The sequence below is a fragment of the Aristolochia californica genome, unplaced genomic scaffold (genome assembly GCF_029961685.1).
Source record: "Aristolochia californica isolate CCGP_79_NKW_82.1479 unplaced genomic scaffold, dmAriCali1.0.hap1 SCAF_3, whole genome shotgun sequence".
Lineage (NCBI taxonomy): Eukaryota > Viridiplantae > Streptophyta > Magnoliopsida > Piperales > Aristolochiaceae > Aristolochia > Aristolochia californica.
Window position 1 is genome coordinate 13,951,098 of NW_027181992.1, and position 71,622 is coordinate 14,022,719.

Sequence of the window (71,622 nt, forward strand, 5' to 3'; positions counted from 1 at the left end):
TTGTACAACGGATGATGCGTACCACACCAGATATGCTGCTTGGGGATATGTAGCGACATTCCACATGCATTCCTACATGCAAAAAAAAATGTTTACTCCTCTGGTTGGATGCTCTACTTTTGTCATCCCAACGGTTGACACGGTGATCGCGGTTGACACTTGTGCATGGGTGGCGACGTCCGCACGGGCCTGCACACCTACCTTTGCGCTTGAGGGCAAGCTCGTTCTCCAGGAGGGGAGTGATGTTATGGACTCCATAGCATCCAGAGTAGCAGGTAGACGTAGAGGGTGACTTATATAATTTTCTTATTTTCTCTTAGTGGCATTGATGTAATTTCCCATTAGAACTTTGGATTTACGTTCGTTGTGTAAGGGACGTGCCTAATCTTTATAAGGGCGTCATTTGAATGTAAAAGGAAGCATTGATCATTAGTCTAAGTTAGTTGTAAATGAGATCGGGTTCTCTCTCTCACGAGGCCTAAGGGTGGAGCTCCTTCTTAAGTTCAAAACCTCACAGTGATCCTTCCTATTCATCATCTTCCTCCCTGTGTTAGATCTGGGCATAGCAGTACCCCGATTACCAGAGAACATAGCTAATGAAACATCAATAGGAGAAGGAGGAGATGGATCAGGAATCCATAATAATGTAGCACTGATGTCATCAAATGAGGGAAGAACAGAGAAAATAAGAAGTTGAGTCTTAGCCACCTCTAGATAAGGCTTAATATTGGTAAGGCAAATAGATGCTGCTAGGGCCTCTTATTGTTTTTCTTCAACAGCAATGTCAGTAGAGTATGGTTGAGCAATTTTCCATTCTTGGAGAAGGTCACGAAACTCATGAATATTATCTCTTTGTTTGGTAGTAAACATACTTTGGAAAACATCATATACTCATTGCAAGGAGGCAATACTTGAATAGAGCTTAGCACATGTGTCCCAAATATCCTTGGATGTTTCCAAGTGGACCACATTGTTAGCTACATGCTCTTCCATATTGTTAATAAGCCAACTGATAACCATGTTATCGTTTTTAACCCACTTGTGGTAGGTTTCAACTTCTTCATCAATCGGAGGAGGGATTTTGATAACATAACTAAGAAGGTCACGAGTAATGAGAACCCTCCATACCGATTGTGACTAGCTGAGGTAATTGGAACCTCTTAGTGAAATTATAGTAATTTAGAGTATGTCATTCTTATTACTCATATGTCCACTCTCCATGTTGACGCAAATCAACTGTTGAGGTCAATTTTCAAAGGGTTTCTTCAAATAACAATTACACAATGTAATTTGAAGCACTCGTAAACTAAATTAGCCACCAACGAAAAATAAGTAGAGAATATTTTCACCAGAATAAGCACCAAATCATGAAAAAAATTGTGCTTTTGTCAAGTGATAACAAGAACCAGTGACTAATTCTTCTCTTATATTTATCTAACAAATAGAGAGGAGAATAGATGCAACTCTCATCCTTAGTCCAAACTCAACCACAAAACCGAGAGGCAAATGTAGACAAGGCCTTTCTAGGCAAACCGAGAGCAATTTCTTGGCAAAATAATTTCCAACTCATGGGAATACTTCAACAAAAAAATTCAATTGCTGAAGTTCAAAAGTAGAAAGAAACAATTGGAATAAGTAAATGTTGGAATTCTAACCAAATGACGGTCATCCAACAACATAACCCAATCCCATGAGTAACGTTAGATTATAGAATTGACAGCAACATATGCTGGAATCCCATATCAACGATGTTTGATCCTAGTTACATAAAGGTAACTAAATCCAAATCATAAAAAACAAAAAAAAAAAATAACTTTTGATCAATCATGTAATTTGGCTACAAGTTGATCAAGACTATTACATCCTTTTAGTCATAAAATATAGATCTTCACAATGTTTATGAAGATTATCCTGACATGATGTGAAACAAGAATTCAAGAATAGAAAAAAATAGAAACCGTAAAGAAGGAATATGAAAAAAAAACTTTACCTATCTCTTCATGGTAAAACTCCTATAAACAACTTCTTGAATGGATGACATAACTACTTGAATAGGGATCCTAAACTCCAAGCTCGGATACCCTGTAGAAGTTAGGATCCCTTGAGAATGACTCTAGGCTAATGTGGAAGAAGAAGGAGAGGAGAGAGAGGAGAGAGGAAGGTGAAGGACGTGAGAGAGCAGAGTTTGTATGAATCAAGGTTCACTATATATTTTATTGGCGTCCAAGTATATTATGAGTTAACCATGTTGTTCTACAATTTTATTTTGAGTTATTATATCAGTTAAGTTGTTGTTCCTCTTGACTCTTACCAAAGAGCTTGGTAAAAGATTTTTTGAGAGGGTACCAAGAAGGATTTGTTTTTATAAGGTTGCTGGTCTTTGCAAAGGTTTTTTGGTATTTCATTGACTACCTTATCCTCTTTGGTATCTTACCTAAAATATTTTAGGAAAAAAAGACAAAAAAAAGGGGTTAAAGAAGGCATGATTCTATCATCCAAAGATGGCGCATAATTAGAGAAGGGAAGTTTCCTTCTTAAAGCCATCCAAAAATTATTTCTATCAAGAAAAGAAAGTGTCACTATTTTGGTTATTTTGGACATTTTATTTATTAAAATATTCAGTGGTATTTGTTTCCTAATCAGGGTGCACATTTGATAAAGAAGGCAAGTTTCCCTCTTTGAAAGATTTGATTTGATTTTAGATCTGGATTCTGATTTTATTCAAGTTTACTCCCAGATCTGATTTGATTTGAAATAATCTCCTAATTTATGAATATTATAATCCTCTCTAATTGGCATGAGCAGCATGTGATTAGCCTCCAATTCTGTTTTTAGTGATTGTTTAAAATAGGATAGTAACTTACCTATTCTCTCTTGGCTGAAGGCCCTTCTCCAATTCGATTTTGAGTTCATGTTTGATCAAAGTATGAGATCTATCTTCTATGATGCAGCACTTGGACTTCTCTTGGATAATATATTTATGGTGCATACTATTTGTGTTCATCTTGCTTCACTCTTCTCAAATTAATTCATATTTTCATCGGTTTGCTTCTCAACTTACTATTAAGTTGTGGAGCCTAATTAACGCCTTACACTGAGTTGGTCGTGAATTGACCTTCACAGTAAGGTCATCCCCCCTCCCGGGGATGTGGGGGTGGAACCCCCGTTCGATCCACGATATATTGACTATTGTTTTATTAAGGTCATTTTTGGAATTTTATTCTTGTAATGTGGTTGCCCTAGCTTTCTCTTTAAATTGGGGGGCTCGTTATTAGGGTTTTATGATCTTAATTCGATGATCATCTTGAGTTGCAGCCCGAGAGGTTAGAGATAAACACTTGCAAGTGTGCGATTTCTCTTGTAAACTATTTCATCTTCATAGTGGATTACTACAGTGGCAGAAGACAGAACGTAGTCTCACCTTGAGGTGAACTTGTATAAATCTTTCTGCGCTTTTCTGTGCTTGTTTTTTCCTTCACCCGGGTTTATTATTATTGCGCTCGTTAGTTTTGAATTAGAGCATCTAATTCCTAACAACTGGTATCAGAGCTTTGGTTTGTGAGTGAGAGCAATGGCTAGCAGAGAAGGATCGGCACTTGGAATCAACAAGTTCGATGGTATGGATTTACGTTTGGGAGGACGCAGATCAAAGATTATCTGTATAGTAAAAATCTGCATGCACCTCTTTTGGATATGAAACCAAAAGGTTTGAAAGATGATGAGTGAAATCTCCTCGATAGACTAGTGTTGAGAGTAATCTGGTTAACACTGTTGAAGAACATTGCTCACAACATGGAGTCAGAGAAAACCACAGCAGGGATGATGAAGATTTTGTTCGACATGTATGAGAAGCCTTCTAAAGATAATAAGGTACATATCATGAAAAAACTCTCCAATTTAAAGATGACAGAAAATACATTAGTGGCCTCGCATTTGAATAAGTTTAGCACAATTGTTAATCAATTGACCTCAATTCAAATTAAATTTGATGATGAGGTTGTGCTTTAATTCTTTTGGTGTCACTGCCAAATTGTTGGGAGCCTATGAGGGTTACGGTCAGCAACTCTTTAGGCAATGGGAAGTTGATTTTTAATGATGTTCGGGATACCATTCTTGCGAAGAAAGTTTTCTTCCCTAAGTGTTGATACTAGGGGCAGGAACTTCGAGAGAAATTCCAACAAGGGAAATGGTAGAGGGAAGTCAAGGAATGGAAGAAGCAAGTCCAAATTTAGAAGGAATATGGAGTGCTGGAATTGTGGCAAGTCTGCTCACATAAAGAAGAACTACAGAGCACCGAAGAAGGATGAAAAGAAAGGTGATGCTACAAATGCGGTGACTGTAGAAGTACAAGTTGTTTTACTCATGTCGGTTGATAGCCTTATTGATTCTTGGGTGTTAGATTTAGGGGTTTCATTTCACACCACTGCGCACCGTGATGTCATGGAGAATTACATTGTTGGAGATGACTGGAAGGTGTATCATGCTGATGGAGAACCTTTAGATATTGTTGGTATTGGTAAAGTGAGTTTGAGTATATCAAACGGGATAGTGTGGAAAATTCACAAGGTGAGATATGTGCCAAAATTGATGGGTAATCTAATATTAGTAGGGCAGCTTGACGACGAAGGTCATAATGTGACTTTTAATGGTGCTACCTGGAAAGTCACTTAGTGAGCCAAGGTTGTTGTTTGAGGAGTTAAAATTGGAACTCTTTACATCACTTCCAGTTGCTGATGTTGTTACTGATTTTGGCATTATAGGCTCGGTCATATGAGTGAAAAAGGGAATGAAAGTGCTTCAGTCCAAAGGGAACCTACCAGGGTTGAAAACTGTAAAGAACAGTTCGTGTGAAGGCTGTATTTTCGATAAGCAAAAAAGGGTTAGCTTTTCTAAGGCTGGAAAGAAGCAAAAGACAAGAAAATTGGAGTTGGTTCACATAGATGTGTGGGGGCCTTCAACTATTACTACCCTTGGTGGTTCTAACTACTATGTGACATTTATTGATGATGCAAGCAAAAAGGTATGGGTTTATTTCCTGAAAAAAAAAAATTTGATGTCTTTGATACCTTCAAGAGATGGAGAGCAATGGTTGAGAATGAGACAGATTTAAAGGTGAAGTGTTTGAAGTCAGATAATGGGGGAGAATACATACATGATGATTTCAAGCGGTATTGTGCTGATAATAATCAAGATGAAGAAGACCATTCTTGGAAAACCTCAACACAATGGTGTGGTGAAGAGGATGAATAGGACTTTGAATGAGTGTGCTAGGAGCATAAGATTGCATGCGGGATTTCCAAAGATGTTCTGGTCTGAGGCTATTAGCACTGCTGCCTATTTGATCAACAAAGGTCCCTCAACACCATTGGATTGAAAAATAATTCAAGAGGTCTAGAGCGGCAAAGAAGTAAACCTTTCTTTCTTGAAATTTTTTGGTTGTGTTAATGGTGTGGCAGAGAGATGAATAGAACTTTGAACAAGTGTGCTAGGAGCATGACATTGCATGCGGGATTGCCAAAGATGTTCTAGTTGGAGGCTATTAACATTGTTGCCTATTTGATCAACAGAGGCCCCTCAACACCATTGGATTGCAAAATACTAGAAGAGGTCTGGAGCGGCAAAGAGGTAAACCTTTCTTTCTTGAAAGTTTTTGGTTGTGTTTCTTATATTCAAATTGACTTTGTTGTTAGAAGTAAACTTGATGCTAAATCTAAAATATGTTTCTTTATTGGCTATGGTGGTACCAGGTTAGGTTATCGCTTCTGGGATGACCAAAGTTGTAAGGTTATTAGGATCGAGGGCATGATCTTCAATGAAGGTGCCTTGTATAAAGATAGGTTGAGAACAGAGTCTAAGAGCACAAGTGATGAAGCCAAGAAGTTTGATGTGATTCAGTTTAAATATCTTCCAGTTATTGGGATGGAGAATATTGCTCAGGAGGACGAAGAAAACATACCCCATAAGTAAATCACAACATTCCTGTGATTGAACTCAAGAGATCTGCCAGAACTAGCAAACCAGCACAGAGGTACTCCCTTGCACTGAATTATATTTTATTGACTGATAAAGGTGAATCAGAGACTTATGAGGAAGCAATGGAAGTTGATGAATCAACCAAGTGGGAGTTGGCCATGAAGGATGAGATGGATTCACTGTAATCCAATCTGACATGGCAGCTGACCAAGTTACCAAAAGAGACGCCTTGTAGAATAAATGGGTGTACCAAATAAAAGACGAACATGATAGTCTAGGAAAACATACCCCCAGAAGTAACTTAGAACATTCCTATGACTGAACTTAGGAGATCTACCAGAACTAGCTCACCACCACAGAGGTACTCCCCTTCACTGAATTATTTTTTATTGACTGATAAAGGTGAACCAAAGAGTTTTGAGGAAGTTGTGCAAGTTGATGAATCAACCAAGTGGGAGTTGGCCATGAAGGATGAGATGGATTCACTGTTATCCAATCAGACATGGCAGCTAACCGAGATACCAAAAGGGAAGAAGGCCTTGCAAAATAAATGGGTGTACCAAATAAAAGACGAACATGATGGCAATAAGTGGTTCAAGGAAAGACTGGTGGTAAAAGGTTTTCAAAAAAAAGAAGGCATTGGCTACACTAAGATTTTCTCTCCAGTAGTGAAATTGACTACTATTCAAATAATGTTGTGAGTAGTGTCAAACAAAGATTTTCACTTAGAGCAGTTGGATGTAAAGACAACTTTTCTTCATGGTTATTTGGAGGAAGAAATTTACTTGATGCAACCACAGGGTTTCAAAGCACAAGGAAAGGATAAAATGGTGTGCAAACTTCAAAAGAGCTTATACGGTCTTAAACAAGCTCCAAGACAGTGGTTTAAGAAGTTTGACACCTTTATGAGTAGTAATGGTTTCTTGATGTGTCAGGCAAATCATTGTTGTTATGTGTAGAAGCTTGATGACTCATATATCATTCTACTGCTATATGTTGATAACATATTGATAGCAGGTGCTTGCAAAAAAAAAATAGATAAGTTGAAAATGGAGTTGTCCAAGAAGTATGCAATGAAGGATTTGGGTGTTGCAAAATAAATCCTTGGGATGAGGATTACTAGAGACATTGATGTCTTGAAACTGTCACAAGAAGAATATGTGAAAAAGGTGTTGAGTAGATTCAACTTGAATGATGCAAAACCAGTGAGTACTCCTTTAGGTAATCACTTTAGGATATCTAAGGAGCAGTCACCTTCTACAAAGTAGGAGTAAGCTAACATAGCAAATATTCCTTATGCTTCTACTATTGGCAGTCTCATGTATGACATGGTGTATACTAAACCCGACATAGCTCAAGTAGTGGGATTTGTGAGCAAATATATGAGTAATCTGGTTAAACAACATTGGGAAGCAGTGAGGTGGATTCTCAGCTATTTGAGAGGCATAGTAGACTCAGCCTTATGTTTTAGAAAATCAGACTTGGGATTACAAGGTTATGTAGATGGTGACATGGTTGGAGACATTGATGGCTTGAAGAGTACCACTAGATATGTATACACATTGGGTGGTACACCAGTTAGTTGGGTCTCTAAGTTGTAGAAGAATGATCTTCCCACCACTGAGGTAGAATATGTCGCTATGACTGAAGCCAACAAAGAGATGGTATGCATGTAGTCTTTCTTGGAAGAATTAGGTCTCTAGCATGGGAAAAATATGTTATATTGTCACAATCAGAGTGCTACTCATTTAGCAAATAATCCTATGTATCATGCTAGAACAAAGCACATATGGGTGTGTTATCACTTCATTAAATCGGATCTTGAGGATGGAGTCTTAACACTTGAGAAGATTCAAGGGAGTCTAAATATGGCTGATATGTTAACGAAGACTGTTACGATCAAGAAACTGAAGTTGTGTGCAACTTCAGTTGGACTTCTCTCTGAGGTTTAAGAAGTTGTTGCCGCTGCAAAGGAGATATTGATGATGAATTAGTCTCCAAGTGGGAGATTGTTGTTGGAAGATGGGCCCAAGCCCACACAACCAAGGAAGCCCCACATATCCAAGTGTGTTAGAAGATGGGCCCAAGCCCATAAGATCAAGGAAGGCCACATATCCAAGAATGTTGGAAGATGGGCCCAAACCCATAAGATATGGGACCCACCATGATCACGTGAAGTGGCATAAGAAGTCTTACACAATAGGAAGTCTAACAGAGCCACTATTATTATGGAAGCAGGTCTCATAGAAGAGTTTTAGTTTAAAGGTGTTTTAGTCATGTTAGTCTTCTATTTATATTGGGTTATTTAATTGTGTTAGGACTTATCTTTAAGTGTTAGAGTTTGGGTGTAATTGGGACAAGGGTTTTTTTATTGTAATGGGACTCTACTACCTTCCTCTATTATAAATAGAGGTTCATGTACTCTGATTACAATAAGTCAATGAAGTATTTCTCTTTTCCATAAATTCAACATGGTATGTATCAAAGCAGGTTATGTGAGTTGACTCGGTCAACCCACAGAGGTAATGTGATCTTTTTTTATTTATTATCTCTAGCAATTTAGATTCGTATTTCTCTTTTTTTGGTCCCTATACCTATTATGTAATTTATATTTTCACCTCTATATTGAGCTTTTAATATTGCAAATTACATATTAACGGAAAGATATTCGAGTCTACATTCCAAGGGAAAATGATCTTTTGAAATCGGAGTTATCTACAAAGAGAAATCGATATTTGAATCAGAAAAGGTCAGGTTGCAAAAGAGGTTAGTGCAGCAACATAAATCTTCAACTTCTGAGCTATTTTAAGCTATCAAGAACGATAGTTTATATGGAGAATTATATATCAAAAGAAATATCTTTGGGAACACTCCCATTACCTCTAGCTTGAGAGAGAGAAGTACAAGAAGTACAAGAAAAATCAAAGAAAATTGAAGATCAAGAATCCTGACTCGCAGTAATAATTGTGGTAATTATTGGCGATACCTGACTCGGCTTGACTCGATTCTATTTCTCTGAATGGATTATTACTTTAAGGCCCATTTCAACTACAGTTATTGTGTTTCTTTGGATGAGACATTATTATCGAAGAAGTGGTGGCCTCAGCATCCTATCTTCCTGATTATTTGACATTGACAACCTTACTCCTACCATCCTTTATTTGACTCAAACATACATCTTTGGACCAACCTGTTGCATGTTGCTTCAGTTGGGAGTTTAAGTCCATCACGAATATGGGTAATTTAAGTCCATTGAGAGTTATATAAAAGAACCTATTTCTTTCACAAGGGCAAGCACGAAATTATCAACAAATTTGTGCCTTTAGAAAGTGATAATAACATCCAGCCATCACTCAACTTCTCTTTTATTCATAAGAACAAAGAGAATAAGGTAGATGCAACCGATTAGGCCTTAATCCAAACTCCAACACAAACGAGCAATAGACAAAAATTTAGAGAAGATTTAATGACAAACCAAGACACTTGGAAGAGATTTATCTTCAGCTCATGGGAGACTTCAACATAAGAAAAAAATTCAATTGTTGAAGTTAAAAAAAAATGGAACTACAAAGGGTAAATGGCTGTTGGCATTTCATCAAACAAGTAATGGGCATCCAACAATACAACACAAACCCATGAGCAACCTAAAGTAGGAGAAGATACAACAACATGTGCTAGAATTCTACCTCAAGAAGTAAAGAAAAACAGTAAAAAGGAGTATGTAAATAAGAAAAGGAAACAAAAAAAACGTAAATAAGAAGATAATGAACATATCTCTTTATGACTGAACTCCTTTTACAACTTCTTGAACATATTTCATAATAAATCCATGAAGAGATCATAAACTCCTTGCTCTGATACCATGTTGAAACCATTGGGCTAAAAGGTTCGAGCCTTTTAGCCCAATGGTTTCAACATGGTATCAGAGCAGGTTGGTCCTGAGTTCGAGTCCCGCTCCCACTGAATTTTGTCCCAGGTATTTCTGGTGAATTTGTCCTGGGTTTTTCTAGGAGTTTGTCCCGGGTTTTTCTGGTGAATTTGTCCACGGGTTTTCCCGTGCGGGGGAGTGTTGGAATTTGTGTTTGTATCGACCGGGCCAGTCCTTGTATAAGATCCGTGGGGTTGTTTTCCTAAAAGGTTCGAGCCTTTTAGCCCAATGGTTTCAACAATATATATATATACCTGTGGGTCTTTTTATCGCCTTCTTGTGAATGACATGCATTACCCACTTATCACATCGTTGTCTTGTGAATGACAGGCACTTATCACCCATTTCTACCTGTGACAGTCAAAGCCCGGGTAGGGACACCGTGATGGAAGAGCTTATGACTACATATATGTTACCCCCCTTAATTGGCATCTATACTCCTACCACTTGAGAGTCGTTGTCCTATGGAGGGACACGGTGATGGAGGAGTTCTACTACACTTCTGAGCATTGCGAATAAACAATGTCTTACAGCTTTGAGTGATTTTACTCTCACTTATCTTATGCCAATTGGGCCTCATGGAAGAGAGCATCACCGTGAGGGGGAGTGTTGGAAGATATGGAAGACTGCCATTTTATACTAGAAGATCTTGTACATCATTTGCAGCAAACTGGTAGTTCATGATGTTCTCTCACCCCCATCTTGAGGGGGAGTGTGGGAAGATGGGCCCAATCCCACACGACCAAGGAAATCCCACATATCCAAGTGTGTTGGAAAATGGGCCCAAATCCATAAGATCAAGGAAGGCCCACATATCCAAGAATGTTGGAAGATGGGCCCAAACCCATAAGATATGGGACCCACCATGATCACGTGAAGTGGCATAAGAAGTCTTACACAATAAGAAGTCTAACAGAGCCACAATTATTATGGAAGCAGATCTCATAAAGGAGTTTCAGTTTAAAGGTGTTTTAGTCATGTTAGTCTTCTATTTATATTGGGTTATTTAATTGTGCTAGGACTTAACTTTAAGTGCTAGAGTTTGGGTGTAATTGGGACAAGGTTAGTTTTATTGTAATGGGACTCTACTACCCTCCTCTATTATAAATAGAGGTTCATGTACTCTAATTACAATAAGTCAATGAAGTATTTCTCTTTTCCATAAATTCAACAATTGTTAAGTTGTGGAGCCTAATTAACGCCTTACGCTGAGTTAGTCGTAGATCAACTTTCACGGTAAGGTCGCCATGGGGTCCGAAGGGGGACGGGAAGCCCCCCCTCCCAGGGGTGTAGGGGCAGATTCCCCATCCAATCCAAGATATATTGATTGTTGTTTCATTAAGGGCAGTTTGGAAATTTTATTTTTGTAATGCGGTTGCCCTAGCTTTCTCTTTAAATTGGGGGTTAGGGTTTTATGATCTGAATCCAACGAGCATCTCGAGTTGCAGCCCAAGAGGTTAGAGAGAAACACCTGTATGTGTGCGATTTCTCTTGTAAACTATTTCATCTTCATAGTGGATTATGGCATCAGCAAAATATAGGATGTAGTCTTACCTTGAGGCAAACCTGTATAACTTTTTTTGTGCTTTTCCATGGTTGTTTTACCCTCCTTCTGCATTTATTTTTATTTCTCTCATTATTTTGGAATTAGGGCATCTAATTCCGAACACTTACTTGTTGGATTTCAATATTGCACATAAGAAGTTGTTTACTTGTTGATGATAATGGCTAGAGACTATATGGGAAGCAAGAGTGATCTCTTTAAAATTACCATCATACCCTTGAGAGTTACCTAATTATCTGAGCTAGTCCCAATTAGTTAAGAAGTTTCTCATTACTCGAGACCTCTTAGGTCACTTAACCAAACCAGCTCCATTCATAGATGAAGAAGGTAGTTCTTATGTAGAATGGCTCAAGAATGACACCTTAGTCATTAGTAGGATTATTGTTAGCATGGAGGAGCATGTGGCCAACAATATTGTGCACCTTGAAAATGAAAAAAAAAAATTGGGACACTTGTGTTAAGTTGTACTCTAGTACGGAAAACTTATAGAAGTTGTATGATGTAATCCAAACCATGTTCAATACAAAGCAAGGGGACAATCTACATGAATACTTGGCTCGATTTATAGGAATGATTCAAGGGTGGAAGATTGCTCAGCTCTACTCCACTGACATCTCTATACTTCATATACCAAATCCTTCCTCCACCTCTCATACTGAAGTATCATCTGTTATGTACTTAGGAAATAAGGCCACATCTTCTACCACTCGAGGGCGTAATAGAAATTATAGAGGATGCCAAGCAAGAGATTGTAGAACTAGCTCTTGTTCTTCATGGTCAGAAAATTGGGTCTACACTCACTGCAGTGGATTGAACCAAGGGAAAAGAGAGAAAAGATAGAATAGACAAAAAGGAGAAGAAGAGAGAGAGCTTGTCTAAAGAGAAGAGAGAAGATAGGATTAGAGTATGGTTTCAATTTGTATATGATATCCATGATTTATTTCTTTTTATAATGAATTCAAAATTTTCAAATAAATGAAGAAACTATCTAAATGGAAATAAAAGAAAAAACGTGTAGTCGAAGCACTCTTATGCTAAAGAGGAAACAACAAATGCAAAATAGAAAACTACCTAAAGCATAAACTACTTGGATGGCACGCTCTCCCTACAAGCTAGCGCCAACTAAACTTATTTATTTCATTGATTTTCCTTTTTACTTCTTGTTTGTTCCTTCATAACCCTCTTACGCCCTTTATTTTTACTACTTTCTCCGTCATTATTCAAATACTAACATTCCTCTATTATGGCTTTATTCCCAACCTGAGGTACAACTAGTATGTTAGTCAAACCTAGTATGAGATAGGTTCAAGGACCTAGGTTTCTATGTTTCAACAGTTTTACAACTTTTAATGTCTTGGCTAAGTACTTAATATTGGTATGAAAGAAAACATTGTTATGACAATGGTACAATCATATTGATCTTCATTATTTTGACGATAAAAAAATGAATAGCTTAAAAATGTGCTAAAAGTGTCATCACTGTATTTTAGACATATGCCTTGCAGTACAGATATTGTGAGGTTTATGGCAAAAGCTAAAGAGAAAAGAATGAATAATCAAGTTTTCAAGTTTCCAAGTCAAGCCTCTAGGTAAAAACACATTGAAGATTTTTGGTGAGGAGAAGAACTTACACAAATGAGAAGCTTGAACACTTGAAGACCTAGAGTCAAAGTCAAATAGAAAATCTCAAGAACTCTAGCTATTTAAGTAGATACTCAACCAAACTTTGATTCTTAAGCATATTTGTGTTATGGATTTTTAGGGCATATTTTGTTTCAAAAACCATGTTTAAATGATGCATATAACTTATTTAAACTTGTCAAACCCTTAGTCTTGTTTGCATCATGCTTAAAACTAAAAATTACACTCTGGCACAAGGCATGATCAATCACCCTACTTGGACATGATCGATCATACAGAATGCAGTGTGGTAGAGCTTGTACAACAAGATCAATCATATAGAATGCTACTAGTTGAGCCTATAAAGTCTAATTGATCATGTTCTACTGCACGATGGATCATATAAAACTTTGCATTGCTATCAAGCATGTTCAATCAATCGAATTAAGTTGATCAATCAATGAGTTTTTTGAAATGTTGAAAACTCGTTGACTGATGCCCTACTTGATCAATAAACCAAGTGAATACAAAAAATATAGTCGTTATACATGGTTGATCAATCGTACCTTTTCATTGATCGATCAACATTTTTTGTTGTTTTTTGTAAAAGGTCAAAAAATGGCTAGTTTGGCTAGGAATCTTATGAATATGCTCTCAAACTTGTAAGAATAAGATTTGAACTTACATTGTCATATCAAACCTCAGAAGATTATTTCTAAGCTTCAAATTCTAACTTTACCCTTTTGAAGAGAAAAACTCTAAATTTGCCCAAATCTGCCAATCTCTCATACGATTCCATGCATTCAGAGTTCCAACAAGCTCCTATACATTTCACTTAACTTTCTTAAAGATTTGGAGGTTTGGATCTCACTTGAAAAATTACTATCTTTCCAAAAGAAAGTTGTAAGTCTAAGTTTATTCTTTTGTATTTTTATTTTTTTAATAGAGGTTCTCTAGTACCTTAAGGCTAGAAGAATTGGCATTCTAGGGCCTGAAATCTAGAAAAGAAGTGCCAAATAGAGCCAAACTCTAAGGGAGAGATCAATTTGTGTAACAGGGGATTACACTTGGCTTAATGAGATCCACAAATCTCTTTGTAGTTTTAAGTTAAAAGAACATATTAGTGAAATTTTCCCGAGCAAGGGTTCTTGGTCAATGACTACCATTAGGAGAACATCGAGACAAAAAACTCATTTTCTTTATGGTGTTTGCTTGTTAAATATTTCTCATATCTTACTTTTAGCACTTCATATATTTTATCCCCCCACTTGAGAAGCCATCTAGGCTAACAAACACCACATCTCATGTTTGAATCCTAGAGGCGTATGAAAATAGCTACCAATGCCAAAGTGAGAGTTCCACAAATGTGAAATGGATTTTTTTATCTGAAGGGAAAACTATCATAGAGTAAGCTATCGTGGATGTAAGTGGAGAGAATAATTGATGTTGTGCCAGATAAGAATTAAAATATTGCAAAGCTTTGTGGCACTCAAAAATCATGACAAGCAACAGTTGTAGGATCACATGATTCTTACAACTTCTTAATCTTATTCTTGATTTCACTAAAACATCAATTTTATTCAATGATAATAAAAGTGTTATTACTATGATTGGAAATCTAATATCAATTGATTGTTAGAAAAACATAGATTGGACTCTCATTTTGTTTGGGAAAAGGTGGTTTTTTTTAAGAGTGGTTGACAACATTTACATATGGAAGATCAACTTGTTGATAATTTCATGAAGGCTCTTATTATTAGAATACATACTCACCAAAAACCTAAAGGTTGGGTCTAGCCCATGTTCAATTTTGGGTGGGATGCCATGGAGAACATGATGTGCATGATCAGGACAAAGTGCCCAAAAGTGCTACACCTATCTCTCCCATTAGATGAGATATTGTTAGATGGGACTATGCCATGGGATTAAACCCATAATATAAAAGGGCTCTCCATTTTTGGATATCCCCACAAGTTTACTGGTTTGTTTATTATTGTTGAATAGTGTTTTATACTCAAACCACTTATGTCCTCTCATTCTTCATTTTCTCTATATCTTATAACATTTCAACACGTAAATCCTTTTATGTAGTCACTCAGAGCAGAGTCCAAGGCAAAACCCAGGGGATTCCAGAGGGAATTATTCAATAGGGAAAGAGGTTGATTCGATCGCCTGATGCGAGTCTACCATCTTGGGTTGCAGTAACTTTTACCAGCGGCAGCGCATGCTCCGTCTGCGTCTAGGAACATAAAGCCTCCAAAGACTGCCGATAAGAAACAGGAATCTCTAAGATGAGTTGCTCCTGGAGTCCACTAGCAACCAGGGGGTTATCTCCCTCCTCTTGCCGAAGACCCACATCTCAGCACGCCGTTATCAAAGCCACAAAGGCTTCTTCCTCCCACAGCAAACCTCTTAAGGTTTGTATCAGTGCTGGGTGATTTCCCCGTTTTATTTTGTTTCTTCAGGATTTCAATCTGTAACCCAAAAGTAATACTGAAGGCGTTCTCGATTTTCAGGCCTTCGCCCACTTATCCGGGAAGCCCTTCAGCTTGTCCCTACAGCTAGGCAAAGCCAGCAGTTTAGCTATTCAAATCGGAGCACTGATTACCACTGTAAGACCCATTTCTCTCGTCTTCTCCGTTTCCCCTCATGCTAATCATTATGGATACAAGAAGAGGCTTCTCTTTCGCAGGTGGGACAGCCGGTTTTTGCTGTTACAGGAGAAAACAACAACTTTGACGATGATTTTACGTGGACTTTGATACAAATCGGAATAGTTGCGGTTTGGTATTTTTTTGTCATGCCGGTGAGTGGAAAGGATTTTATTTTTATTTTCTTCTTCTTCTTCTCCGGTGACCTTGTTCCATTCCTTCATTTTTTCTCTGTTCGATTTTGGTGCGTGCATCGTAGCCAGTGATCTTGACTTGGCTTCGGTTGAGATGGAAGCAGAGAAAGTTTTTCGAGATGTATTTTCAGTTCATGTTCGCATTCCTCTTCTTTCCGGGGTGAGTCTCTTCTGCCCCCTTGGATAATATTCGACTGGCTCATATTTTTTCCAGCTAAAACTCATGACTATGTTTATGTTGTTTTGTAAAGAACTAGTTAATTTGATCTTGGGTTGACTAACACCGTCTTCTTCTTTTTGGCTGAGATTGAAGCTTGCTGCTGTGGGCACCCTTTGTCAACTTCAGAAAACTCCCACGGGACCCATCCATGAAGTATCCCTGGTCTACACCTCAAGATTTGAAATAATCCCTCCCGAATTCCATTGACAATAAAATTGCAAGACGCAGTATGATAAGGGGGATAAACATAATCTATTCAGTTATTGGATAAGATCCATTGGATTATCTCATGTTGAATTTATTTTATATGTAAAATTTATCTTTTTTATTCCAAATTTAATATATGTCACTCTTACTTGTGGTTAAGTTCATCTTCTATTAGAATATAAATAATATTTACTTTTTTCTATTTATTATTTTATTATTTCATTACACTGTATTGTATATATTTCATTATTATGTATTTTTTTTTTCCATCTTGATGTCTTTACCTTTGTAATTTTGAAATAATCATATATCATAAATCATTTTTCATTTCGTCTTCTCGGTTGTGCCTCCCCGACGAACAGAGCTTAACGGCTCTTTGGTATCTTAAGCTCTAACATGGTATCAAAGCAGACGATTCTCCTCCTTCTCTGATTTTTCATCGTCGGTGCAAGGTGTGCCTTTTATTTTCGACGACGGACATTTTTTCCTCTTTCTCGCCTATTTTCGGCGATTATTTCTGGCGACGATTACCGGCACGTCCTCCTTTGGTTCCGATAGAGGGGTTTCCGTTTTTGCACTTCTGTTAGGAAGAGGCTTCATGATTGAAGATATCGGGCATCTATGTCTTGCGTTTTCGGCGTCATCTGAGGTTCTGCAACGGCAAAGAGGTTTCTGGCGATGGTTCGAGGTGAGGAAGTGGCGAGTGGCTGATCTTCGACGGGCGCTCCTTAGCTTGACTCCTTAGTTGATTCGGCGAGAGTGTTTGTCGAATCTTTCTGCGCCTCGACATTCGAAGGTGGGACCACAAAGTCTGGTTTCTCTACAGACGATAGACACGCAGCCTTCTCGATGGTAGGCTCATCAGGTGGGAGAGTTGAGTTTCTGGTTCCATCGGCAAAGAGGTTAGATTTCGCCTCCTCTCTCGTTTTTTCATTACGTCTGGATACTGTTGCCAAGGGATTCTGGATTTCGTTTTTTTCCTGGATTTGGATGTTGGTGGTTGAGGAGCTAGCAGAAATTCTGATTTGGTTGTTGGAGGCCGAGATTAGAAATTCTGATTGAATTCGTTTGCATTCTGTTGCAGAGAGGTTAGAAATTTTGGATTTGGTTGTTGGTGGTCGAGGGGCTAGCCGAAATTCTAGATTTCGTTGTTGGCCGAGGGGCTGGCTGAAATTATTTTTTTGCTGACGAAGTTTGATTTACTGCTTCCGTTGATTTATTGTGGTATCTCATCACTCAATGGCGACTTCTTCCAATTCTGGTGTTCATACCAGTTCGACACATTCCGTCATTGAAGAACCTTCGAATCCCTATTATATTCACCATTCGGATAACCCAGGGCAAGTTCTTGTCTTGTAGCTACTTACCGGTGAAAATTACATCAGTTGGAGTCGTGAGATTTTGATCGCCTTATCCGTGAAGAACAAAGTGGGATTTGTCGATGATTCCATTCCTGAACCTCAAAGTACTAACCCTAATTTGCTCAACTCCTGGACCCGGAATAATAATATGGTCATCTCTTGAATCTTAAATTTGGTTTCCAAAGAAATTTCTGCAAGTATTATTTTTGCTGCTTCTGCTTGAGAGATTTGGATCGACCTTCGGGATCGTTTTCAACAGAGAAACGGCCCTCGCATTTTTCATATTAAACTAGAATTAATGAACTTGCGTCAAGACAAGGATTCTGTTAGCACTTATTTCACAAAGATGAAAACTATTTGGGAAGAACTGAGTAATTACCGTCCTAATTGCTCTTGTGGGACATGTTCTTGTGGTGGCATTAAAAACCTTACTGATCATCATCACATGGAGTATATCATGTCCTTCTTAATGGGCCTTGATGATTCTTTCTCCCAAGTTCGTGGTCAGTTACTTCTCATGGATCCGATGCCTCCTTGATGATTCTTTCTCCCAAGTATATCGTGTTTTTTCTCTGATTGTTCAAGAGGAACAGCAAAGGAAGACTACTCATGTCTCTGATTCGAGCACTCAGAACACTCCCACTGGCGCAATGGCATTTGCGGTTAAAACAGGAGTTGCTAAATCTGGTTCTCAAAACTCTCAGAAATTTCATTCCAGTTACGATTCTTCCCGGAATCAGAATAGCAACAAGTTTCATTGTAATCATTGCAAGAGAGATGGACATACCATGGAACGTTGCTACAAGCTTCATGGCTACCCGTCTGCACCTAAAGCCAAAACCAACAACTATTTTAATGATGCTACTCATCAAGTCTCTACTACTGATGATAGTCAAGGTTCTACCTCTGTTGGAAGCTTTGTTCAGAATCTGAACTCAAATCAATATCAGCAGCTCATGTCCATGTTTTCCACACATTCGAGTAGCTCTGCAAAGGTCTTCACTGCTCTGGAATCTTCCACAACCAACTGCCTGGCAGGTATTTGTTTCTCTGTATCTTTAAATCCCCTCATTTCTTCACAGCAATTCTGGATTGTAGACTTAGGAGCTACTCGACATATTTGTTCTCTAGCTCCTGCTTTTATTTCCTTGCATTCTGTTCCTCACACTACAGTTACTTTGCCTAACCATTCTCAAATTTTAGTCCATTTTGCTGGTGATGTTAAACTACATTCTAACCTTGTGCTTGAAGACGTACTGTTTGTCCCTCAATTCAAATTCAACTTGATCTTTGTTAGTGCTTTAGTTAATGCATCTGGGCTTACCGTACGTTTCCTTCCTGATTGTTTTGTTATTCAAGATCTATCCACCCAGAGGATGATTGGCAAGGGTGACAAAGTCCAAGATCTCTATGTTCTTCATGCTCAATGTTTGAATTCTGCTTCCACTGCTTCTGTTAACAATGTTTCTGCTCATGTTTGGCATAATAGGCTAGGCCACATTTCTTTTAAGAAACTTGACTCTTTGAAAGATTAGTTGCAATGTGATGTAACTAGATTATATAAGTCAGATCTTTGTTATATTTGCCCTCTTGTTAAACAATGTAGGCTATCTTTTGAAGCGCATAACCATTTATCAAAATTTCCTTTTGATCTTGTGCACTGTGATATTTGGGGACCATATCAAACTGTTTCCTATACTGGTCATCGTTATTTTTTAACTCTTGTTGATTATTGTACTAGATTTACTTGGATTTATCTATTGAAAACTAAATATGATGTTGTTTCCGTGATATCGAAGATTTTTAATATGGTTTTTACTAAGTTTAATGCCAAAATCAAGGTTTTTCGATCTGATAATGCTCCTGAGTTATCTTTTGTCAAGTTTTTTCAAGATCAAGGAGTTTTGTCCCAGTTTTCCTGTGTTGAAAGGCCTCAGCAAAACTTAGTTGTTGAACGAAAACATCAACACCTCTTGAATGTGGCTCAATCATTGTTTTTTCAATCCCGAATTTCAGTCTCTTTTTGGACAAAATGTATTCTTACTGTGGCTTTCTTGATTAATAGAACTCCTTCTCCTCTTTTGCACCACAACACACCTTTTCATTTGCTATACACACAACTCTTGCTTATCCTTCTTTTCGCATCTTTGGCTGTTTAGCCTTTGTTTCCACCTTAGCTGCTCATCGAACCATGTTCCACCCTCGTGCTAGGGTTTGTGTGTTTCTTGGTCATCCAGCTGGAGTAAAAGGGTATAAATTCTATGATGTGGAGACAAAATAGGTTTTTATTTCAAGAGATGCAGTGTTTCATGAGGACGTTTTCCCTTTTCATACTATCACCAGTTCAGATCAAATTACTGATCCCTTTCCTGATTTGGTTGTGACCCACTCCTCCATACAAGTTCATTCTCTTCCAGAACTTGACTCTTCACCTATTCATGATTCCCCAGCTATTTCTGATGTTCTAGTTGATGATATTTCTACTAATGATATTCCAGCGTTTGTTCCTTCCACATCTGCTGGTTTTAATTTTTGAAAATCTACTAGGAAGACTCATCCACCTCATTACTTGCAGGATTATCACTGCAATTTACTTGTTGGTTCTTCTCCTTCTGCTTCTATGTCTTATCCGATCTCTAACTACATCTCTTACCATGCCTTTTCTGATTCGCATAGACAGTTTGCGCTCAGTGTATCTTCTCAGGTTGAACCTCAATACTATCACCAAGCAATGAAGTACCATGAATGGAGGTTAGCTATGCGTGACGAGTTGAAAGCTCTAGAAGCCAACAACACCTGCACCATCACTTCTCTGCGTCCTAATAAGCATACCATTAGTTGCAAATGGGTATATAAAATCAAACTTAAATCTGATGGTTATCTTGAGCGATATAAGCCTCGTTTGGTAGCCAAAGGCTACACACAACAAGAAGGTTTAGATTTTGTTGACACTTTTTCTCCAGTGGCCAAATTAGTTACTGTGAAGGTTCTTCTTGCTCTTACTGCCTCTCATAATTGGCATCTAGCTTAGCTTGATGTCAACAACGCCTTTTTAAACGGTGATCTTTTTGAAGAAATCTATGTGGATCTCCCTCTTGGCTATCTTCAATAGGGGGAGTCATTTTCCTCTCACAGCAAACTAGTTTGCAAGCTTCACAAGTCACTTTATGGTCTCAAACAAGCTTCGCGGCAATGGTATTCCAAATTTTCTCATGTTTTGATCAATTTTGGCTTTCTCCAATCGAAATCTGATTACTCTCTCTTCACCAAAGGTCATGGTTTCTCCTTTGTTGCTCTGTTGGTTTATGTGGATAATATTATCCTTAATGGTCCTTCATCTAGTGCTATTGCTAAGCTCAAACAATTTTTGTATACTCATTTTCAGCTAAAGGATCTTGGTTGTCTCAAGCACTTCCTTGGTTTTGAGATTGCTCAGTCCAAGCAAAGTATTGTGCTTTCTCAACGCCATTACACCTTACAATTACTTGACGACACAGGTTACTTGGCTTGTAAACCCACTAGTGTTCCAATGGATCCCAAGCTTCGTTTAACTGTCACTGAAGGTGACCTGCTTCCTGATATAACCCACTATTGGCGACTTGTTGGAAAACTTTTTTACGTCCCGATATTACCTTTGCAGTTCACAAGCTCACTCAATTTGTGGCTCAACCCCGCCTTTCTCATCTCAAGGTCGTCCATCACCTGCTTCGTTATCTCAAGAACAGTCCTGGTTAAGGTTTGTTGTTTTTTTCTACTTCTTCTTTGCAGTTGCGAGCTTGCTCTGATGTTTGTGCTCCAGTGCGTTTGAAGGCTTTTTCTGATGCTAAATAGGGATCATGTCTTAATTCTCGCCGATCTACTACAAGTTTTTGCATCTTTATTGGTGATTCTTTAGTCTCTTGGAAGGCCAAAAAGCAGACCACCGTCTCTCGCTCCTCCACAGAGGTTGAATACCGAGCTCTTTCTTCTACTGCCAGTGAAATTATTTGGTTGCAGCAACTTCTTCAAGATTTTCAAGTCAAATGTTGCATCTCCTGCGTTACACCATTGCGACAATCAAGTTGCGATACATATTGCTTCTAATCCCACCTTTCATGAGCATATTAAACATATTGAGATCGATTGTCATTTTGTTTGTGAACGTGTTACTTCAGGAGTCCTCAAGTTACTTCCCATTCGATCTCAATACCAGTTAGCCGACATGTTCACTAAACCTCTTCCTTCTATTTAACTTTTTTCTTTGTTGTCCAAGATGGCTGTCAATGGCATTTACAAGCCACCCTGAGGGGGAGTATTAGAACATAAATAACATTTACTTTTTTTCTATTTATTATTTTATTATTTCATTACACTGTATTGTATGTATTTCATTATTATGTATTTTTTCTCTTTCCATCTTGATGTATAAAGACCTTTGTAATTTCGAAATAATCATATATCAGAAATCATTTCTCATTTCGTCTTCTCGATTGTGCCTCCCCGACGAGCAGAGTTTAACGGCTATTTGGTATCTTAAGCTCTAACATCTTCTAATGTGGTTCAGTTCAATATGTAACACCGTCTGAGTTTAAAAAGGAGGGAGATCTAAAATCATAAACTTGTTAGTACCCAACAATGTTGTGTGAGTAAATTCTATAGAGAAAGTATCCAAAACGTTGACATTTCTTACAGAGTATAAAACACTTGTTTTTACACAAAAAGTAGGGAAAGTAAAAAATCAAATAGGGAGGCGAAATTTTACTTTCTTTCCCTATAAAATGAGATGAGGTTTTAACCATGTTCATCCAAATGGGTCCCTTATTCAGGTTTTCACTCTTTGAGACTCATAAGAGGGTCAAAACCCAGTCGATCAGATCAATCTACTATTTAAGAAGTCATTTGGTTTTTTTTTAAATATTAAATCAGACAAAAACTTTTCCTTCTCCAAACATCAGTAAAAAAAAAAAAAAAATTAATAAAAAATATTTTCTAGTTATTTTTCTAATAATTTTCTATTAAATAAAAGTGAATGGTGGGAGTTCATTCTGGATCACAAGAAAAGCATCAATTTTTAATCATGGTTTAGAAGACGTTAGGCGTCAGGCGCTTCTACGAAGGACGCCGAGCCAAAAGAAAAAGAAAATTCACTAGTGCCTTAGACGCGCCGTCCATTGTTAGATCCAACGGCTTTGAATCGTCGACCGTTGCTCTCATCTTCGGACAGTAGAAACTACCCGTTAAAACACACCGTTTTTTCTCCCTCTCTCGCTCCCTCTAGATGCTCGTTATTTGCTGTTCATCTTCCCCCTCTCCTCCGGTTTGGTGTTTTCGACACATCTCCCACGGAAGAAACAAGGAGAAATCATGGCGATGAGGCTGACCAGCAATCGAAGAGCTCTCGGAGACATTAGCAACCGCCACCAGTACGTTCTCTTGGATCGATTCATATTTTATCTTCCTCTCCTTTTTTTTTCCTCAATCTATCTCTGTTGTTTAAACAAGAACTTCTATTTTTCCAGAAGCCATGCTCCAAACATCATAAAAATTCATCGACCGATTACCAGGTGAGGACGAATTTCTTTGGCCTTTCGTGTTTAATGGGTGTTAACTCCTGGAATCATGACATGTAGAATTGTTTTGTCTTACTTATGTTGAGTTCTTTCTCCGAACAGGAAATTTCGGGCCGAAATTGCACACGAGCAGTTACAGCAAGGCCAGGTGGTTTCAACTTTCCTTCTCGGAGGATCACTTGGATGTTGTTTTGGAATTCTTCTCATTGCTCGATTGATTTATTTGTTTAAACGTTGCTCTTGTCTGGGTGTAGGACAAGGGAAATCTTATTACCGAGGGATCAAAGAAAAGAGGCTACCTTTGTGAAAACAAGAAGGTAAAGGCTGCTCGCATCGATAGAGAGTCTCTTAAAGAAGACCCAGAAAAGGAGTTTGCAGAAAACCTGCCGGAATGTGATTCTTCCTCAGAGTCGTCCATGTCCGTCGAAACGGACAATTTTCAGGGAAAAAACGATTCACAGGTAGACGCTGCCTTACCTTGTCATAATTAAGAAACCTTGTTTGATTGATAACTGAGAAATGATATGTTAAATCTGTCTTTACATTCTACCTAATCTCTCAAAACTGCGTAGGGACCTTGTGAAATCGAAATGGAAGAGGCGGAATCCCCCTTACCCTACATTGACAAGTATGATGGCCGGAACCCTTTGGCCGTTGTTGAATATGTGGAAGATATCTACCGGTTTTACCTCAAAAACGAGGTAACAAGATAGACGAGAATTCAAGAGCTACCCCTCTTGCATTGCAGATTGAATTATTAATTGCGATTTAACGATTTTTATTCCAAAATCTTCATCAGATTTTGAGCTGCGTTCCTGCTGATTATATGTCAAACCAGACTGACATCAACCATCGAATGAGAGCTGTACTAGTCGATTGGCTCATCGAGGTTGGTTCTTGTCATGCTTACAGTACTGTTCCTAGAGTTTATCTTCTTCGTTTAGTTCGTTGAAAAGCTGCGATATTCGCCTGGGTGGTTACTTTTCAGGTTCATCACAAGTTTGATTTGATGCACGAGACTCTTTTCTTGGCTATTAACCTCGTAGACAGATACCTCTCTCGCCAACGCGTGACAAGAAAGTTTCTGCAACTAGTTGGCATTACAGGGATGCTCATTGCGTGCAAATATGAGGAGATCTTCCCTCCGCAACTCAGCGACTTCATTGCCATCTCCGCCGGCGCCTATACCAGAGAAGATGTCTTGAAAATGGTATACACCGGCCAAAATTTCAACTCACCGATTTGACAATTATGACGACCAACTTTTGAACTTTTGTTGGTGGGAGTCTGCAGGAGAAATCGATGCTTAACACTTTACAGTTCAACATGTCTACCCCGACACCGTTTGTGTTCATGAGAAGGTTCCTGAAAGCAGCAGAATCAGATAATAAGGTCCGTCAGTTCCGCTGGCATCAGCTGCTCCGACTGTTCCTGTAAAATTGATGATTTGTCTGATTTTATTGAGCATCTGTGGTGTTTGCTTTAATGCAGCTAGAGATGGTGAGTTTTTATTTGTTGGAGCTATGTCTGGTGGATTACCGCATGCTAAGATTTCCACCCTCACTAGTATCTGCAGCAGCAATTTATACAGGAAGATACCTACTGAGAATGATCCCATCATGGAATAGAAGCCTGAGACACCATTGCACATACACAGAAGACCAGCTACAGTGAGCTGATATCTACAAATCATATTGTGTCAGATGAAGATGTGCTAATGAAAGAGAACTAAAAAATTACATTTGTTTGTGTTCTTTGGTGCAGGGAATGTGCAAGGGCTATAGAGGATATCCACCGCAATGCTGGCCAGGGAAAGTTAACTGCAGTTTACAGGAAATACTCCATTTCCAAGATCAGCTGCGTTGCAACTCTAATGAAGAACTGCTAAGAAAATCTGCTTTTACTTCAGATGATTCAGCTAACCAGGAGATAAAAATTATTTGAAGCATTGAACGATTCTTCTCCCCTCACCCGTGTGTTTTCTTTTCCACATTTCCATTTGCCAGAACAAATGATAATTATATAGAAACAATAGGGAGAATCATGCAAGCACCATTCTCCTCATGATTTTTATTGTGATGGCAAAAACTAGCTCATAGAATGCGCAATTGCTTGTGACTTGTAACTGTGTAACAGAGTTGAATTTTCTAATAATAATTTGCAAATTACATAAGTTCTGTTAGCACCATTCTGCTCATGATTTTTGTTGTGATGGCAAAATAGCTCATAGAATGCACAATTGCTTGATACTTGTAACTGTGTAACAGAGTAGAATTTTCTAATAAACATAAGTTCTGTTAGCAGAATAAAAGTGACTGGTTTGTTTTCGTAAAAAACAGGGTGGCCCTCTAATTTTTCGTTATGAAGCCATGCAAAAAAAACAAATCTGAAAAGCAAATTGTTAAAGAAATGAATCCCTACACAATTAAGTAAAAAGCTCAGCTAAAATTAGTTTGCTTTTGTTGTAAACTGTCAGAACTTAAATAACAACAATAACTGGCACCATGCCCAAGGCTTCTTTGTTTATTTTTCAAACCACCTCAGAACTTTATGAGTTATCACCAGTGAAAAAATGCCCCCCATGTTTCGCCTTGGCATCGACGTCTTACTACACTGTTGTTAGGAAAGACTGGATACCAAACACGATGAATAAGACTCCACCTGCAAATGCAATCTGCAATAACACAAAGACCCAATTTTTAGTAAGAACCTCGCTTCTTCACTCTATCATGCCCTCACAAATCACAACGACCCAATTTTTTTTAACAACTGCACAAGATGCAAGATGCAATATCGATGCAATGTCAATGTTTTGTTTTATTTTGGCACGTTGATTACATATGCATAATAAACACAATACAACAGGTGAGACTGGAACTCACAACTTCATAATAGAAAACTCTCCCAATCTGGCCATTTAAGGCTAATGTTTGATTATTAGTTATAAAAGCAAACTTACAAGAAATATTCAACTCTTCACTGTTAATCTCATTGCAACTTCAAGAAATTTATAATCTGCTATAGTTTATTTAACTTGCAAAAAAGTTTCAAGTAAGAAGACTACATTTTTTATTTTTTTTAGGAAAAGACTATAATGATAATGAAAGCAGACTTACAAGAAATGTTGTAATCTATCAATGTTAATCTTATTGCAACTTCAAGAACATTCTGCTATATTTATTTCACTTGCAACAAAGATTCAAGGAACAAGAAGACAACAACAATAAGAGATCTCACCCATTGTTATAGTGTATTTAAATTGTATAGAAGAAACAGTCGGAAAGTCTTCATGTGGTAGAACAATTTAAGACCTCTCACTTGAGGCAGTTAGGCCATGTTCACCTGAACCTTCATAATAGGCGTTAGCAAGTTTCCATACTTGTAGGAAGTCTACAAGTTTTACCTCAAGTTTTGCTTAAGCTACCTTATTATTTAGGGGACAAAATAGTATATTAGTATTTGTGGCATTCATTCTCTGCCCTTACCTATCAATTTTGAAAACATATAACACTGAATGACTTGCATGACTCCTGTTATATGATTACATGCTTCACTTGATTCTGCTTAGGCTATTTCCATTATATAATTTTTAAGGTTCAAAGCAAAGGATTTTCTGACAGTTGAATCTTGAAGTCCCAAAATCAATAATATAAAATATATTTAACAATGTTGAAATGTAATATATGAAACTGTGGATAAAAATATGCAAAAGTTTGCTAACCATTTTTTCAGATATTTGGGATGCCAGGCTCTTCCCTCCAACAACAGCTGTTACAGTGCACAGAGCTTGGCCTCTGCAAAAGGTTAAAAGCTTGACAATTTTTTTGCTGAAATAAAAGAAGGATTTTCTTATCAACTAAGAAATGGGATGTTATCTGAGACATACATGATTCCTCCAAGAACCACACCATACGGGTTCTCATCTGCAGCCAAACCAATTGTAGCTATCTGAAATAACCAGAGAGAAATTTGGAGTAAGAAGTGAATCACACATCATATGTAAGTGCAGTTTAGGGTTTACTTGGCTCTTATCACCCCACTCCCCAAAAAATGTAATGGAAAATGCCTGCAATAATGAATTCAATCTTTCAGAAGTCACATATTACAAAAAAACTAGTGGACCATGATACTGTTGCAATCTAGATTGGGACTCCATAGAACTTCTACTACCTTGAGTAAAATAGGTGAGAAGATTTGTGCAAGAAAAGGTCTCTTCTTCTTCTTCGAATCATCTTCTGCCTGTGAAGAAGAAAAAAGAAATTTTACAAATTAGGTTATGATGGAGATACATCTCATAAGCCATCAGTAAGAAAAGATCTGACTGATTCCTGAATTCAGACAAGAGTTAGTAAGGAGATTGATAAAAATATATGATATTTTATTTTTGTAACGGAAGAGCATACTATTCGAAGAAGCAATAGAAAGAAGTAGCATAAGGTAAGGATTTTTTTTTCTTTTGTTAACTACAACAAAAAGAACAGGTAGCCAAAACATGTAGAAAATAAAACAAACATATTAATTTCAGATATATATATTAATGCTCAAGTTTTTACTTTATTATCACCAGTTCTAAAGACTGGCATCTACGAAGAAACAAATCCATACACATATAATTCAATAAGTTATTCTTCATAAGATGCTTTCTCCAATACTAGAAAAATTTTCAAATAATACAGAAACAAGAAAAAAATTGAGATTTGAGTACGAAAAGAGACAGGAATCAGATTTAGGACTATCATTATCGCTCTTCATATACCTTGGAATTTGCCTTGGCTTTACCATTGGGCTTTAAATCAGCATCCTAATCAATTAAGAGGAGCAAAGTCAAGCAAATTAATCCTTCAAAATTTTAAACAAGATGATTAAAATGGGAAAACAACCAACCAATTTTGCTTCCACTTCAGCTAATTCTTCAGCTTCTCTGTAAGATGAAACAGAACTAAATCTATAAGAAATTTGGATAAATTTGAAAATCAGCAGACATACAAAAGTTATGAAATTAAGTTTGAAAGAAAAAGACACGTTAATCTCATTAAGATGAGCAGCTGAACATACCCATCTTCCTTAAATCCCTCCCATATAGTCCAAAAGCCAAAACCAAAGAACAACAGAGTTGTAATGTGATGTGTCCATTTTCGAGATATCTACATGATTCCAGATATTTCACAGTTAAAATTAGAAGGAAGTAGCAATAGGTATAAATATAATGATGAACCAATCTAGGCCACAAGCACGGCAACAGAACAAGCCAAGAACAAGACTCACCCAACTTTTTGGGCACAAAAATCAGTTGAAAAGTCAGAAAGGACTTTAAACAGTGTCCCTTGTAAGAGAAATTCAAGGAATGTGATAACAGAAAAAACTTTTGCTTGAGATAACATAATTTAGATACTTGATGGTCTCCTTAAAAAATTTTAGAACAAGCTTCTGCACTAGCAAACAATTAACATGGCCAACAGGGAAGATTATGTTTTTCTTCCAGCCAAATGGTGCTATTTTGAGATGTGCACTGATAGCTAGGGTTGGAAACATCAAATATGAGTTGCAGTGATATCAATAAGTGGAAGAGTGTGCCTACCATCTAAGAAATCTTGAAACTAATTTGAAACTCAAAAGTATTCATTGTTCCTCCATAGGAGTGAAATAAAAAACTAAGGACTATCCAGAAAAAGTATACACAGTAATCTTGTCCTTTATTTTTCTAAAACTTAGAATACCTTTATTTTTAAAAATTAAAATTATAAGTACCCATTGTAAAGTAGTCATGAAGAATGTCAAGATATAACCAATAATTTTCCATTTGGTAAATAAAAATATATGAATAAAAGCAGGCTGACCTCGAGTCCAGTCTGAGCTGCATCCTTTTCTTCTTATAAAACTCACAATATTTACAAGAATATCATCTAAGTCAATAAATGCAAATTTGATGGTTAAATTAAAATTGGGTACATCTAACTTGGATGAATTTAGGTTCACACACCTTTTTTCCCTAAAAAGGAAAAATGTTAAGGAAACTATCATAACAACATTGACGATCTAATTAGTAGAGGTGGAATCATGGTATCACTTTTGTCCTAAAAGAATTTCCTCCCATCTAGTTTATGTGTCTTAAACAATAATGGGTATCTTCAAAAGTTATTAAACTCAATTTCCTACTAACATCTCAAATCAAAAGGGAGCTACAAAGTCTACATGGATGACATAATTTATTGTAAGAATTTCAAAACCGGGTGACCAAATTTCTATCAACTTTAGAGCATCTTGAAATGTCATGAAATAGAGAAACACCAAAATAAAGTGAATAGGCACGTGCCAACAGAGAAAAGACCAAATAAAAGCACATTTAAGTGAATCACAGTTATTCAAATACCCTTCGAATGAAGAAGGAAAATCCCATTTAATTTACATCATCCACCATTTGTCTACACACAACACAGCACTCTAGCCGCCAAATTCCAATATTTCAATGACTCTCAAAGATAAAAGAGAACATAACTTTTTAAACAATAAATAAGCGTGTCCCGCTAAAGACAATCAGTGGGTATGGAGTTGAGAATAAAAAAATGAAAACACCGAAAGGCGGACATTCAAAAAAAAAAAAAAAAAAAAACCCAAAGATTGCTTAACTGAGATAAGATGAGAAAAACGTATTAGACATGGAAAAAGAAAAAGAAAAAGTTCTTACCAGATTTGGTGCAGCACAGCCAACAAGAGCAGAAAGTATAGTCATCACCTACAGTAGAGCGGAGTCTAGTTCTAAGGCAATTGAAAAGGAAAAATTGAAACCCAATCAAATTAAGTCCAAGGAACGGGTAACTTACAATCAAAGCTGACAAACAGCCGGCCAAAACATACCTCCGAGGATAGCGCATTGCAAGAATCTGATGGAATAAAAAAAAAAAGTTCACTTCTCCACATGAGAAAGCAAACATGAATGAAATAGCATAACTCAAAACAAAAGTGAAGAAAAGGACGAGCTTAAAAATATATATATATATATATATATATATATATATGGGGAAGGGGGCAACACTCTCATACCGCAGCAGAGAAAAAGGTCTTGTCCCCAATCTCAGAAAGTATAGTCATGGCAAGCGACTTGGTAAAACCCTGAATAAATCACAAATCCAGAAAACACAGAATTCAATTTCAGATTCTCTTTCATGAAAGATACAAAAGCAGAGAAGTTAAGTGGAGAACAAACCTCGACTAGTGAGAAGCCCATGATCACGAGAAGCACAGAGAAAGAAAGAGAAGGCTAAGCCCTAAAAGATTGGAAGAAGCGGCGGAGATGCAGAGCCCCTGTGGCGCTCTGTATCGCCGCGAGTTGTACTTGCTGACTTCCGCCGGAGAGAAGGAGAAGTTCTCAAACTGATTGGTTGGTTTGGAGCCTCGGGGCTTTGTCCTCACTCGTCCGTAACATTGACGCTTTCGAGTTTTGGAATTTAAATACAATAATACGACAAAGAAAGAAATAGGTACCCATTGTTATTAGCGCAAGTGGCCCGCATCGTTTCTGTCGCGTAACGGGATTGCACGGGTCTACGGCGTCTACGATTGTTCAGTTAAAGTTTTAAAGCCACGAATTTATTCGGTGGAGAAGCCATCTCTCACGTGGCTCCGGGAATCGGTATATTCGATCTTTAAAGAGTGTGAACTTTAGTTTCCAATAAAAAACAAGAGCTCTTTTTCGCCACTAAATAGAACAAACTTTAAAGATCACAAGCATACATTCTTCATTGATTAGGATGCTCTCATTGATTCTTAGTTTCATGGGCATAAAATAATTAGCTTATTAATTAGCCATTAAATTGGAGAAGCTTGAATGAAGTAATAGGCATTAGGTGACCAAGTGGGTGACGTATGGATACTAAACAATCTCTACTCAATCTTCATTTTCATGAAAAAAAAATAAAGAATTAGATACACTAAGAAGCAACACTAACACAATCAACATCAAAGATCATCAGCAAATCGATCAATTTTTAACTTTCAAGGAACCTCTTGACAAATTTCGATTAAAACACCCCAAAACCTAAAACCTATTATTTCTAAACTTAAATAAAAATCCAATTCTCCCTTACTAGTAATTATACATAAATTACTTCCAAACAAGGCCTTTTCACTTAATAAGTATTTGGTTTTAATCTAATGATGGTAGGTGCATGGTTTGGATCCTGCAAAAGAATTGGACAGTCAAAGTAATTAGCTTTGTAAGGCCTTTAAGATTGTTTTTTGTTTCATACATGTTTGTTGGCATAAAAAATTATCTATAAAAGGAGATCAAAGAACAACGGATATGGTACAATTAAGACAGATTATACCCACCAAGCGGAGGAACAATTTTTGTCTCTTTATGTGAGTCGTCCATTCCTAATATGAGAGAGAGAGAGAGAGAGAGAGGGCCTTGTATCTCTCTTTATAGGGGTAAAAAATCGAAGGACAACTTGGAAAATGAAGGACATAGAAAGGAGGTGTAAATCGGGATTTGCATCAGTTCATAAAAAGAGAGGTTTACCCATCTTGTTAAGCACCTAACTAATACTACCCAAAAGACCGGCCTATTAGGAGCGGAAGACATAGGTACTTAACCCAAGACCATAACATTACACCCCACCTTTGCGAGCCAACGACCATGGCGGCCCACTCTAGTGACACTGGCCGGACCCGGGTTAAGTTCCTCTGGCCTCTAAGTCGCCCCCTCCGGGATTCGAACTCGCGACGTGGGAGCCCGCTCTGATACCAAATGTTAAGTACCTAGCCAATACTACCCAAAAGACCGACCTATTAGGAGCGAAAAACATAGGTACTTAACCCAGGACCATAACACATCTCTACTCCTCTCTCTTGCATCAACACTTTGCTTTATACTAGTATTTCATTTTGTATTCTCTCTTTCTTTTGAAACAGGCTTTCTAAAATCTTAAATTTAGAAGGGGAGTTCCTACTATAGGCAAAAACAAAAATTGTAAGAAGATCTCTTGGGAGAAATTTTATTTGTGTAATTGGGTATTACATTTGGGTTAAAGTGAACCAAAATATCTTTTTATGTAATTTCATCTATTAGAGCATATCAGTGAAATTTTTCTGAGCAAGAGTTCTTGGGCATTGATTACCACTAAGGGAATATCAATAACAAAAAATCTTAATATCCATGTGGTGTGTTCATTTCACTTAAAATCTTGAATTGAGAATATGAAGAAAAAATTTGAGTGCATAAAGCACAATCCCCCCTCCACCCACACACACACACCTCACCCCCCTTTGAGAAGCCATCTGGGCCAATAACAAGCTCAAAGATGGACAATGATTTGGCAAGAAGACGAGAAAAAGAGGCAAAGATTTGAGAAGAAAGGAGAGACAAATGAAAGAGATAGGATGAGAGAAATGTTGTCGAAGATGTAATTGTCGGGAGAAATGACCCATGGGAGAGAGGGGAGAGAGAAATATCTCCAACTTCAATGAAGAATTGATTGGTAAAAGACACTTGTTAAAGAGGAAATAGAGCTACACAAAGTAGGGCAAGCTATTTGAGAGAAAGAAGGAGTCTGATAACAAAATTGATCCTCTTCCTCTTTATGTTCTTCTCTCTAAATTCCTTCATTTTAGAAGAGAAAAGCTTAGAACAATGAGGAACTTTATCTCCTATTTTCTTTTATTTAAGATTCTTTCATTATAAATAACAAAAAGTAATATTTATTTTTCTTTTCTATAACTTCCAAAACCACATCCAAATTTTCTCCTTAGCTTCTTCTTTTCTTCTTTTGGTTATGTTTCTAATTTCCTCTCTTGGCCTACAACACAAAAAGTGTGCTAGAAAGTTAAAAAACTTAAACGAATCAAGCTTCGTCAATGAAACTTCTCCAAAGTTTCTTGTTACATTCTTCTCTTCATACTTTGGTTTGATTTCTTGCTTGTTACTTCCATCCTCTTTCTTAATTAGAACTAGTAAATGTTATAAAAAAACATGGCAACTAATAGAAGCTAAATCTTTCTTGCTCTTAGATTACAAGAAGTTGTATCAACAACCTTTCATCACAACTTTAGCTATCCCTAGGAGCATATTCATTTGTAATTTCTACAACATCACTCTTATAGAATATTGATTAGTATTACTAGCACTAAAAAGAAAGAAAAATACAAAAACAAATAATTATTAATAATAAAAATAATATATCAAAGAAAAAAGAAATGATCATTCCCTATAGAAAATTTCTGGTTGGATAGCTCATTGAACTTATAATCATTGGAGAATCCCTAGTGAGTCTGTCAAAGAAAAATTGCTTATATTTTTTATTTTTACAAAGTTTATAATATTTTCTGGTTGTTGATTATGTCTAGTGTTGGCAAGGTGGCTTCTCGAAAGGGGGTGATTGAGATTCTAAATTAAAACTTTAATGTTCATGGTGTGCTAAAATAAAGTTTGACAAATAATAAAATAAGTACACACCATTAGAGAATAATTTTTTTCTCGATGTTCCCCTATTAGTAGTCACCACCCAAGAACCCTTGCTTGGGAAAATTCCACTAATAACTATATTATCTAGAAATACAAAGAGATTTCAGACTCACTTTAAGCTACATATAATCCCATATTACAAATTGATTTCTCACTTGAAAATTCAATACAACTAGATTTTCAGCTCTAGTGAGCACTCCCTTTCTTGATTACAGGCTCTAGAATGTCAATTGATCTATCCTTATGGTATTAGAAATCCTCTACAAAGAAAGTGTAAAATACAAAAGCATAAAACATAAACTTACAACTTCTTTTTGGAGAGATAACCTTTCTCCACGTGAGATCCAACACTCCTGATCTTTAAGCATGAGAGACAAGTTGTTTGGAGCTCAAGGGAACTATTGAATGCAAAAGAGAATGAAGAGAAGAGGAAGATTTGAGCACTTTTGAGGTTTTTCTCTTCTAAATGGTAAAATTAAAATATGAGGCTCAAAAATAATCTTCCAAGGTCAGATATGTCAATGTAAGCTCAATAGATGTTACAAAATATTTTTGGTGGGTTATTTATAAGTTTCCAACCAAACTAGTCATTTTTGCTCGTTACCAAAAGCTAACAGACACATTGATCAATCAATGAAAAGGTATGATCCATCAATTGTTTTGTAACAACTATATTTTTATAAAAAAATAGGCTTGTTGATAGATCACATAATCGATCAATGCATTTTCATGCTCTCAGAATATTAAGTTGATCGATAAATCCCAGTCGATTGATAGATCATGTGGTGAAGCTCTAGTTGTGCAAAACAAAGTATGATTGATTAATATAAGATGTCTGATTGATCATACTTTATGTCCCTTATAGGTATGGTTTTGTCTTATCAATCCATATTGTAGGTATGATTGGTAATGCCTTATATGTTTCAATGTCTGGACTAGGTATGATCAATCAATCTTGTAGGGATGATCGGTCATATTTTATAGCTCATTCTAGCATAGTTCTATCTAATCGATCAATATTGTGGGTATGATAAATCATGCTTTATATTTTTGTTAGACTGCACTTTGGATGATCAATCATGACCAATTGTCATTATTCTAAAATAACTTCTAAGCATGATAAAAATTATCCTAAGGTGTTCTAGCAAGTTTTAACCACTAGTGTGTATCAGCTAAACACGATTTTGAAAACCTTTATGCCCTAAAGTTCCATAATATATATGTGTATGTGCTTAAAAATTAAAGTTTGGTTGGCTATCTACTTACATGCTAGAGTTCTTGAGATGTTCTATTTGACATTGACTCTAGTCTTTGAATCTTCTTTCTTATTCTTTTCATAAGTTCTTCTTCCTAACAATAATCTTCAATGTATTTTTGCTTTGGGTTTTGACTTGGCAACTTCATTGATCGTTCTTTTGTCTTGAACTTTTGCCATAGACCTCGTAATATATATTGCGAAATGTATGTGTCTAAAATACACTGATAACACCGTTAATAACACACTTTCAAACTACTCATTTTGTTATCATCAAAGAAATGGAGATCAACATGATTATGCCGTTTGGTCTAATATATAGTATCTAGAGCATAAATACATTGAATAACTCAAGGTAAACATTTGAACTATGATTAATTCCTACTATTCAGGCATCACAACTAGACTCCAACTTAAAAAGTTTTTAAAGAGGTATTTTAAAAATTATATAATTTTTTTCCTTCCAAATCATATTTGTTTTGACTAAAAGTCACTTCTTTGTATATTTTTTTGTAAAGAAAATAAATGAGAAAATAAAAAGAAATATGAAAGATATAAACTTTAAATTAGTGGAGAATCCATTATGAGTACATTACAGATAATAAGAAGTAGATATTTTTCAATTTTTACTTAGCGGTGAAAATTTTTTAAGAGTTTTTTGTGGCTTTTTTATTCATGATCAGAGAAGAAGAGAGAATCAAAGGAAGGAGCGAACTAGATGAAGAAGTGGTGAAAGTGGGACCAATCTATGGAGAGAATAAAGGAAACTATCTAATTTAAAATGGGTTGGTATCTTTGCTCTTACATATGTCTTGTTTGTTGACTTAGGTTGACCTTCACTTTAATTTTGATGATAACAAAACTTAAACTAATGCACTAATGGAGTATTAATCATTTTGCACTTACCTTTAAGAAATCATTAAAGGTCTATGAGGAAGAACCAAAGAAATCAACATAAGAAGACCTCAACCACAACAAGAAAGATAAGTTGCTTGAAGAAGAAGTGTCCAAGAAGACTCAAGGTTGAAGATTTTGAAGACTAGAGTCTAAGTCAAAAGTCTAGTACTCAAGGACTCTAACTATATAAGAAAATAGTCATCCAAATTCCATCACTTTAGTAAAAGCTTCACTTGGAGCTTTAAAACATGTGTTAGACCAATGGTAAAATCATCTTGGCCTCCATTATTTTAATGATAAGAAAATGGGTTGCTTGAAAGTGTGCTTGTAACTATGTTATCAGTGTATTTTAGACACACGCCCTCCAACACAAATTTTGTGAGGTCTATGACAAAAGCTAAAGACTAAAGAATAATTAATCAAGTTGCCAAGTTAAGATCCAAAGCAAAAACATAGTGAAAATTACTACTAAGAAGAAGAACTTATAAAAAGAAGAAGATTGAAGACTTGAAAATTAGAGTCAAAGTCAAATAAAAATACCTCAAGAACTTTGGCCGTGTATGATAGCCAACCAAACTTCGATTTTTTAAACATAATTGTCTTATGAAGCTTTAGGGCATGAAATATTTTAAATCCATTTTTAGCTGAATGCATATAAATGTTTTACATATGGTAAATCCCTTGGTATAGCCTATACCATGCTTAAATGTCAAATATAGTACATTGGTCACATGACATGATCGGTCAAACTACATAGGCTTGATTGATCATCCACAATGCAGTCTGCCTCAACTTATAAATCATCAACGATCACTGGTCAAGCATGATCGATCGTATAGAATGCTATCAGAAAGATGCTATAAAGCATGATCAATCATACAAATTTTTGCATTGTGAGTTTTATAAAGCATGACGAATTGAATTGGCTTCATTGATCAATGAGTTTTGAGAAAGCTTGAAAACTTATTAATTGATGTTATGATCAATCAATAGGCTTAGGAAACCTAAAAAGTTATAACCCTTACACATGGTTGATTGATCATACATTTTTGTTGATTGATCAACATTTTCTGGAGTTTCTTTATAATGGGTAAACAACAACTAGTTTGGTTGAGAAACTTACAAACAAACCCCCAAATTCGTAGAGGATCAAGAATTGAGCTTATATTGGCAAACCAAATCTTTGAAAAAGTAATTTTGAGCTTCATATTCCAATTTTATCCTTCAGAAGAAAAAAACCTTAAAATTGCCCAAATTTTCTTTTTTCTCTTCACTCTCTTTGCATTCAAAGTTCCATCAAGCTCCTATATATCTCATATCTCATATCTCATGCTTAAAGTTTCAGAGGCTTGGATTTCACTTGGAGAAGGGTTATCTCTCTGAAAAAAATTATAAGTCTATTTTTTGCTTTTGCACTTAATAAACTCTTTTGTAGAAGTTCTCTAGTACCTTAAAGTTAGATGAATTAACATTCTAGTGTCTGAAATCTAGAAAGGGAGTGGCCACTAGAGGCGAAATCTAGTTGTATTAAATCTTTTGGGGAGAGTTCTTGTGTACGTGAGATTATACATGACATAAAGAGAACATGAAATCTCTTTGTGTTTTCAACTAATAGAGCATATTAGTAGAATTTCCCGAGCAAGGGTTCTTGAGCGGTGACTACCACTAGGGGAAAATAGGAAAAAAATCATTCTCTCCTATAGTATGTGCTTCTTTTATTATTTACGAAAAATTATTTTAGCATTCCACTAGCTACAAACTTTTTAGCTCGGAATCTCAATTCACCCTCCTCTCAAGAAGCTACATGGCCTAAAACGCCATGTTTTTCTAAAACTATGTTTTAACTCATCATTCAAATGCTTTAGAAATATGTTTTAAGTTTTTTCATGCTTAAAATTTCACTATGGAATATTGTGAGATTGATCGTGGCAACATGTATGATTGATCAATCAGAGTGCAATAAGGCTTCCTACACATGGTATGATTCCTCAACTTTTGTAGGAATGATGGCTCAACCATAATGAAGAAGTTCAGTTTTAAAAATGCATGATAGATCAACCCAAATTGATTGATTAATTAACTAGAATGCTGCAGGTAAAAATTATAAAGCATGATTGCTATAAGAGTGATCAATCATAGGCTAAAGAAAATCGATCAATACTATAGGTATGTTCAATCTAAATATTGAGAAAATTCAAAAAATAAAGTTGTTGGAATCAATTGATCAATCAATGCTAGAAGCATGACGGATCATCCCAAACATAGGAACTGTTGACTCTTCTCCAATGTTTTGATTTGGTTAGTTGGTCTTTGAAATAGGTGTTTTGAGCTCATCTTGAGCATCAATTGCAATCTACACGCACTTCTTTACATGTAAAAAAATGTTTTGAGAGAGTTATTGAACTCTTGTTTCCTGAATTCCTTTCAACCTTTTCAATTACATTTCAATTTCCCATCCTAGTGGAAGCCTCAAATTTATGCAATTGCTAGTGCTCAAAATCTAGAAATTTGGTTTCACAACAAGAATCTCCAAAAGGAAAATGTGTAAGTTTCTATTTACTTTTTTGTATTTTGATTTTATTTGAGTGACTATTCTAAAGCCTTTAATTCTAGAAAGGAGGTATTCTAGAGAGCATTCAATATAGAAAGAAAGTGTCTACAAGAATCAAAATCTAGTTATATTGAATCTCTTTGAGAGAGATCGAAAATAGTGTAATGGAGTATTACATTTGCCCTAAGAAAACCCAAATCTCTTAAATTCTATCTTAAATTTCAAAATAGAAAAAATCAACGACGAATTATAAATCAAAATTACATGTTAGATGTTTCTTGTAAAGTTTTATTCGAAACAAATAATGCTACAAAAAAGTTATTCAAATTCAAGCATTTTGTATATTAAGATTTTTCTTTCATATCTAAACTTTAAAATAAAAAATTTAAATACCTGTAAGATAAAATTCAATAAGTTGTACATCTAAGATTTCAAGAAAAATAACTTTTTTTTGGGAAATATATAAAGGACTAACTCATCATGACAGTCCCTTTGGATTTTTCAGATTATCGAAGATTACTTAAAAAATCGTTATTTGCAATCATGCTTCACATGGTAGACCCGGTTCAAGTGCCTTGCACACCTCACTTCCTTTCAGGTTATAATCTACGCCGTCGGTTCGCGTCACCTTAGAGCTCCAAGTTCAGAAATCAATATACGAACCTCTACGACCAACCAAATACCGATGAGGCAACACCCACTGGAAGACCGGAACCAATCGTGCACCAGTTGTCTATATTACGCCGGTGATGCTCAGTAATAAACCTTTCCTATCCCGACTCTGGATTTTTCGAGTCTGAATCCTGACCGCGCACGACTCTTTATGGACTCTGGACGGTGCCGCGACCCGAACGACGACTATGCGTAGCGCGTCAGCGCGAAGATTCGCAAGTATCCGCATCTTTCCTCCTGACATTCCCTCCGTTATTTAGAAATTTGGATCAGCTGCGCTCTCTCTGCTAGCTCTCCGTCTTCAATGGGAGCAGCACAGCGTCTGTGGCCATCCTCGAGCACACGTTAGCTGGTACCAGTCCTCATTCTCTCCTTCCCCTTCCCGTTCCTTCTATTATTTGCTTGCGTTAATTTTTCGTGCAGATATCATTGAGATCAGGCATCTCTTAACTCACCTGTTAATTTTGTGACACATTTCACAGCGGGTTTTCGGTTGATTTTCCAACTTTGTTTTATTCTTTTGATGTCTTCACGAGCTGATTGGAGCCTTGAACTTTGTTGCAATTTTTTTGGCACGATGATTAAAGCAGAATTGATTCCTAAACATCCCTTTTGATTTTATTGAGTTGGATATAAATTCCCGCAAATTTGATTTCAGGCATTACATGCTTACGTACATTAATTTTATGCTTTCTCGGTTAAATGTCTTTGTGCATCAGTTTTTTCTTCTTTTCTTTTTTAATTATTTCTTATTCTGTTAGTTCATCGTTAAGCTAACAACCAGTAGCCATCCACATGGCCTGTTGCATCTGCGACTCACATTGAATGCTGCGAAAATGTCTATGATCAGAATTAAGCTAGTCTGAGTAAAACATTATCGTCCCTTAGTCCACTTTTTATATGGTGAAAATAAAATGATTGATTCTGTTTTCTTTTGCATGTTGAATTCATACGAACTATAGACCTTTCCCCTGGCGAGGCTTGAACACAAGACCTCACACCAGAAACCCCCTATGTGGCGACTAAGCCAAAGGCTCAATCCTCTAAATAATTGATTCTTTATCTAAAGAAAAATGTACTTATTCAGTAGTATACAGCTATAATTAGAGATAAGATTTGAGATTTTGTCATTTTGTTTCATGATAATTGTCAACACTTTATAGTAGTCGTGCATCCAAATCGTTGATTCTATATTTTTCCAACATTAAAAAGTTAGCAAGGATTAAATTTCTGATTTGCAAAATGCATGGTTTAGCATCTCTATGATGCTGGAGAAAGTTGTTGTGTGAAGACTTTTTTCCTTGGAACATAATTCCTTTGATTCTTTTAATTTGCTGGTGACATTCTGCAAGAATGTGAGAGAGAAATTATGCAGAAGTTTTTATTACTTCTTTCATTTTTTATTTGATGGGAATTTGGCATTTTCCTGTGAAAGAAATCTGTTCACTCATTCTCTGATCACAACCTCAATAACCAACTTACTCATTCACATCTTGAACACAAAAATGTTCTCTTGCTGTTCAAAACCACCGTCCTTGCCCTACTGGATTTGCAGAAGATTAACATATTTCCTGCTATAGTTTTCCACTTATTGCAAATTTTTGTCATATACTTATTGTTCATATGCTTGCTTTCTTATTTAATGTTGCTGTAGGAGTAGTTCCGTAGAATTGGTTGCAAGGTCAGAACATCATCAACTTCATACCAAAGAGCTCCTCTGCAATCAATCTATTCCAAACAATTTTCAGAGACTTTGACATGGGTGCACAGAGTACAGCAAGCTCTCGGACATTCATTGAGGGTATCCATGGAGTCCAACTGATTCCTCATTTGCCATTCTTAGTACAAGAGGTTCCTCTGCATGGGAAGCGCCACCCTTCAAAGCCTGAAGGGGCAGAAGCTAATGGAGCAAACCAGAACCTGTTAGCGTGGTATGTCAAAACAATATTTCAGATCATGGCCTACCATGGGTTTTCAACTTGATGTCATGTCGGCATATGAACGTCAAGCCTTTAATGTACTATTGGCCTTGTTTTCAATTTATAGCCTCAAATTGTTCATGCATATATTTTTGCAAGTAATGCCTTGTAAAATATTTCATAGGTAATGGGATCTACTTATGAGAACTTAAATTTGTGTTTGAATCAATGGTGGGCTATCAATATAATAAAGAAACTACCTTTTAGGAATAAGGATAGAGAAAGTAGTAAAATACTTGTTTTACTTTTTTTATTTTCTAGTATCAACTTTTAAGTAATTTTCTGCTTCTTTCAGGAGAATATGGCAGCAAAGACCATCATGCTTGAGACCTGTCCATTGTAACATTCAAGGTCTTTGAGATTTGTGCTTTGATTATCTATAACTTCTTTACAACTAAACTATTGTAATCTAAATGGTACTTGTTCTTATGTTCTTTTTTTTTACTTTAGGGGATCACAGCTTTGCTGAAACAATCGTTAATGTGCTAACATCACTACCTTTTATTGCACTTGGCATCCAAACCCCAAGGTATGTTTGCCTTTAAATGTCTCAAAAGTGAATCAAAGTTCATCAACCTCTACCATGATTTCATCTATAACTAGTATATATTTGGGCTGCAGGAAGACTTTGAATTCTGCAATGTATGCTAATTCATTGATAGGGGTTGGAGTTGCCTCAAGTTTATACCATGTCTCCAGAGGAGAAGTAAGGAAGTATCTCCGATGGGCGGATTACATGATGATAGCCACAACTACTGTTGTAAGTGAGTTTTAAAAAACTCCAATATTCCATAATTCTGGGTTATTCGTTTCCTGTTCTCAAATTCATTTTGGATAACCTTAATAGTTTTCTTGTGTTTGATTGCTTTGTTGTCTCTTAATGGTATTTCTTCAGTGTCTCTCAAGGGCTCTGAGGATTGAGAATCCGAAGTTGCTGATGGCAGCATCTGCTCTGTTTCTACCATTCCAGCCATTAATGGTTTCAGCTGTCCACACAGGCTTAATGGAGGTAAAATTTATCTCAATCTTTGGTCTCTTTAAACTATTTTTCAAATCTTCTGTTGTTAGATTCTTTTAAAGTACTTTAAGTTTATTTAATGTTTTTGATTCTTCTCTAAAAACTATGTTAAGTCCTTCCACGTTGTTGCTGTATTACTTTTCTCTGATTCTCTAGTCTATATGTGATTGTCTGCTCTTTCTACCAAATGTTCCAATGAGTGATCATTTACCTGATCATTTACCTTGATAATGTTATGTCATAGTAATGCTTGGGCATGGGGGTAAAGACATGAAGACAATGAAAGTGCAACTGAGGGACAAGACTGGTGTATAAGTAAGCCAGCCATTGTGGACTGAAATTTAGGTTTTTGAGAAAGGCAAGATTTGGTAGGGGTCTCCGAGAGACTAGAGGGAGACCCCTTTCTTTGCTAGAGAATCAGTGCCTGATCTCAGCACATGACTAAAAATACTACAATAGATTTCTTGTTCTTCTTAAAAAAAAAAGAAAAATATGATAGAAACTAGATATATCCAAGATTTTGTAAAAAATATGCCAATGCGGCCAGGGAGGATCAGCTGGCTTGGATAACCAGCCAATGATGATGCTGGAGTTACCCTTAATTCATATGCCACTGCTGAATGAAGCTTGGAATATGAGAAGACCGTGCCAAAGTGCCTGAAGTTCAGCAGGAGTAGAGTCTGGGATATCAAGAAGACCAGAATAAGTAGCAAGGATAGAGTGATTGTGGGACCGGAAAATGCCTACCAAAGCCAGCTGGCCCCCACTTTACTCGGGGCACACTCATCAAAGTTGAGCTTCACCCAGCCAAGGGGGTTGGGAAAGTGATGGAGTTTACAGTACAAGATCTGCATGAGCAATCAACTTCCAATTACCTCTGAGGAGGCTACCTTGAGGGCTCTTAGGCTTCAGAAGGGTGCAGATCCAAGCAAGGATGGACCCAGAAATGGTGCTGATAACTTCCTCTTGAATGCTAGTTTTTCTGTCAAACCTTCTGCTGTTTCTTTCTGACCAAAGACCCCTAGGGATGTTAAAAAGACAGGCAGATAGATTCTGGGAGACAGGTACATTTGCTGAGACAACAGAGATCAGCAAGGCAATTGGGGAGACGGAGAGCTATCCCAATCCTATTAATAAAGTGGACCCAAATGTTCCAGGAGAAAGAACAGGGAATGAGTAGGTGATTGGCGGATTCCTCCTCATTTCTGAAAAAAACAGCACCCAACATTAGGAACCACTATACCTCTTCTCCTTAGATTATGAACTGTTAAGATCTTTTTATGAATAGCACTCTAGAGAAAGAATTTCATTTTTATGTTCCTGGTTAAGTTTAACGGGAAGAACTTGAATAGATGCTATTATGTGGCTAGTGGTAGCTAGCACAATTGAAAGAAAGCTTAGCATATGAAAATTAGGGTAATTTTCAATTGCAATCCTCTTAGATGATGTAGATGTTGCTGTATATGCTCACGATTCATGATTTGAAGTGTTATATTATGTGCATAATAATTCTAAGCTTTTTATCTGTATACTCTCTATTTAGTTTAAGCTTCTTGGCTCTTAGTTATTTAGCAGAGTATTAATGTATTGAAAATTTCAGGTGGCGTTTGCAAAGAGAGCATTGATGAAACCAGAGCTGAGGATGGCTCACAACTTGCATAAGATGTCTTCTCTTTTGGGAGGTGCACTTTTTATCGCTGATGACGTCTTCCCTGAGACACCATACATTCATGCTGCTTGGCATCTTGCCGCGGCAGTCGGTGTTGGGACTTGTAACAAACTTCTCGAATAACATTCGGGTGAGGAAAACCATCACCCTCCTAAGATGTATCAATTAGTATAACGATCCATGTTTTGGACAGCTGATTGAGTAATGTGTAAGTGCCCCATTCTTTGTCCCTCCCGAGTCGTAAATTTATATGGGATGTTATTGTGTTTAGAATTGTTTATATTACAACTGTTACTTCCTCAAATTAAATAAAAGTTTACAAAACACTAATATTATCTCCCTAATCCCTAACCCAATCATGTTATATCCTTTTTTTTTTTTTTTTAATTCTCATTCTACGACTTCACAATTTTTAAGGGCTGTAAGTGTGTTTGGAATTGTTACCCTGGAATTCTATTGTTTGTATTATTTTGTGCCGAAGCAATTTATAAAGCACAGGCCGAAACAGGTGAAATCAAAGGACATTACTTAAACGCAACTGCGGGTACATGTGAAGAAATGATCAAAAGGGCCGTATTTGCCAGAGAATTGGGAGCTCCTATCGTCATGCATGACTACATAACGGGAGGATTCACCGCAAATACTAGCTTGGCTCATTATTGCCGAATGGCGTACTTCTTCACATCCATCGCTCAATGCATGCAGTTATTTAGATGCTAGAATAATTTTTTTTAGTATATAAAATTCTAGAGTATTTAGTGTGACTATTGGGATTTGGGAGTTAATATAATGAATTTGTTAAATAATTTATATCAATATTAGATGAATAAGTAATATCATATCATATAAATTAAAATCTTTGTCATGCAACTAATATTTTTATTAATAAATAAGTTATTATTCAAAAATATTAGAAGAAATATGATTATCTAAATAAATTTAATTTAATATATTATTAATTTTATTAATGTAAAATTATTTTTATAATATATTATATAAAAATAATTATAAGAAATACTTATTGACTTAGATATAAGTCAATAACCCTAATTCTCAAATCTCTTTCTCCTTTTCCAAATTCGTCTTTCCCATTCTGCTCTTAAACCTTCTCTCCACAACTCTCACGGATAAGGAGAAGAAGATGGAGAAGAAGAGGAAGAGGAAGAAGATAAAGATGAACGAAAAGAAACAAAAGGTGTTACTCGTTTTTCTATAAGCCTTCTTTCCCAATTCATATTTTTCATTGGATTTTTAACTCTCTTACCATATTTTTCCTATAACAACGTATATATCGTTTGAAAAATATTTGGAGATTCATAGGTTTAGCATATTCAATCGCTAAGTCCCTCAGTATATTCCTTATCTATAATAATTCACATATACTATGAGCCATGCCTTGAAATTCAGCTTCAACACTTGATCTTGATACTACCTTCTATTTTTTGCTTTTCCAAGTAACAAAATTTCCTTCCACAAAAGTAAAGTAACCAGACGTGAATCTTCTGGTTGTCTGATCACCTACCCAATCAGAATCTGTGTATCCTTCAATGTTAGAAATACCTTTTTTTTTTTTAGAATAACAAACCTTTTCTTGGAGCACTCTTTAAGTATCTCAAGATCTGATAGCACAAGCTGAAATGAGTTAGAAGACATGAAGATCAAGTAGGACCCACAAATATCTCACGAGCTGGTAACCTTATCAAGATGAGTTGGAAGATCATGAAGGACCCACAAGAATAAGGCCACGAGCTGGCCTCCTCCCTTATATTCACGTGAATGAAGAAATAGTTCTAGTTCAACTCATATTAGTCTTCTAGTAGATTAGTTTGAATAAACTTATTTTAAAGAGTTAGAGTTAGAATGTAATTAGGATTGAAAGGCTAATGTTATTAGAACTCTACCTCTTCCTCTACTATAAATAGAGGTGTTGTAATTCAGAATTAATCAAGATACACATCTCATTCTTGAGTTAATATCTCTCTCTCTTTCTCTTTGCTTGGCACCACCTCTCTTTTCTCTTTTATTTTTTCTTCTCTCAACTCGAGAGTTCTTCTTCCCTTTCCTTCTTTTTTCTTTCTTCTTTTCTCTTGCTCGGAATTATGGAAAAGGGATCCTAAATTCAACATGGTATCAGAGCATTATATTTAGGATCCCTCGTCAAAGGAATGCTCTAAAGAAGTGATGATCAACACCACTCAAAGAATGCTCTCTTATGAAGGAAGAACAAGCCGAGAGATAAGTGTTTAAATTTTTTCTTTTCATGTTACTGGTTTCTGAATTTAGAACCTAATTTAAGGATGAATATGTGAATGCTTTCATCTTATCATATTATGGATATGCATTCCTCTCTATCTAGAAGGAGCTATCAAAACAGTTTTGTCGGTTTGGAAATTTTGTTTACCGAGACCAGTCCATGATCAGATTGTTGGAATTTTTTTCCGTGGGATAAGATTTCCTTGATATAGAAAATTTTTATTGAGTCTCTTACGAGTGGTATTAGAAAAAAAATCAGAATAATAATTTAGCATCAATGCTAAAATTCCCCATACATCGAGTTGTTTGAAGAGTATTACTTAGTGTTATTATTAGAATTTTTTTTGAAGAAGGGTCTATCATGGCTGAGGAGAATATGAATATCAAAGGTGATAAACTGAGAATCACCACCATACCCTTACGTGGGGTATCAAATTTTATGAGTTAGTCCCCATCGGTTTGGAGGTTCCTTATAACAAAAGACCTACTTGGTCACCTCAGCACCCGAGGACCACCTATTGATGAAGATGATATTTTTTATAACAAATAGTTGAAAAATGATATTTTGGTGATTAGTTGGCTAATCAATAGCATGGAAGAACATGTCTCCAACAATGTTATTTATCTTGACACTGCTAAGCAAATTTGGGAGACATGTGCTAACTGTACTCTTGCCCGGATACTCTATATAGACCTTACAATATTCTTCAAAGAATGTTGAATACTAAACAAGGAGAAAATATCCATGAGTACTTGGCTCGCTTTAGAGGTTGTTTTCAAGAGTGGAAGTTAGTTCAGCCTTCAACCACAAATATTTCTATCCAAGACAAACAAAAGGAAGCCTTAATTACTGTTATTTGTCTTGCAAATGTTAAACCCCATCTGAAGATTGCCAAGAGTCAACTTTTAAGTGCTTCTACTATCCCCAAGTTTGATGATGTATGCGCAACACTACTTCGTATTCCAGACACTTCTTCCTCCACTACTACAGTATCATCCGCTATGTATTCCGATCATAGAGGATCATCATCTGACCACGACCGAGGCCGAGGTAGAGGTTATAAAGGAGGCAGAGGAAGAGGTGGAAGGATTGGTGCTGGCAGAACAGATGAGAAAAAATGTACTCATTGTAAAAAATTTGGCCACACTATAGATCTTTCCTATTACAGGGCATGCACTTACTGTGGACAATATGGGTATTATAAAGAAATATGCTATGAAGCCAATGGACAGTCAGAATTGACAAGGGCTAATCAAGCCTTTATAAGTGATACAAAAGAAGAACAACCCACAAAATCAGCAACACAGAAATTTTTTACTGATGAAGAGTATGAGCTATTTAAGAAAATGAAGACAATGTTGGGTTCTTCTCCTAGTTCCTTTGTAACTACTGCTGCCACTACCGCTTCACGTATGCTATCTACCTCATCTTCATCCTGGATAATTGACTATGGAGCTTCTGAGCATCTTACAGGTAACAAAAAATTATTACATTCTCTATCTTCGAGTCTTTCACACAAGTTTGTTACCATAGCTGACGGTTCTCAAACCAAAGTCCAAGGGAAATATTTCAGTTTTGTCACACCATCAATTCAGCTCACTGATATTCTTTTTGTTCCTACTTTTCCTTTGAATCTATTCTCTGTTAGTTAGTTGACAAAATATTTTAATTGCTCTGTTACCTTCTCATCTACTTCACGTGTCTTTTAGGATCTTATAACGAAGCAGGTGATCGGTGGAGGCCATGAACAAGGGGGGCTTTACTACTTGGACGTGCTGAAAATAAATATGGTTTCTACTACTGAAAATGAGACACGGTTATGGCACAATCGGTTGGGACATCCATCTGCACAGTCTCTTCGTTATATGTTTCCTTCTCTTAAAGTAAGGTTAGAATTTCATTGTGAGGTTTGTCAATTGATTAAACATCAAAGGAGTACATACTCTCCACAACTAGAAGTCGAAAGTGTCACTCCATTTTCTTTAATTCATACTGATGTTTGGGGGCCCTTGAGTGTCTCCAACATTTCTCAAGCAAAATATTTTATTATATTTATTGATTATTTCACTCGCACAACTTGGTTGTTTATATTTAAGGAGCATTCTGAGATACCATTCATTTTTAAGTCATTTCATGCTATGGTACTCACACAATTTGGTTAGAAAATAAAATTCTTCGGTCTGATAATGCCAAAGAATATGTTTCCAAAGACCTTGACTCTTTTTGTCAAGAAATGGCATTATCCATCAAACATCATGCCCCTACACTCCTAAAAAAAATGGTAGAGCCAAACGAAAAAATCGTCATAATCTTGAGGTAGCTCGAGGTTTATTATATGCCATGAAAGTTTCATACTTTTATTGGCCTCATGCAGTCCTTACTGCCTCCTGTCTTATAAATCGTCTACCATCTACCGTTCTTGGTAATAAATCTCCTTACTCTAGATTATTACCAAATGATGATCCGTTTTCACTACCTTTGAAAGTCTTCGGATGTCAATGTTTTGTTCATAATTCATTACCTAGACACAACAAATTTGATCCTAAATATTTCAAGTGTATCTTTTTAGGATACTCTCGCACACAAAAGGGTCCAGGGATGTAAAATTTTTTGAAGACCCCTCATTTTATTCTGATAGTGCTCCTTCTGCTTTGTCCTTAGTACCAGGTTCCCCTAGACCGGTTGTGCCTCGTGATACATAGATTATTCAACCCCCAGAACAAGTGGTCGACACCACACCTGCCGAGTTAATAGATGCAACAGAGGTAAGTCCTTTATCACCAGTTATTTTTGGTCCTCAATATGATACTCGTCCTATTGCTATAAGGAAAGAACCTAGATTATGCATTAGACCTTTTACTTCTCATCCCATTTCAAATTTTGTGTCTCATCATCGCCTCTCACCTTTATGCTGTCAGTTTCTTTCTTCTATTTTCTCCATATCTGTTCCACAGTCCTAGCAGGAGGTTCTACAACATCTAGGGTGGAATGCAGCAATGGATGAAGAAATGAAGGCCCTTAGTGATAATCATACATGGTCACTGGGTCTTCTTCCCATAGATAAAAAATCCGTTGGTTGCAAGTGGGTTTATACTGTCAAACATAATTCTGATGGGTCAATTGCACGACTGAAGGCTCGACTGGTTGCCAAAGGTTATACTCAGTGCTATGGAATTGATTATGAAGAAACCTTCTCTCTAGTGGAAAAAATGAACTCGGCACATATATTATTATCTCTGGCGGCCAATTCATCCTGGCCGATCTATCAACTTGATGTGAAAAATGCATTTCTTAATGGTGATATTAAAGAATAAATTTACATGCAACAACCACTTAGGTAAGTGGTTGAGGGGGACTCAGTATGCCACCTAAAAAAATCTTTATATGGTCTAAAGCAGTCCCCTCGGGCATTGTTTGAGAAAATTAGTCAAGCTATCATAAGGGCCAACTTTCATAGATGCTCTGGAGATCACTCAGTATTTATTGAAAATACACCAAGAGGTAAGGTGATTCTGGCTGTTTATATTGATGATATTATTTTAACTGGGAGTGATTCCAAGGGCATCCAGAAAACAAAGGAGAAAATATGAGCTGAATTCAAGACGAAGGATCTTGGACTATTCAAATATTTTTTGGGTAATGAAGTATTACAATCCAGACATGGGATTGTGCTATCCCAAAGGAAGTATGCCCTTGATCTACTAGAGGAGACATGAATGATGGGATGCAATCCGGCAGACACTCCTATGGACTCAAATACAAAATATGTGGAGGCACTGGAGAAGATGTAGATATTGGAAAATATCAAAGACTAGAGGGATGACTTATTTACCTGTGTGTAACAAGGCCGGATATTTCATATGCAGTAAGTGTGGTAAGTCAATATATGCACAAGCCACAACTTAGTCATTGGCAAACACACTAAAGAATACTACGATATCTGAAAGGAGCTCTAGGAAGGGGGCTTCTCTATAAAAACCATAGTCTTTTCAACATTGAAGGATTCTCATATGCAGACTGGGCTGGATCCCTAGATGACATAAATCTACTTTTGGATTTTGTACGATGGTTGGAGGGAATTTAGTTACATGGAAATGCAAGAAGCAAAATGTAGTAGCACAATCTAGTGCAGAAACAAAATACAGGGCCATGGCACACACTGGTAGTGAACCCATATGGATAAGATCTCTTCTCAGTGAGTTGGGATTCTACAAAGAAGCTCCAATAGATCTATAATGTGACAATCAAGCAGCAATACACATTACATCGAATCCAGTCTTTCATGAAAGAACAAAGCATATTGAAGTGGATTGCCATTTTATATGAGAAAAGTTCCAAGCTGGTTTCTTATCTCTGAAGCATATATCATCACAAAGTCAACTTGCAGATTTTCTCACCAAGGGGGGGTTAGTCAACTTGATGCGGGAGATGCACTTCAGTTGCATTACTCAGTTAATCTCCTGACGTCGTTAGTGGAGCACCAGACTTCAAGTCATCTCAATGACTAAGATGAAGTTGAACATCATCTCCACGTTATAATTTATGGAATATGGTTTCCGCCCAAAGTTTCCAATCATCCAGATGAAGTAAACGTCGGGGTTCGAACCCTTGAAGTTTCCCCCCCTCTCTCTCCCCGCACCCCCCTCTGTCACTCTTTTCTAATTTTCATTTTTTCTCCCTCTCTCGTCTCCTTGCGCCCCTAAAGTCTCTGCTCCCTCTCTTCTCTCGGATTCGCTCTCCGTCCTCTGTCTCTTGGTCTTCTCCTTTTCATTTTGTTTTCCCTCTCTCTCGCACCCCCTCTCTCGCACCCCCTCTCTCATCTTTGCGCCCCCCCTGAGGTCTCTGCTCCCTCTCTTCTCTAGGACTTGCTCTCCGGTCTCCCTCTCTCACTTCTCCCTCTCTCTTATCCCTCTCAGCCTCCCTCTCTTCTCTCTCTCTTCTCCCTCTCTTCTCCCTTTCGGCCTCCCACTCCCTTCTCCTTCTCGCTATTCTCTTTTCCCCCAAAATACCTTCCGATTTCATTCGATTTCCCCCATTTCGATTTTGATTCGAGGCCCAATTTCTACTTCAATTAGGCATCAATTTTCCCATTCGACTTCGATTTCACCCTTCAGCTTTGGTTTTCCCCAAATTTCAGAAGGTATGACTAAACCGTAATTTTTTTGATTAAATTAATGTTTTATTTGATTTAATTTTAGTTTCAGTGCCTAATTTGGGGTTGTTTGTGCATAATTGAGGGATTTAGGGTTACGGTTTAGAGTCTAAATTTTTGATTGGGGTTACGATTTATTTTTAGGGTTTGGTGCTCGGTATTTAAGGGTCCTGGAATTAGGGTTAAGGGTTTATGGTTAAGGATTTATGGTATTTTTTGGGTTTAGGTTATGGAATTAGGGTTTTTTTTCCAATTGTTTTTAGGGTTTAGGTTTATTGGGTGATAGGGTTTAGGGTTTAGGGTTTTAAGGTTTAGGGGGTTTAGGGTTTTTATGGTTTTGGGGGTTTTGTGTTTTTAAGGTCTAGGGTTTTCTGGTTTAGGGTCTGGAATTAGGGTGTAGGGTTTAGGACTTTTAAGGTTTAAGGGGTCTAGGGTTTAGGGTTTTAATTTCTGGAATTAGTGTCTAGGGTTTAGATTTTAGGAGGTAATAGGGTTTAGGGTTTAGGGTTTAGGGTTTATTAGGGTTTTTTTAGTCCAATTCAAGCAAGGCTGAGTCGCCTACACCGGCGTCCATTAGCCAACAAAACCTGACCCCCATCACTGACGAGGTATAGGTCGTAGTGACTGCGAAGTCATATGGGGATCTACCAGGGGTGTTCGGTGAATTTGGACTTGATGTGTGTGTTTTTGCATTGTTTAGTGCATTTGCCGTAGTTAAAATAGTTTGATTAATTTTGAAATATTTTTGAATGTTGTTGAGAATTTTTGAAGTGGTATGGAATGTTTTTGCCATATGGTGAGGAGATTCAGGTGTTATACATATCCACCACATGGAATTCTATTTTTTATGGTTTGTTTCCGTGACGGGTAAAGGTTGTCTGATAAAGGTTTTTCCATGAGGACTATCTCAGATTTTGATTATAAATGGTTGTAAGAAGACAACCAACTGCTCGACCTTATGACATTTGGACCTTCGAAGATGACATATTGGCTGTGGTGGTGGGAAACGCAATAGCCATGGGGTCAGTAAGTGTAACCCTTTTAGATCAGGGCGATGAACTCATCCGTGAGTCAGAACATGTCCCGATGGACGAGCCCGAGGATGTTGATATAGTTAGGGATACTCTATCGTCATTCTTTAGCGGGAATGAGTCGACAGCTAATCAATCTTGAAGAAGTAATCGGCATCTTCAAGTCATCATAGAAAGATAAGTGAAATGTCTGGTGATGACACTGGTAGATTCATTGATGCAATGAAGGAAATCACTCAGGCATTGAAGGATGTCATCAAGCCTAAAGAGGGTGATATTGAAAAATATAGGGTCAAAGCTCTCAGGGAAATCCCTGACCTGTCTGTAGACTTGAAGTTCCGTGCTCCTGTATGGTTGGATACGCCAAGTAAGAAGGTCATGTTTACGGAGATGACAGTGGAAGAGCGGGTCGAGTGGCTTAAATATTGTGCAACAAATTATTTGTAATGCGTTTTAAATACACTATCTTCTTTTGGAATATTGTTATGTATTAGGTATGATGTTTGAATTATGACGTTGCAAGACTTATTAGTATGGTTAGTATTTTTATTTTATATGATTGTTGTGTTAATATATTGCATGGATGAATATAGTGGATGAGTATGGATGTGGACAATTAAATGGATATGGTTGCGTAGGGATGTGATTGAAGGTAGGATGTGGAATGTGGATGAATATGGTTGTGTATAGGTGTGATTGCAAATAGGTTATGATTGAAGATTGATGTTTATTTGTGTTTATGACTTTTACGGGATTGTGTTTGTAGATTTCCATGGACATTATGACAGACGAAGAAAAGATTGCAACAAACGTGTACCACGTTCTTGTGGGATTAATGGTCCATTGTATTTGCAAAATGCACTAGACAAATCACCAGTTAAATTTGGAAAGTTTACAGGATGAATCAAATAGTATTTTTCAAATTGGCAGAGATACTTACTAGTAGAGGGTTTTTATTAGCCATAAAGACCATCTCAGTTGAAGAACAACTTGTATATTTCCTCCTAAATATTGGTCAACAACAATCTTATAGTGTCACAACAGAGATGTTTGATAGATCGAACTAGACCATAAGTAGGTATTTCAACAAGTGTTGGATGCAATCCTCAAACTTCACTCTGATTACGCCATACGGCCTTCGGAATGCACACACTCGAAGATTTTATCCAGTTCAATGTTTTATCCGTACTTCAAGGTAACATCACTTCCTCTCACTAGACAATTTTAGATTAATATACAAAGTTAGTCAATATTAATTAAAAATGTATAATTAGGATTGTATTGGGGCTATTGATGGAACTCATATCAAAGCAAACATTCCACTTGAAGAACAACCAAGGTTCTGGAATAGAAAGGGCTATCTCTTTCAAAATTTGATGGCAACATGTTCATTTGACATGCAATTCACTTATGTACTTGCTGGATAGGAGGGATAAGTAGCTGATTCTCGTGTATTGATGGATGCATCGACTCACCGAGATAAAATCTTTGTACCTGAAGGTAAATAATATATTTTTATATAGTCATTTTTTATCTATTTTATCTTCAATTATTTTATGTGGAATATAATTTCTATTATAGGTAAATATTATCTAGTTGATGCAGGTTATGCAAATCTTCTAGGATTTTTGGCTCCATATCGAGGAACTCGGTATTTTCTGTAAGAATTTGGAGATAATATTCCTAGAAATAAAAAAGAATTATTCAACCGAAGACACTCATCTTTGCGGAATACTATTGAGCGAACTTTTGGTGCTTTAAAAGCTCGATTTCAAATGTTGAAAGGCGCTCCTCCATTTTCTTTTAAGATCCAGACAAAAATTGTACTTGCATGTTGCATATTGCACAATTATATGCGTGGAGAGGATTACGATGATCTATTTGAAGATGAAGATGATGATTCAGGTGGTGAGCTCGGTGGAGGAGATGATGTGGTTCAATTAGGTTCAATGGATGATACAGACAACAACGATAGTGATGGTCTTGAGGATGAGGGTAGCCAAGTAACATGCTTTCGGAGGCAGTGTGTATTAGAATCTACAAGAGCTGTACAATTTCGAGATGCCATAGCAACTTCCATGTAGAATGATAAATGATGGTTGTATCTTATTACTTTTGAACATGTGTCATTCATATGTACTAAACTTGTAACTTGATGATTTTAATATTAAAGGCATGAACTCGTTATTTGAATAATCTTTCTTTTAGGTTATTAATAAAGTTGTATATGTATTTATTTAATATCTTCGTTAAATTGTATTACTATATTAAACTTGATATTTAAGTCTCTAGTAAATAAAATATAGTTAATGTATGCATTTGATTAATTAATTATTTTTAATTTTGTCAAAATATGTCATTAATTAATAACATGTAAAAAATCCATCTTATGTTATTAATATAATACTTATTTATTTATTAATCATATTTATTTTTTATTTACTCTAGTGTATTAGTGATTTAATTATGGTAATTAAAATATTGTTAACTAAAGCACTTGGTTTAATTAACTCATTTTTATACTTAATAAAATCAATGGTTTTAAATTTAATGGAAAAATATTATAAATTAATAATATGTAAAAATATATAGTTTGTTAAAGTTAGCATTTGATAGATTTTTCCTGTTTAATCATGACTTTTTTATGTTAAAGAACAACATATATTATCAATAAATTAATAACTAAATATATTACATTCGTTTATGTTAATGTAACATTATTTATTTATTTTTTATGATTAATCATGTGCACATTTAATTGGCTCACGTAATTACTGTATTAATGTACAATAAACAATAACATTAACTAATATAATATATAATTCAATTAATTAGTATATTAATATATTTTAGTTATACATTAAATTAGTAATTCATGTAGTAATATTGTTTATTTTACCTAATTTAATGTTTAAGTATTATATTTTAATTAAGTATACTCTTACAACTTACGAATTCTCTTATTTTCTACGTTTTTCTTATTTGGGGGCACTAACATTGGAAACTGTTTTCCAGTGGACATGAACTCGTTCACACTAACACTCATTTCGAAGATGAAGATGAAATTCAAATTTTATGTTTGTTGACCAACCCCCTCCACTAGCTGGTTACTCCAAGATTATGTCTACCATATACAACAAACTCGGCATTTATGATGTTTTTTCACCCCCAGCTTGAGGGGGAGTGTTATAATGTGGTACCCACCATGGTGCTAGAGCTGGTGGGACCCACCATGAGGACCTGGGACACCAAGAAGAGTCCTCACCCAAGCAAGCATGAGTCCTCACCAAGCAAACATGAGTTAAGGAATTAAGTAGCACATGCTGAAATGAGTTAGAAGACTTGAAGATCAAGTGCGACCCACAAATATCTCACGAGTTGGCAAACTTATCAAGATGAGCTGGAAGATCATGAGGGAACCACAAGAATAAGGCCACGAGCTGGCCTCCTCCCTTATATTCACATGAATGAAGAAAAAGTTCTAGTTCAACTCATATTAGTCTTCTAGTAGATTGGTTTGAATAGATTAATCTTAGAGAGTTAGAGTTGGAATGTAATTAGGATTGAAAGGCTAATGGTATAAGGACTCTACCTCTTCCTCTACTATAAATAGAAGTGTTGTAATTCAGAATTAATCAAGTTACACATCTTATTCTTGAGTTAATCTCTCTCTCTCTCTTTGCTTGGCGCCACCTCTCTTTTCTCTTTTATTGTTTCTTCTCTCTACCCGAGAGCTCTTCTTCCCTTTCCTTCTTTTTTCTTTCTTCTTTGTCTTGCTCGGAATTATGAAAAGGGATCCTAAATTCAACAACTACATCTTGCCTTGTGTGTGGTAGGTAGATTAATCTTCCAACTAATCGCTGATAACGCCTTTGTGTGCTGGGGTTTTATCGGGGAGAATTCTGAGCTTATGATTCATTTCCATTGGTATCTCTACTGGTTTACAATCAAGCATTCCGATTTTGGTTAGGAGATTCAACACATATTTTTGCTGTAAAAGGAAGACTCTATGTTTCGATCTTGAAACCTCAATTCCCAAAAAATATTTAAGTTGTTCGAGATCCTTCATTTTGAATTTAGTGGCTAAATACTCTAGTAAAGCTTGCATTTCACATGGGTCATCTCCTGTAAAGACCATATCATCAACATATACTATTAAAGCTGTTAATTTTTCTTCTTTGTTTTTTATAAACAAAGTATGATCTGAGTTACTTTTCTTATAGCCAAACTCCTTCATTGTAGCCAAGAATCACCCAAACCATGCTCTAGGTGACTGTTTCAACCAGTACAATGACTTCTTCAATTTACAGACTTCACCTTGACATAAAGAACTACTTTTAACTCTGGGTGGTAGCTCCATGTAGACTTATTCTTCTAGGTCTCTATTTTGAAAGACATTTTTAACATCAAATTGTTTCAGAGGCCATTCTTGATTTGCTGCTATATATATAAGAATGCGAATTGTATTGATCTTAGCTACTGGTGCAAAAGTATCCTGATAGTCTATCCCATATCTTTGCGTATATCCCTTTGCAACTAGTCGAACTTTATATCTTTCAATACTTCCATCCGGTTTGAGTTTCACCATGAACACCCATCAACATCCAATTGTTTTCATTCCTTTAGGATGTGGAAAAGGTTCCCAAGTAGCATTCTTTTGTAGAGCCTCCATCTCTTCGTTCATTGCCTTTTTCCATTTTGGATTAGCTAATTCATTCCGAACATTACTAGGAATAGAAACCCCGGATAATTGATCAACAATAAATGCATATGATTTAGTCAACCTATGGGAAGAAACTTAGTTGTTGATTGAGTATTTGGTCTTGGCTTCAAGATTGGGTTCATACTATTTTTTTGGAACTCCCCTATTCAATCTTTGTGGATATCTAGGAGTTATGTTTTCTATAGGACCACACATTTCATTCGACTCATCAAACACATGATTCGTATTTACCTGAGGAGGAACATTCTGGGTTGATTCTTCAATTGATGGTGCAGACGGAGGCAAGTCTGAGGGTTCTTTAGGAGAAATTAATGATTCACTCTCGACTTTATGGTTTTGATCACAATCTTGTTTCACACCATGATGACATGGTTTCTTGAAAAATTCATTCACACCTTCTAATTCAATAAACTCAGCACCTCCGCTATTCTCTTGTTGATGAAAAAATTCAGTCACAGCTTCTAATTCAATAAACTCAACACCTCCGCTATTCTCTTGTTGAACATTCTCTTCACTTAAGCTGTCCCCCTGAAGAGAATTCCGAGAGACTCCCCCTAAGTAATAAGGCTTTAATTCATGGAAAGAGGCATCTAAAGTCACATGGAGCTTTTGGGTGTGTGGATCATAGCACCGATATCCTTTTGAAGGTCAAAATAGCCAACAAAAACACATCGTTTGGCACATAGATCAAGTTTATTTCGCAGGACTTTTGGGATATGAGCATATACGGTACACCCAAAAACACGGTGTTCAAGATTCCAAAGATGGGGAATGGAAATTAGGGTGTGCACTTTTTGTTGACTTTAAAAGTCTATTACTCGAGAAGGTGTTCGATTGAGGAGGTAGGCAGCAGATTTGACAGCTTCACCCCAATAAAACCAAGGCATGTTCATGCCATAGAGGGAGGCACGCACTACTTCCAAAAGTTATCTATTCTTCCTCTTTGCCAATCCATTTTTTTGAGGAGTATAGGTGCATGAGGTCTGATGACAAATTCCATGATTATTCAAAAAATTATCGAGAGAAGCATCGACAAACTTAGTACCATTGTTAGATTGCAAAACACGAATATGCTTTTGGTATTGATGTGTACCATTTGGTGAAATTTATAAAAGGCTATACACACATCACTCTTTTTTATAAGCAAGGATACCCATGTCATTCTAGTGCATTTATTAATAAATGTCACAAAGTAACGAGCTCTAGAAATAGAGGGAACCTTTGCAGGACCACAAACATTAGAATAAATAACCTTAAATGGTTCAAAACTTTTATTCAAACTCGATAAATACGGGATACAGTGGCTCTTAGCTTCTCACAAGTGTCACAATGAAAATTCAAATTATTCAAACCTGAAAAAATTTGTGGTTGCAATTTCTTAAGATACCCAAAGGAGTGATGGCCGAATCTTCGGTGCCATAACCATATAGTTGCTTCAGCACTGTCTTCACTGCTAGCTTGACTTTCCTGACTGATTTTTGATCCCCCATTCTCTGTCAACTCCAAATAGTAGAGTTTGCCCCGTCTAACACCTTAACCAAGTATCTTTTGGGTTAGAATGTCCTGAAAGACACAAAATGAGGGCTATAAAGTTACAGTACAAACAAGAGTTGGAGTAATTTGGCTAACAGATAAAAGATTGCATTCAAGAGATGGAACAACTAGGATAATATCTAATGTAAGATTATTAGACAAGATAACCGATCTTTCCCTAGTAATAAGAGAGGTACTACCATTGGCGGTGGAAATAACGGATTGAGAAGACGGTAGGATAGATTTTATTAAATTTATGAAAAAGTGAAATACTTCATTGACATCAATAACTTGTTGTAATTAGAGTACATGAACCTCTATTTATAATAAAGGAAGGTAGTAGAGTCCAATTACAACAAAACTACCCTTGTCCCAATTACACCCAAACTCTAACACTTAAGGTAAGTCCTCACATAATTAGATAATTCAATATTGATAAAAGACAAATATAACATAATCTAAAACTTTTCTTGGTCGTGACCCTAAGATAAAGATACTTTTGTGAGTCCTTCTTGATCTTCCAACTGATGTGATAAGGATGTCAACTCTTGGTAATCATTGTGGGTCCTACTTCTTATGGGCTTGGGCCCATCTTGTGGGCCTTCCTTGGTCATGTGGCCCATCTTATAATAATCTTACATATGTGGGCCTTCCTTGGTCATTTGGGCTTGATCTTATCTTCGAACACTCCCCCTCAAGCTGGGGGTGAGAGAACAATATGAACTCCCAGCTTGCTGCAACTGATGTATAAAATATTTTTGTATAAAATGGCACATCTTCCAATATGCCTTCATCTTCCAACATTCCCCCTCACACTGTTGCGTCCTTCTATGAGGCCATACGACATTATAAGTGGGAGTAAAAATCACTCCTATCCGGTAAACCATTGCTTCATACTCCAGTCTTAATGTTGGACGTAGGGGACACTCCACTTCTATTGGTAGTGTGTCTATTGGCATTGCTTTGAAGTGTCCACCACCGTGTCCCTCCACAGGACAACGACTCTCAAGTGGTAGGAGACATAAAAACCATTACAGGGGGGGGGGGGGGATAACATAGATGTAATCATAAGTTCCTCCGTCATGGACTTTCAACCACAAATAATTTTCATCTTTTTGACGAGGATGAAGTTCCTCTGTCGTGGACTCCCAACCACAAATAATTTTCATCTTTTTGACGGGGATGAAGTTCCTCCATCATGGACTTCCAACCACAAATAATTTTCATCTTTTTGACGAGGATGAAGTTCCTCCATCGAGGACTCCCAACTACAAATAATTTTCATCTTTTTGAAGGGGATGAAGTTCCTCCGTCGTGGACTCCCAACCACAAACAATTTTGATCTTTTTGACGGGGTAAAATAAATGATGACATGAGGCCACCTCTTATTCAATAATAATGTCCCCAAAGAGACATAATAGCTATAGCTGAATATAACACGACCATCTTCCAACACATATAACATGAACCAAATAGTAAACTTTGTCAAAGAACCCATGAAATAATCCGATATAAAAGTTTCTTCTTTGATGCACAAGCTTAATCTTTTGTGCTCCCCCTTTCTTGAATATTTTGGTCACATAAACTTATCCACAACATAAGGAATAAAATTCCTCTTTCTTGTTCTTGTTCTACTTCTCCCCCTCAAGCTAGGAGGTAATGGCAATGATCCCAGCTTGAACCAAATATCATAGATGTAGCAATAAACCCAAATAACAGAGATTTAAAAAAGCCCTCAAACCAGGGAGAAGTGAGATATTTTACTGATCAACTCAAAAAGTGACGGAAAACAATTGGTATAAATTCGGATTTTTCAATACAACAAAATAACAGCATGACCTTTGATTCTTCCAATTCGAATATATCTTTCAATATAGATCAGATTGACATGAAATTTTTTTCTTACGAAACTAGAGTTAAATAAATTTCATCCAAGTATAATTTATCTTCATTAAATATAATTATCAGAAGATAAATAATCTGATAGATTTTGGTCTCAGTCATCTGGCCGAACTAAGTTTTGTTTCTCTTGTTTTTCCATAATGATCATTGACTCTTCTAAGATCAATATCTCTTTATAAAAAAATCATATCGAGAATTGGTTGAATAGGCAAGAAAATAAACTTATGCATATTTCTTTTGATATATAATTATCCATATAAATTCTCTTTCTTGATAGCATAAAATATCTCAGAATTTGAAGCTGTCTGTTGCCGCTTGAACCTCTTTTTCAATCTTACCTTTGCTGCTTCAAATATCTATTTATATTTGGAGATAACTCAGATAAAAAATTGATTGAAGAGGTAAAAGAATAGACTGATCGATCTTTCTTTTGATATATATTTTTCCATATAAAGTCTACTTCTTGATAGCAAAAAATACCTCTGAATCTGAAGATTCCTGCTGCTACTCGAACCTTTTTTGCAATCTGACCTTTGCTTATGCAAATATTGATATCTCTCTTTAGATAACTTCTATTGGAACAAATCGGTTTTCTTTGGAAAGTAGACTCAAATATCTTTCTGTCAATATATAATTTTCATTATTAAAAACTATGTAGAGAGATAAAAAATGAAAATAAATTTACTGGTGTAGGGACTGAAAAAACAATAACTACCAACCTAGACTTAGGGTTTAGGGTTTAGGGTTTAGAGAAAAGGATCACATTACCTCTGTGAGTTGACTTACCTCCGTGAGTTGACCAAGTCAACTCACAGAACTTGCTCTGATACCATGTTGAATTTATGGAGAAGTGAAATTCTTCATTGACATCAATAACTTGTTGGAATCAGAGTACATGAACCTCTATTTATAATAGAGGAAGGTAGTAGAGTTCAATTACAATAAAACTACCCTTGTGCCCATTACACCAAAACTCTAACACTTAAGGTAAGTCCAAACATAATTAGGTAACTCAATATTGATAAAAGACAAATATAACTTAAACTAAAACTCTTCTTGGTCGTGACCCTAAGATGAAGATACTTTTGTGAGTCCTTCTTGATCTTCCAACTGATGTGATATGGATGCCAACTCTTGGTAATCATTGTGGGTCCTACTTCTTATGGGGTTAGGCCCATCTTGTGGGCCTTCCTTGGTCATGTGGCCCATCTTATAATAATCTTACATACGTGGGCCTTCCTTGAACATTTGGACTTGATCTTATCTTCTAAATGATTTTAACTGACTGGATTCCCTTGTCATGTGATCAGATGCACCTGTATCAATAATCTAATTTCTATTATTAAAATATGCAGAGAATACTGATGATTTACTGATAATACCTGGATGGGCAACATTTTCCGTAGGCAACAACTGATTTACTTATGTTGATGTCTTCATAGCTTCCCCAATAATCTTTTTACGAGGTTTTTTTTGAGAAGTCCCACCACTCTAGATAGTCAATTATCTCGTAAAAATGCTATTACGAATGACCTTTTTCCCTGCAGTGAGTACATATCCGGTTGTTAGCTTTTCCACAAGATTGAGTGTTTTGATTGTTTGATGATCCTTGTCAAGTTTGGTTAACCCGCACAGCTGAGTTCTCAGAGATTGGACGATAGCTCTCCATTTTCTGTCTTTAGGCTAACCCAATTTATTTATTTTATTTTCTTCTGTCCGATCTGGAAATTTGGTCTGATCCGCTGGGTTGATCCGATTTTGGGTCTCGGTCCGATCCGAGAAGTGAACTGGTTTGGTCCGGTCTGAGAAGTGAACTGGTTCAGTACGGTTCAATAGTCCAGTTCGGTCCGGTTTGTTGGCTATACCCGGTCTGAGCATGGGTCTGGTCCGAGTTCGAGTCAGTAGAATAATCAAATTGAGACCTAAGTGATGCGATTTGTTTTCTCTTGTACCTCGTCGTCTTTGTCTTTGGTGACAGTAGTCTCTCTGTTCTTGCCTACGATGGTACTATTTGTTGGGAGGCCGAGCGGTTGTTTGACGTCGGCAGCTTTCAAAAATTCTACCGGTCTTCTCTGACGACGGTTCGGTGTTAGGCGACTACCAAAGAAACAACTCAAGCAGAGCATCTTCTTTGTTCACAGCAATGTCAGAGCGTCTTCAACAATGATAGAGCGTCTTCGGTTTTGTTGTGCGGCCGTCGACGATGTTCGGGCTGGTGGTGGGTCGTCAGCAACTTTCGGAAGCCGGTTTAAACCAACTATTCATTCATGGCGTCTACAGAGTAGACCTGCTCTATTTTTTTTCGGCGACAGAGTTGTTGCTCTGTGCGTCGGCTACGGGACAAAGCTACTGCTCTATTTTTTGATGATGGGAGAAGGATTCTCCTGCTTTGATACCATGTAAAACAAAATAATAACAAAATAACAATTTTTCTGATGTATTCTTCTTTCCAACGAAGGCTTTTTATTGATACAATATACAAAGTAAAACTAGGGAAACAAATTGTAACACTATACAAATCCTAAAATTACGGTAACAAATTTTATAGTTCATATACAGCTCATTGCCACATTATTGAAAATGAACTTCACGATTGCTTGCCTTGGGTTCATTATATGCTGACTGTTGTCGGCATTGGTTCTTTTGATCAAGATGAGTTAGTTAGGAAAATAAAGCACACGATGACCTCGACTTCTTCACCTTTTCTTCTTATTGATTCTTCATTACCCTTTTATTATTTGGCAGCCTTTCTCTTGTCATCCTTTATTTGACTCTCGTTTCCCCCCCTTTGGCCAACCCTTTTTTGTGCATTACGATGATATATATATATATATTTATGAGTGTATTAAGTCCTTTGAGACATTTTATTGGCCCTTGGGTTTTTTATCATTGTTTTGTGAACGACAAACATTACCCACTTTAGTGATTATTATCACTATATTTGTTCAAAATCATTTGATGTTGGTTTCGACTTATGTTTTATCACCCATTTTTACCCTTTGAAAGTCTGTGCATGGTGTCGTACTTATCCTTGGGACACTGTGATGGAGGAGATTATTACAACATATATATTATATGTTTCAAACTAGGATTACTCCCATTACCTCCCAACTTGAGGGGGAGTGTTGGAAGATATGATGTAATTAGAGTGTCATTGATGTAATTAGTTTTATGTCTCCTCTTCACTTTTACTAGGGTGAAGGGTATACTTGTAATATTGGTTCTTTTAGCATCTATAACTTGTTGATTTTCAAGATTCCATAGATAATAACTTTAGGCAATGGAGAGAAGTAAGAAGGAAAAAGAAAGAAGAGAGAAGAGAGGAGAGAAGAGTATGATACATGTCCAAGAGAAAAGAGAATACTTGAAGGAAAAGAGGAGGAAGAAATTAGGGTCATGGACTTAGTCCCAACCCTCCCCCATATGGTATACTGATAGGTATCAAAAGTATCAATATTAGAAGTATACCTTCACCTTAATAAGAGTGAATAAGAGACAAAAAAGCTTAAACTAATTACATCAGTGCCACCCTGAGTACATCATATCTTTCAACACTCCCCCTCAAACTCGGACGTAATGGCAGTGACCCCACTTGAACCAAATAACATAAATAAAGTAATAAACTCCTCCATCATGGTATCCGAACACTGGGCACCGACTCTCAAAGGGTATAAATGGGTGATAAAACATAAGTCAAAACCAACCTCAAAGGATTTTGAACAAATATAGTGATAATAATCACTAAAGTAGGTAATGCCGGTCATTCGCAAGATGGCGATAAAAGAACCAAGGGTATCAATAAGAAGTAGAGTGGGTGATGTCTATCATTCACAAGACCGATAAAAAGACCCACGGGTACCAATAAAAAGTCTCAATAGACTTAAAAAACCCGTATAAATAAAAAGGACCAACCATAACAACACACCAAAAAGGGTTGGCCAAAGGAGGTAAATGACAGTCAAATAAAGGATGGTAGGAGGAAGGTTGCTAAATAATAATAACAGGATAATGGGAATCAAAGGAAGATAAGATGATGGGGCCACCATGGTCTTTATTGAAATCTTCATTATAATAACTTATGCTGACAATAGTCAGCAACCAAGGAGTCCTCCTTCCAAAGAGACATAATAGTAGCAACGGTAATGAGGCATTGCCCAAATAACACGTACCAAATAGGCATTTTATGTAGCAGCGGATAACCAGTAAGTAGTTAAAGTCCTTAAGAGCAATAAGGACACATAAGATAATATGTAGTGAGTCCATCCTTCAATATTGAAGTTGTGCACCAAGTAATAAGTTAAAACTGAATAATAAGTTGAGGTATAGCTCTAGAACTAAACGAGTTTTGAAACCCAGCAGTGAATCTCTAGGTGATGCCATATGATATTTGTTGAATCAGTGACCTAAGGATATTTGACCTACTATTATCAAGTATCGGGTCCCTTCAAAGGCAGCACTCTAGGAGGCTTATTCAACACCCATACTACCATTAGATATCTTGGCAGGGAGATCTCTAGAAATGAAGTTTCAAATAGTCAAGAGGCTGCTTGCAACAAATCACTTGCCTCTGTGTTTTCAATCATAACCTTGTTCATTTTCATGATCATGAGGCCACCAAGATCAGGTGTAGCAAAAAAATAGCACTTACAAAAGAGAGCTTGCTAACTATCTGACTTAGATAGTAATTAATTCTAGGAAGTACTTAGTTCTAGCAACTACAACATGACCAAATGTTGGATTTTTGATGAATAATCAGCAATGTGATGGAGGAGGTATAAGAGAATCAATAAGAAAACGAACAACTTTCCTAGTTGTAACACGTTATAACTCATCAATGGAAGCTGTTGTATCAACGTGTTAACCAAACACCATTATCAATGTCATCCACATGCTGGATTCAAGAGAGGAGAAGGCAACAACTACCAAATTTCACCATAAAACTTTCTCTATCTTTCATATTTCAAAATCTATTTACACTTTACAGGATTAATCTCTTTATACAACATCAATTAGATAGATTACAGGATTTCCTCCTCTGATTTCTCTCATGAGGTTTCTCTTGAAGGATAAATAAGAGAATTTCCTCTAATTTATTGGGAAACAACTCGTGCCAATAGTCCCCCTCAAGTTGGTGCATATAGATCTCTGATGCCCAACTTGCCAAGTGAGTTGTAGAAGTTCTTGCTGCATACTACTTATGTAAGTATGTCAGCCAACTGATCTTCAAATTTAACAAATGAAAATTGAATTATCTTGGTTTCAAGGTTTTGCTTGATGAAGTATCAATCTACTTCCACATGTTTAGTCTGATCATGCTGAATCGGATTGTGCGAGATATCAATAGCTGCCTTGTTATCATAGAATAAGTTCATCTCATGGCTTGGGAGAAAGCCAATTTTGGTTAATAGTCTCTGAAGTCAGAGAAGCTCACAAAGACCCTTAGCCATCCCATGAAACTCAGCTTCAACACTTGATAATGCTACCACATTTTGCTTCTTACTTCTTCATTTAACTAGTTTCCTTCCAACAAATGTAAAATAGCTTAAGGTAGATCTTCTATCTAAAATATTCCTTGACTAGTCAACATCTGTGTAACCTTCAACCCTTATATGGTTATTTCTTGAGAACATAAGTCCTTTCCCAGGGGAGGACTTTAGGTACCGAAGAATTTGACTCACAACATTCATATGATCTTCACTTGGATAGTGCATGAATTGGCTTACTACACTTATTGCATAGGCGATGTCAGGTCTTATATGGGAGAGATAAATAAGTTTCTCAACCAACCTTTTGTACCTTCCTTTAGCTATTCTCCAATCTTATGATTTTGGATTATTGGGGTATTTATAGGCTTACACTTCTATAGTCCAACATCAGATAATAAATCTAGGATATATTTTCTTTGGAAAAGGAATATTCCTTGCTTAAATCTAGCAACTTCAATTCCTAGAAAATATTTGAGTCCTCCTAGATTTTTCACCTCAAATTTTGTTGCTAGTTGCTCTTAAAATCTTGCTAATGATCATATCGTCTACATAAACTATTAAAACTATTATCTTACCCCCATTGATGCTTTAAGAATAACGTATGATCTGAGTTGCTTTGTTGAAAACCATATTTCCTTATTTCCAAGCTCAATGACCCAAACCATGCTCTAGGAGATTGCTTCAAGGCATACAGTGTTTGTTGTAGCTTGCACACCACCCTCGCTTCCGAATTTTCCTTATATCTCAGAGGAACATCTATGTGGATTTCTTCTTTAAGATCTCTATGGAGAAAATCATTTTTAACATCAACCTAAAGTAATGGCCAATCAAGGTTAGTTGCAAGAGATAGCAATACCCTACCAGTGCTTAATTTGGACACTGGTGAGAATGTCTCTTGGTAGTCTACGCCATATATATGTGTTTATCCTTTTGCTACTAGCCTTGTCTTATACCATTCAATTGATCCATCGAATTTGTACATGATGAAGAATACCCATTTACACCCCTCTATTTTTCACCTTTAGGTAACGGAACAAGACTCCATGTCTCCTTTTTCATTAATGCCTCCATTTCTTCCTTCATAGCTTGAACCCACCTAGGGTTGTTTAGAGCTTCATCAACACTTGTGGAAATATGGTGTGAGGAGATTTCACTTACAGAGTTCTTGAGGGGTTTAGATAGTTTTTTTGTAGATACATAATTGGTAATCGGATATCTTAATCCTTGTTCCTTCACTTTAGGAAAATATCTATTTTGTGGTTTGCCCTAATTATGACTGACAGGTAATTCATAGCCACTGATAGGAGTATCTGCATCATTAGAATTTTGAGGTATTGTATGAGTACTTACCTCACTGATATTCTCTGGAGATGGGTCGCTGGATATCGAGGAGAGGAGGGGTATTACTACTTCAACTTTTGAAGATGTCATTGTATTTGTGTCCTTGAACTAGTAAAATGTCAACCAATTCTGCTCTTCTGCTTGTGTCTCCCCCTGAAGAGAAGAATTGGATGCAGTAGGGGAGTAGTATCGGATTCTAGGAATGTCACATCCATAGTCACATATGTGTGCTGAGTAGTTAGATTGTAGCATCAATACCCTTTTTTATGTACTGCATATCCCGAAAAAAGATACCGAATAACACAAGGATCAAGTTTCATGTGCTGGTTTTTTTGGAGATTAACGAACACAACACAACCAAAAATTTGAGGTAGAAGCATCAACTACATGGGTAATAAAACATAGGTTGACAGGACCTGTAGTGGAGTCTTAACTCAAGCACTTTGAAGGGAATGTGGTCAACAAGATGGAATGTGAGTTCCAAGTAAAAGAGCTTGAGCCATTTCAAGTATATGGCAAATTTTCTCTTTGCAATATCATCTTGCTTAGGAGTCTGGGGGCATGAGGTTTCATGAATCAGTCCATGATGTTGGAAATAATCATGGAACAGTTGATCCACATATTGTCCACCATTATTAGATCAAAGAATTCGAATCCTCGCAGAGAACTAAGTTTGAATCATTTTATGAAAGACCTCATCCTCATGTTTCAACAAGTAAATTAGAGTCATTCGAATGCAATCAACAATAAATATGACAAACCAGTGAAAACCAAACATAGTGTATTTAGGGGAAGGACCCCACACATCAGAGTGAATGAAAGCAAAATGGGCCTCACTCGTATTCATACTTAAAGGATAATTGACTTGATGACTTTTAGCTAGAATGCAAGTTTGACAGTTAATGTTCAGAACTGACAAATCCAAAAATAAATTAGGAAATACATGTTTCAGATAACCAAATGAAGGATGGCCTAGCCGATGGTTCCACAACCAAATATGTTCCACTTTGAGGTCACTCAGGTGGCGCATGTGAAATGCTCGGTCCATGCCCAATGATCTTGTTGAATTTAGGACCCCATGATTGAAACCTCGAGCAAGATGAGAGAGGGAGCATAAAATGTGAAAAGAAAGAGAGAGAGAGCTCGGGTAGAGTGGAGAGAAGAGCAAAAGAGAGAAAAAGAGTTTAGGCTCGAGAGAGATTCTTCACGAGTTGAGAAGTTGAGAGCTTGATTGAACCCTTCGACCAAAACCCCTATTTATAATATTTTCATTACATATTTAGAGATAAGATAGGATCCATAATATTCCTAATTACAAAAATCATGATTATCCAAATCTACATAAATCAAGGGAAGATAAATTGATTACATTAATCAAGGAAGGTTGCCAAATCTTCCAACTTATGCGACAAGCATGCCAGCTCATGTGATGACTCATCATGCCACCTCAAATGATCATGGTGGGTTCCACCTTGAAACACTCCCCCTCAAGCTGGGGGTGAGAAAACATCATAAATGCCCAACTTGCTGCAGATGGTGGACACGATCTTATGAGTGAGTGGTTTGGTGAGAATGTCTGCAACTTGCCGTTGTGAGGAGATATGTTTGAGAGATAATATGTTGGCTTGGAATTTCTCTCATATGAAATTGCAGTCAACTTCAATGTGCTTTGTTCTCTCATGGAAGACTGGATTTGAGGTGATATGTATTGTCGCCTGATTATCGCAATGTAGATCTATAGGGGCTTCTTTATAGAATCCCAATTCAGTGAGAAGGGATTTGATACATAGAAGCTCACTAACTGTGTGTGCCATGGCCCTGTTTTCTACTTCTCCACCAGACCTTGCAACTACATTTTGCTTCTGGCTTCTCCATGTAACCAAGTTTCCTCCAACCATTGTACAATATCCCGAAGTAGATTTTCTATCATCCGAGGATCCAGCCAGTCTGCATTTGAGAATCCTTCTATGTTGAAGTGACCATCGTTCTTATAGAGAAGCCCTCTTCCTAGAGCTCCTTTCAAATATCGCACTATTCTTTCTACTATTTGCTAGTGAGTAAGTTGTGGTTTGTGCATGTATTGACTCACCACACTTACTACATATGATATATCCGGCCTTGTTACATAGAGATAAACGAGTTTTCCCTCAAGTCTTTGATATTTTCTGATATCCACATCTTTTCTAGTGCCTGCTGATAATTTTGTATTGGAATCCATAGGGGTTTCTACTGGTCTACACCCCATAATTTTTGTCTCCTCTAGTAGATCAAGGACATACTTTATTTGAGATAGTATAATCCCATGTCTGGACTGTAGTACTTCAATACCTAGAAATTATTTAAGTAGTCGAAGATCTTTTGTCTTGAATTCTTCACATATCTTTTCCTTGGTTTCTAGAATGCCCTCTGGATCACTACCGGTTAAGACAATATCATCAACATATACGACCAAAGTATCTTTACCTTTAGGTGTGTCTTTAAGAAATACAGAGTAATCTATGAAACATCTGTGAAATACAGCCCATATGAGTGTTTGGCTAAATTTATCAAACCATGCATGAGGAGGCTATTTCAGACCATAAAGAAATTTCTTCAATCGACATACCGACTCCCCCTCAACACAAATCTAGGTGGTTGTTGCATATAAATTTCTTCCTTTATATCCTCATTGAGAAAAATATTTTTCACATCAAGCTGATAGACCGGCTAGGAAGAATTAGTAGTAAGAGATAATAAAATACGTATCAAGTTCATTTTGGCAACCGGAGAGAATGTTTCCTCATAATCGACATAACATTGCGTATAACCTTTAGCAACTAGGTGGACCTTAAGGCGAGCAACTGAACCATCTAAATTGTGTTTAACAGTAAAAACCCACTTACTATCGACAAGTTTTTTATCTGATGGAAGAAGAACTAGAGCCCATGTCTGATTCTCATAGAGTGCCTTCATTTCTTTGTTCATTGCCACCTTCCACCCTGGATGTTTCAGAGCCTCATGATAGGACTGTGTGACTAATATGGAAGAGATAGACAAGAAATTGACAACATGAAGAGGATAAATAATGGTGAGACACAAAATTGGATATGGGGTGAGAAATAGAGGTCCTAGTGCAAGTTATGGGTTCTTTTCTTAAGGCAATTGGTCGAGTATCATATTGTGGTCCAAAAAGAATAGGAGAAGATGGACTTACCTTGATGAAATCCGCAAACTTCGTAGGTGTGGTGTTAGCCAACGCTTCAGGGGGTTGAACAATTTCCATAGCATGGGGAACAATCGGTCGAGGAGAGGCTGGTATAGAAGAGAGACCTGGAGGAGCATTGTCAGAGTAGTATGAAGTGTCTTAAAAAAAGTTACATCCCTAGACACAAGTAACCTTTGGAGAGGGGGGTTGTAGCAAGATATAACCTTTTTGCATGCGAGAGTATCCTAAGAAGATACACTCAATAAATTCTGGATCAAGTTTACTATGTAGTGGGGAGGTAATATGAACAAAGCATGTACAATCAAATATTTTCATGGGAAGTGAAAAAGGATCATCATGTGGAAACAATAAGGAATATGGGGATTTATGACTGAGAATGGAAGAGGGTATCCTAGTTATAAGAAATCATGAAGTAAGGATGACATGCGGCCAATAAAAGTATGGGACTTTCATGGTAGATAATAAGTTACGAGCTACCTCAAGAAGGTGACAGTTCTTTCATTCTACTACATCATTCTGTTGGGGGGTGTAGGCACAAGATGTTTAATGGATAATGCCATTCTCTTGTCAAAAATAGTAAAGATATTTGGAAGTATATTCTTTGGCATTATCAGACCAAAGTACTTTGATTTCTGACCAAATTGAGCGACAACCATAGAATGAAAGGATTTAAATATGAATGGTATTTCAGATTGCTCTTTAAAAAGAAATAGTCATGTGGTACGAGTAAAATAATTATTAAAGGCAATAAAGTACTTAGACTCTGGAAATTTTTGAGACGCTCAAGGGTCCCCATACATCTGTGTGGATCAATGAAAAAGAAGCAACACTTTTAAGTTTTGGATGTGGTGAGTATGTGGTCCTCTGGTGTTAGCTCAGTTGACACACTTCACAATTTAAATTTGACCTATCCTTAAAGGTAGGGAAAAGAACATGAAGAGAATGTACAGATGAATGTCCCAACTGATTGTGCCATAGACTTGTCTCAATTTCCTTGGTTGAGATGGCATTTATTTGAGGCATGTCCAGGTAGTAGAGCCCCCTTTGTTCACGGCCTCCACCAATCACCTGCTCTGTTATAAGATCGTAAAACATACAAGAAGTAGGTGAGAAGGTAATTGAGTAATTAAAATATTGTGTTAGCTGACTAAAAGATAAAAGATTCAAGGGAAAGGTAGGAACAAAAATAATATCTGTGAGCGGAAAGTTATGGTGTAATAGAAGTAGA

General features: G+C 36.7%; 5 protein-coding genes across 5 annotated transcripts; 4 read left to right on the forward strand and 1 right to left on the reverse strand.

The window, feature by feature from the left end:
* Positions 1–15,376: 15,376 nt before the first annotated feature.
* LOC137959380 (NAD(P)H-quinone oxidoreductase subunit L, chloroplastic) lies at positions 15,377–16,382 on the forward strand. The gene is made up of 5 exons (XM_068806776.1): positions 15,377–15,502; positions 15,602–15,697; positions 15,778–15,891; positions 15,996–16,090; positions 16,244–16,382. Exons 1-5 carry the CDS (start codon positions 15,377–15,379, stop codon positions 16,335–16,337), a joined length of 525 nt encoding a protein of 174 aa, XP_068662877.1. The 3' UTR covers positions 16,338–16,382.
* Positions 16,383–18,368: 1,986 nt separating this feature from the next.
* On the forward strand, positions 18,369–21,549 carry LOC137959381 (uncharacterized). The gene is made up of 6 exons (XM_068806777.1): positions 18,369–19,193; positions 19,784–19,968; positions 20,062–20,217; positions 20,266–20,704; positions 21,104–21,319; positions 21,487–21,549. Exons 1-6 carry the CDS (start codon positions 18,369–18,371, stop codon positions 21,547–21,549), a joined length of 1,884 nt encoding a protein of 627 aa, XP_068662878.1.
* Positions 21,550–22,991: 1,442 nt separating this feature from the next.
* Positions 22,992–25,432, forward strand: LOC137959287 (G2/mitotic-specific cyclin-2-like). The gene is made up of 10 exons (XM_068806686.1): positions 22,992–23,120; positions 23,217–23,261; positions 23,370–23,415; positions 23,522–23,728; positions 23,840–23,968; positions 24,067–24,156; positions 24,256–24,477; positions 24,561–24,659; positions 24,759–24,937; positions 25,032–25,432. Exons 1-10 carry the CDS (start codon positions 23,062–23,064, stop codon positions 25,153–25,155), a joined length of 1,200 nt encoding a protein of 399 aa, XP_068662787.1. The 5' UTR covers positions 22,992–23,061; the 3' UTR covers positions 25,156–25,432.
* A 260-nt stretch (positions 25,433–25,692) lies between these two features.
* On the reverse strand, positions 25,693–30,677 carry LOC137959300 (GDT1-like protein 5). The gene is made up of 12 exons (XM_068806705.1): positions 30,472–30,677; positions 30,309–30,377; positions 30,089–30,148; positions 29,953–30,000; positions 28,323–28,411; positions 28,152–28,188; positions 28,024–28,068; positions 27,438–27,506; positions 27,289–27,333; positions 27,154–27,215; positions 26,989–27,061; positions 25,693–25,941 (listed from the first exon to the last, which is right to left on the reverse strand). Exons 1-12 carry the CDS (start codon positions 30,490–30,492, stop codon positions 25,876–25,878), a joined length of 684 nt encoding a protein of 227 aa, XP_068662806.1. The 5' UTR covers positions 30,493–30,677; the 3' UTR covers positions 25,693–25,875.
* An 8,610-nt stretch (positions 30,678–39,287) lies between these two features.
* LOC137960375 (uncharacterized) lies at positions 39,288–44,016 on the forward strand. The gene is made up of 7 exons (XM_068807980.1): positions 39,288–39,453; positions 40,756–41,032; positions 41,376–41,431; positions 41,531–41,609; positions 41,702–41,840; positions 41,976–42,089; positions 43,699–44,016. Exons 2-7 carry the CDS (start codon positions 40,860–40,862, stop codon positions 43,888–43,890), a joined length of 753 nt encoding a protein of 250 aa, XP_068664081.1. The 5' UTR covers positions 39,288–39,453; positions 40,756–40,859; the 3' UTR covers positions 43,891–44,016.
* Positions 44,017–71,622: the final 27,606 nt, after the last annotated feature.

Excerpts from the sequence above, each read along its gene's own strand:
- LOC137959380 (XM_068806776.1), top strand. The coding sequence starts at position 15,377 with ATGAGTTGCTCCTGGAGTCCACTAGCAACCAGGGGGTTATCTCCCTCC. Across the intron at positions 15,892-15,995 it reads GGTATTTTTTTGTCATGCCG|CCAGTGATCTTGACTTGGCT; the intron begins GTGAGTGGAAAG and ends CGTGCATCGTAG. Across the intron at positions 16,091-16,243 it reads GCATTCCTCTTCTTTCCGGG|CTTGCTGCTGTGGGCACCCT; the intron begins GTGAGTCTCTTC and ends CTGAGATTGAAG.
- LOC137959381 (XM_068806777.1), top strand. The coding sequence starts at position 18,369 with ATGGCATTTGCGGTTAAAACAGGAGTTGCTAAATCTGGTTCTCAAAAC. Across the intron at positions 19,969-20,061 it reads CATCCAGCTGGAGTAAAAGG|TTCAGATCAAATTACTGATC; the intron begins GTATAAATTCTA and ends TACTATCACCAG. Across the intron at positions 20,218-20,265 it reads TCTACTAATGATATTCCAGC|GAAGACTCATCCACCTCATT; the intron begins GTTTGTTCCTTC and ends AAAATCTACTAG.
- LOC137959287 (XM_068806686.1), top strand. The coding sequence starts at position 23,062 with ATGGCGATGAGGCTGACCAGCAATCGAAGAGCTCTCGGAGACATTAGC. Across the intron at positions 23,121-23,216 it reads GACATTAGCAACCGCCACCA|AAGCCATGCTCCAAACATCA; the intron begins GTACGTTCTCTT and ends CTATTTTTCCAG. Across the intron at positions 24,938-25,031 it reads TACACAGAAGACCAGCTACA|GGAATGTGCAAGGGCTATAG; the intron begins GTGAGCTGATAT and ends TCTTTGGTGCAG.
- LOC137959300 (XM_068806705.1), bottom strand. The coding sequence starts at position 30,492 with ATGGGCTTCTCACTAGTCGAG. Across the intron at positions 27,062-27,153 it reads GTGGTTCTTGGAGGAATCAT|AGGCCAAGCTCTGTGCACTG; the intron begins GTATGTCTCAGA and ends AACCTTTTGCAG. Across the intron at positions 25,942-26,988 it reads CCCAAATATCTGAAAAAATG|ATTGCATTTGCAGGTGGAGT; the intron begins GTTAGCAAACTT and ends GTGTTATTGCAG.
- LOC137960375 (XM_068807980.1), top strand. The coding sequence starts at position 40,860 with ATGGGTGCACAGAGTACAGCAAGCTCTCGGACATTCATTGAGGGTATC. Across the intron at positions 41,610-41,701 it reads CTTGGCATCCAAACCCCAAG|GAAGACTTTGAATTCTGCAA; the intron begins GTATGTTTGCCT and ends TTTGGGCTGCAG. Across the intron at positions 42,090-43,698 it reads TCCACACAGGCTTAATGGAG|GTGGCGTTTGCAAAGAGAGC; the intron begins GTAAAATTTATC and ends TGAAAATTTCAG.